The sequence below is a fragment of the Homo sapiens genome, chromosome 15 (genome assembly GCF_000001405.40).
Source record: "Homo sapiens chromosome 15, GRCh38.p14 Primary Assembly".
Classification (NCBI taxonomy): domain Eukaryota; kingdom Metazoa; phylum Chordata; class Mammalia; order Primates; family Hominidae; genus Homo; species Homo sapiens.
In genome coordinates, this window is record NC_000015.10 from 21242489 (window position 1) to 21314577 (window position 72089).

Below are 72089 nucleotides of genomic sequence, written 5' to 3' on the forward strand. Positions count from 1 at the left end.
CATTGTACTCTCACACTTAAAACTCTAAAATAAAATACAGTCAGATCCTGTTAATAGATAAACATACTATGTGACCAGACTGTAGCTCATAAAAATTATTCATCATGTCCTTATAAAGAACATTAACCTGTATTATAAAATCAGGCTGACCATTATAAACATATCCACTTGATGAATTCATAATATAGAAACAAGTTTGGAACTTGGACCATGATATTAAAAGGTATACTAAAAGCATCACAAGGCCTTCCACATTACTTAAAAAAAAATGGGGGGGCCTGCTGTTTTCACATAACAATTAATGCTGTTGGGTGGCAGATTTTCATTCTAAAATTATTCTTTAGAAAATATTTTATTGTCTTTTTATTGATCTCCTCAAAATCCTACTATTCTGGATTATAAATAGTGTATAAATGTATAAATGAATATTCTCTTCAACAGCATGTTACCTTTACCTCTTAGAAGTACTTATTCCTCCTTCCTTGTATTATTGTTAGTAAAAAAAAAATCTCTCTTTCGTAATATAAGAAAGAATATTATCTTATTCATCTTTTGTCTTCCTGATCCCTACCCTAATTTCTCAGGGAACATTTAACTGAATTAATGTCAAATTCAAAAATGGAGTAAGAATAGAATAGGTAGGAAAAAACAAAGCCTGGGAAGAGAAGAAAGAAGATTCTAACTCTGCTTTTAAATGTATTTCATTTGATTAACAGTTTCAAAATATTTTTATATTTTGGTATTTGTTTTCATTTTCTCAAGTAAAACTACTTTAAAAACAGATCTACACTTGGATAATTTATAGTTATAAATCTGTAACCTTTAGATGGAACAATTTAAATCTCATAGAAAATGTAAGCCCTGGAATTTGATCTATATATTAATTTTATGTGGTGACAGAATACATAATTTTTAAGAAGTACTATAATGTGACATGGCTAACCATATTTGGAAATAATACCTGAGAAGTTATAAAAATAGTTGCATTATAGCATCCAATCCAGAATTAACTAAACCAAATAGGAGCACTGGCGGTTACAAAGAGAAACTTCTGTTCAATAAAGAGAGATTGTTCCAACATTTAGATTAGCCTATAATGGAACAGGTTATCAGAAATGTTCATTTTTATTGTAGAAAGCATTATACATACACACACATATACCCATAACATGTATGATTATATATTCAATAAATTGTGTAAAACTATTTTAATTGTAGAGGTACACCATAGTCTATTATCCATTCTGCTCCTCCCAGGACTCCAAGGTTGTGCTCCAAATAGCCTAATCCAACCAGATTAATCATTTGTTGTTGTTTTGGTGGAGTGATGGGGAGGGTGGCAGGCAATGATTAGTTCAGAGACTCAGTATCAAAGTGTAGCATAGCAACAATTGATTCAAAAGAAGGCCAGCCAAGCTCTAAGCTAACCAATCAAATTGGAGAGAAGAATCTTGCTCAGTAATTGACAGAAAGGAGCTTGCTTTCTTCACCTGGATGTGAAGGTCTATAGCACTAATTCTCTCTGGCAGCCTTGTGACCTCAAACAGTATCAGCTTTAGCATAAAATCAACACTGTAGCTGGTACAGCAGAGATATAGATAAAACCTGGGTCTCTGATGACATTATTGAGACTCAGATAACCCAGCCCTGAAACACAACTTATGTTTGCTGCTTTTCCAACCTTTTGCTGCCTTTCCAACCTCCCTGTCCTGTTTTAATGCTTGAGACGCTCCCTTGCCTACTGGTTTCCAGTTGAGTTTGACTAATTGAAGACATTAGCAAGAAATTAAGGGACAGAAAGAAAATGAAGTTGGGTATACATTTTCCAGATTTTACCCCTTCAGTACACTTACACTATACTCCTTTCTTGAAGACCACAGTCCCATCAGGCACCCTTCTTCTATAGCTACAATAACTTTCTCTTTGGGTTATGCTAAACACTTATTCCCCTCATCTCTTCAAATCTTCCCAAGCTCCCTGCTTTCAACTTTTTGAATACCCTTGCATTAAACTCTTCTCAAAAACCTAGGTTGAGTACGCCATCTGTTTCCTGCCAAGAATATAACTGATATGCCATCTAACACTAGACTTTGTTACATTAGTATATTTTCTTAATGTTTAAGATACTTTGAATCAAATTTTCTACTAACCACAATCAAAAATATCCTATTGAATATACTGGATAACCTCTAAGTTTTCCACAAGATCATATTTTGGCAAAACAAAACAAAAACACCTTAAAATTTTTTCATGGAACAGTAAAATTGTTATTAATAAAAGGCCTCGCATATACTATCTTCCTAAGATATCTTCTATGACAAGGAGATATAAAAGCTAAGTGGCAGTTAACCAGTAACCTGTTATTAAGTTAAGAAATTAAAAAATCAAACTTCTATTACCTATACTATTAATACTAACCTGGCCACTGATTATTTAAAAATAACACAATATGAGCATTCCTCTGAGAAAGGTAAAAAAGTTACTGTTTCTTAGGTAATCAGACAAGCATGCAAGGACTTTTCATATACTCAATTCAACAACTATTTACTGAGCCCAGCACTGTGCTAGGTGCTGAAGATATAACAATAAGGGGAGACAAAAAAAATATATACATACATATACACATACATATATATATATATACACATACATATATATATATATATACACATACATATATATATATATACACACATACATATATATATATATATATATATATATATATATACACACACACATACATATATATATGTATATATTGCCCCTGCTTTCATGAAGCCTACATTCTAGCAGGAGGAGGCAGAAAATTGGTAAAAAATATAAAACACGCCAGAATGGTGCTGTAAAATTAGCAGAGTAGGTAAACACTGATGGTTATGGAAGGGATACTAATTTATTTAGAATGATTGGAGAATATTTCTGTGATAAGGCATCATACAAGCAAAATCCTGAATGAAGCATAGAATCAAATTCTGTGAGTATCTGAAGAAAAAGTGATGGAAACAATGGGGGAAGTAAATGCAAAAGTCCTTGGGTAAATTCTTATCATTTTAGTTCTTAAGGGAAAGGCAAAAAGACCTTTGCCTAAAACAGAGAAAGCAAGAGAGTGGGGAGAGATGATGTGAGGTGTAAGGCTTATGACTTCATTATGAGAAGGATGAAGACTTGAATAAGATTTGGCACATTTTAGGACAACTAGTCTAACTGCAAGTGAAAAACGGACTGTAGGTAACCAATGGTGAAGGATGATCATGGTTTGAACTAAAATGGTATCAACGGACATAGTAAGGAGTTGAGAAATAATGAGGAAGTAGTAATTGATTCTGGATATGTTCTGAGAGTAAAACAACATAATTTCCTGAGAGTTTGGATCTAGAGTGCAACAAAAGTAGAGTCAAAAACAATTAACTTTTTGGTTTCAACTACTTGTTGAATGGTAATGCCACTAAATAAGACAAACAACTCTGAAGGATGAAAAATTTGAGAGAAAAATCAGTTTGGATAATTTAGTCAAGAAGATTACTAGAAATCCAAGTGGAACTAAAAATAGGAGAAACAATTGAGGGTAATTAGTATTTACAGGATCACGGGAGCTGTAGAAGTGGATAATCTCAATTAGAGTAAGGTACTGTGTAGATGGAAAAGTGAAATGCTTTCCAGGATTAATCACTGGGAAAGAAGAGTCATCAGAGTTTATAAAGATGAAGGAGAACTAATGAGAGAGAATAAGTAAGAGAAAAACAAAGCAAACCATGGCAAAACACAATGCAAGAAAGCATTTCAAGAAGGAAAGACTGTTCAACCGAAATATTCACAGGTCGAATAAGATAAGGACTGAGAAATAATCACAGGACAGACTGTGAAGGCCACTGGTGACAAAGACATGAGCCATCTGAAAGGACATGGAAGAACGAAAGACAGGTTGGAATAGGAATAGATTTAGGAGTAAGTGAGTGTCCAGGAATATAAGGAAGGTTTAAAATCTGAAAAATAATCAATGTAATTCACTAAGAAAAATGAGAAACATCATACTCATCTCAAATACTGCAGAAAAGATGTTTGATAAAATCCTGTTTATAATAAAGAAAACTCTTAGAAAAATAGAAATAGATAATTCCTTAATTTAACTAAAAAATCTACAAAAACTAATTATTAAAAATATCATACTTAGTGGCTAATTATTAACAGCATTGCCCATGAGATCAGGAATAAGACAGGGATGGCCACTATCACAACTTTTATTCAACACTGTACTGGCAGTCTTTAGGTGGCATAACAAGGCAAGGAAAAAAATAAAAAAATAAATATTAGAAAGGAAAAAACAAAACTATCATTCTCCGATGTTATTATTGTCTACAAAATTTTTTTTGAAAAAATCTACAAATGACTAGATTTAATAGAGGAATAGAAAGATTGGTATATAAAAGTTCAACATAAATATCAATTATAATTCTATGTACCAGTAACAAATTAAAAATCAAAACTTTTAATTGCTTCTTGGCCTTTTGGGTAAGATCAAGTGCAAAGAATTAAAATTTTAAGGGCATCAAATAATATCAAATATCTGCAAATAAATCCATCAAAAAGACAGAAACTGTTCTATACAGAAAACTACAGAAGAAAATCTAAATTAATAAAAGAATATACCAAGTATATGACTTGAAAGATTCAATATAGGAAAGATGTCAATATAATACAATAAAAATCCTCATGTTTTTTGGTGGAAGTTGATAAGCTGACATATATGGAAATGCAAAGACTCAGAAATGGCCAAGGCAATCGTCAAGAACAACAGTAAAGCTAGATGACATACTCTTAAATATCAGGCTGCACTAAAAAGCTATACAAATTAAAATACTGTTGGAATATTACTTAGCAATAAAAAGGAATGAAAAAAATATGCTATAACATGGATGCACACTGAAAACATTATGCTAAGCAAAATGGACCAAATACAAAAAGACAAATATTGTATGATCCCACTTACATGAAATATTTAGAATAAGCAATTCATAAAGCCAAAAAGTGAATTATGGATTGACTAGGGGTGGGAATCATGAAGAGATATAGGGAAAATTGGTAAAGGAAATGAATAACAAAGAAGATAAAATATTCATTTTCCATAATTATATATGAAAATGTCTAATCTTATTCAAAATCTAGGAAAAGTGCAAATTAAAACCACAATGAAATAATATTTTGCATCCACTAAATTGACATTATAATATGAAATATTAACATACATTTTTATTTGAAGGCTTTTACAAATATTTCTAATTATAAGCTAAGTTTTAAGTAAAAGAATGTTTAATTTAGGATTTTCTGATACATTCTCAAGTAAACAAATGAAAGCACATTTAAAGGGGTAAGTCCTCACAGAAATCCTGTCACACACAGTAATCTTACAAAGGCATTTCATATGTTATAAAATTCATGTTAAATGTAGCTTATCATACATCTTCTAAACAATTCTTAATACTCTAGATACAGAAAAAGAGTATTCTCTTATTTTAAAAAATAAACCAAAGAGCCTTAAGTTCTTAATAATGTTATGGAAAAAATCATCTCAATAAAGAAATGCTACCAATGATCAATCTTAACAATCTACCACTCTTCAATGCTTAATCCTTAAGGAAAGGTCAGCACTAGTTTCAAAGACATATTTTTTATATATATAACATATATAGGTATAAAGACATGTAATATATAAAATATAGCATATTTTAGAACTTGACTCTTTTTGTGACTAAATAATATTCAATTGCATGTATATACTACATTTTGTTTGTCCATTAATCAACTGATAACATTTCAAATGTAAAACAATTGGAGGTAAAATTAAAACTGCTTCAAAGTATCTTCTCAATTTTTTTCCAGAGGAAATGTATGTTTATCCCTTAGTTGAGATCTCACTTCTATTACTTTTCAAATAGTCTCATTTTCAGAGCAGCTGAATATTATAGAGTTAACTAACTGATAAGAGGTTTGAGAGTGCTAATAAAGGGCACAGGTATTTGTTATTAAAAAAAACAGCAACATGCTGGCTGGACGCAGTGGCTCACGCCTGTAATCCCAGCACTTTGGGAGGCTGAGGCGGGCGGATCACGAGGTCCGGAGATCGAGACTATCCTGGCTAACACGGTGAAACCCTGTTTCTACTAAAAACACAAAAAAATTAGCTGGGCGTGGTGGCAGGCGCCTGTAGTCCCAGCTACTCGGGAGGCTGAGGCAGGAGAATGGCGTGAACCCGGAAGGCGGAGGTTGCATGCAGTGAGCCGAGATCGCGCCACTGCACTCCAGCCCAGGCGACAGCGAGACTCTGTCTCAAAAAAATAAATAAATAAATAAAAAATAAAAAATAAAAAAACGCTTATTCATGAAATCTCACTAATTTTAAAGGAAATCACATGATACAACTAAACTCTTGTGAGATCATAATCAGAAATTCAGCACTCATAAAAGCACAGCTGTGACTAAAGCAAAAGAGGTCATAAAACAACATAAATGACACAAAATAGGAAAATGTAAACCCATCTAATTTTTATTGTTTATACTATGTATAGATGAGAAAAACTACTTTAAATAGTCATATATATTAAGAGTAGGGAAAAAGAGCACAAAATAATGTTTCTATTACTACAAAATAAAAATTTTGACCGCATAATTAAAAAATAACACAAAACCTAACAGGTAAATCCATGTATACTAAATATAAAGATTTTTATCTTAATAAAAAAGACTTTCAAGAAACAGTCTAAGGCCAGGCGCAGTGGTTCATGCTTGTAATCCCAGCACTTTGGGAGGCCGAGGTGGGCAGATCACTTGAGATCAGGAGTTCAAGACCAGCCTGGCCAACGTGGGGAAAACCCTGTTTCTACTAAAAATACAAAACTTTAGCTAGGCATGGTGGTACGCACCTGTGATCCCAGATACTAGGGAGGCTTAGGCAGGAGAATTGCTTGATTGAACTCGGGAGGTGGGGGTTGCAGTGAGCCAAGATCGCACCACTGCACTCTAGTGTGGGAGACAGAGTGAGACACTGTCTCAAAAAAAATAAAAAATAAAAAAAAAGTCTAAGTGAAAAGATAGCAAAGAAACAACTACAGTACTCACTTCTTATCCGGAGGCGATGCTTCCAAGACCCCTAGTGGATGATATATACGATTTTCAGTCTGAGAACTGAGATAGCTACTAAATGACTAATAGGAAGACAGTGTATACTGCATGAAAAAGCTGAGCAAAAGGAGGATTCATGTCCGGACTTGATGAAGAGGGACAGTACGAGATTTCATCACTCTACTCAGAACAGCACACAATTTAAAAGTTATAAATTGTTTATTCCATTTAATATTTTTGAACTGCAGTTGTCCATGGGTAAGTGACACCTTAGAAAGAGAGAGTAGAAATAAAGGGGCACTACTATAGAAAAACTTAAGAGAAATGATACTTATTGCTTGAATAGATATAGATGAAATTTTTTTCTTTAGTTTTTTAATTCAAAATTTAATTATGCTTCCAATACCCAGTTAATTCCATGTCTACACTTAAATCTAAGGTGTTTGTGAATTAGCAAATAGTATAATCTCTACACAGTCAATGGAAAGTGAAATTATAGAAAAAATATAATTAGTGATTGTCAGCTGTCCAACTGTGAGGCTACACAATAAAACCATCAACACATCACCTACCTTTTCAAGTAATTAGCCAATAACTAAAAAGCCTTTTCCACCCAGCACCTGTTCTTGCATGGCTACTGAACTTTTAAGTAGTTCAACCAGGAATGCCGAAAGAGTAGCACTGCATGTAAAGTACAGATATCATTATGTAATCATCACGTTTATTCTAAACACAGTGTTCCAATTTCAGTATTTTATTATGCCAAGAGATAACCATATTCAAATCTAATCTCTATTTTATTGACAATGACTATTATGCCTTATATTATGAAAGAATATATTTCCTGATAAGCATGAGAAAACTATTGTCCTTTACAAATTAAATATAATAAACTGAATCATAACTGTGTAGTTTTTTTACATTCCAAAGTAAAACATCAAAGTTTATCTCTACATATATTTATAGGTCTGGCTTCAAGTAAACCTAAGAAACATACACACATCATTTTCCATAATAAAGACTGTATCATACTATTATTTTGAATAACAAGCTATTGTAGAGAATTTTAAATATAGATGCAATATTGCTTTGTAAGAACAAGCCCTATTTTTAAATAAACTTTTCATTTAGAACTATTCTTCAAAAACACTTTGTTAAAAAAAATCCAGAGGAATATGTAACATGTCACTTATGTCCAGGTATGCCCTAAGAAAAGCTCATGAGAGCAAAGAAATGATTTATGTAATATTGAAATGAAAAGTGACAATTACACAGTATATAAACAAATACATAAAGGCAGACAGAGGCGTCAAAGATTTAGCACTTGGTATGTCTTTGGAATGAATGAAGAAACAAAATAGAAAATGACTGCATTGAATTAAGCTTTGATAATATATTACTTCATAGTTACATATAATGATTTTAACCAGCAACACTGATATATGAATATAGTATTCTGAATAATGGAAATACATATTCCTTCACTGTATATGCTTAATGTAGCTCATAATAAATTGTTATATACCAGATTTTATCAACAATTAAAAGAATATCAATTTACAATGTTTTATAATATACCCTAAATTACCTATTTATATTCATAAGAAAGGGTAAAACCACAAATTTCTAAACATATTTTAAATGCAGAAGTACTCATTCTTACAAGTAATTCAGACAATTTGGTAATAAGGAAAACTTGAAAATTATTAAAGCCCGAAAGGAATCTGAAGTTATTCTAATTTTTGAATTATTCTAGCTCTTCCAGTTTCAATAGGGATAATGTATTTTTCTCATAATGTGGCTACTTTTGTTCAAATCAGAAATGTTCTCATAACAAGAACCAACAGCAAAATTATCATTGTCATTATTATAAAAATTGATAGTTTAATGAATTACATATCAGCTAGACAAAATATAGTATCCAGAAATAAAGCACTTCATTATAGGAAATTAAAATTCAATTATATTAACTGACCCTATATCCTTAAACCACAAAAAATGTAAACTATCACATATCAATGATTTTTTTTACTTTGTCCTTAAGCCAAAGATAGACACTTACAAGAAAACTACAACTACCAATGAGTCTCTTGGGATTTTAAAAAACGTTTCTGTAAAGAAGCACAGCTATTAAGCAATCTAGTCCATTTTAAATGAATTGAATAGTCAAGGCCACTTCACAAATAATTGCTAAGTACTATATTACACATAACACATCTGCCTAGATGTGTAAAAAGAATAAAGAAAACCATGCATAGAGATTACACAATTTCCTAATCTGTTCATAGAATTCTTACATACACCAAAGTTAGTGATTGAGGGAAAATGGATTCCTAAACATGAGCACTGCCAAAAAGACAGACTAGAAATGCCTCACAGTGGTCCTTATGATCCATGAAAAAAGGCAAAAAAGTATTTTACAGTAAATCACCCTACTATATAGAACCATATACAATTGCAAGGATGACACAGATTTTCTCATTCTTTTATGTCAGAATAACTACTCATTCTCAAATATCTAATGAGTTAACTCAGACCTCTAAACACAGTGGAGCTCTATTATAAAAACTGAAATATTAATATTATTATTCCAAAATCTTAACAAGACTCTGCTATCCATGAAGTATTAATTTCACTTCAACATTAACTAGGACACCAATTGAAATGTCAAATGCATTCACTAACAAAGGTAGTTTCAATTTATACCTAAAACCCAATGCAATAGCAATACCACATCTTTGCAAAAAAAAAAAAAATCTTTACAATAAGGTATAATTGACATGGTGGACGTAATAGTAAATAGATGGCCATCTTTGAAGAGGTACATTTTCAAACATAATTCAACAAACTTACCAGTAACTAAAATGCATCGGATTGTTGCAAGGCTCACAATAAACTTGCAAAATTCTGTGTACTGCCATACAAAATTTCTCTCCATTCTTGCCTATTTCCAACTTCCCTAGATACAAAGGCAAATATAAAAGATACTTCAGCCCATTCCTATATCTCCTACATACAACTTCCTCTCTAGAACGCATCAGTTCATCTGCAGAGGATCTAAATATATACTCTAGGATAAACCAAAAAGCAAGTATCGTTGTCAGCCAAAACTAATACAACATAGAACACTCTCTTGAAAACTATATCAATACCTAGGAAAAGATTTTCAGAGGAGTATTTTATTTTATAGACCAAAAGTATGCTGATTATTATGTCATGATATATAATTGCTCAACTTTTCAACAGACAGTACTATAACACATGTTCTATAAGTAGCAATTCTACTTCAGGAATGGATGAGAGTTTGTAATCCTGTATCTTTTTAAGGAAAATGATGCTAATAATCTAGTGGGTGTTTTTTCTTAAAAATAATTACCATCTTGTAATTCTTAATAAGCTTAATTTAAGTTAGAAAATAATGTTTATTTCAAGTATCAGATCGTAAAGGGTTAGACCATGGGAAAAAAATGAAAGAAATAGCATAATAATACCTCTTATAAATTAGCATATTTATTATTTCTCCAGAGCTTTTTGGCCTTTATTGATAAAGAATGCCACAACAGTCTTGGCCCACAAATACCTGAGAATATTTATTAACTATGTATAAAAACATAACTAACCTGTTTATAATATACATATATTTATATGCCATTAAAATTTAAATATAGATTTTGACTTATTTTACTATAACTTTATCCATTTCAATTTGTATTTAATTTTTTAAAATAACTAATGTAGATAACTCATGTAATGTGATCCATGAAGTTTTATTATTTTTGAGGTACTTTTATTATTTAGAATTCAATATATCATAAAGATACACCTAATTCATAACTAAAATGATTAAGAGTGAATATATAAACCTAAGTTCTGTTCAAAGGTAGCTCTCTGAAGACATAAACTGGCTATTCAATTTGGTTTTTACTGAAAAAGCAAAGTACCACAGCTAGATTGGCTTTTTAAATAAAGATCTTTTTATTAAGAAGACTGGAAATAACTTACGTAAAAAGTAAAGATTCCCCCCCTAAAATCCAATACCTCCTCCACTTTTAAAAGAATGTTGCAAAGTAATCAAGTAGATTAAGTTTCAAATCGGATTTACGGTTATCAGTAAGGGGGAAAAAATCTTTTGACATTTTCAAAAGGTTTCATCTCTTAAGCCTAATTTAGGACTGAATTACAGTGAAATATTTTAAAAGATGATTAAAATTACGTAAAATATTTAATATCATAGTTTCTATAGTATTTCTCTCACTACAAAACTCTTCCTAAATAAGAGTGATCATAGCAGAAATTGACTTCACTGTACATTAATCAATTCAATTCCACACCCAAAACAATTTTGCATCCAAGATAATTTTCAGTGACACAAAAAAACTCACAGTAAGTTCTAAGAGTTAATTTCCTTCACAGTTCAACATTAGAAAGGGCTAAACCATATGCTACAATAGACCTCATGTGATATTTCCAACATGTGGGTTATCTTAGAGTTGGTCTATGATGATTTTCTCTTCCCTTGAGAATAAGTCACATTTTCCTGACCATTTTTAGAATAAGTACTTTTGGATTATATGCTAAATAGTGTGACTATTACTCTGTACAATACTGTAGAGAAACTTTCTGGCCAGAAAGTTTCCTATAAAAGCAAAAAATGGGGATATCAGTCCATGCAGACTGACTGTTCCATATTTTGACTACCCTCGCCTGCTTTTATTCAATCTTCACAATCCTCAGATAGATGTTATCTATATTATGTGCAGAGTTTACAAATGGTTATTTTTGAGAAGATCAGTTTGTTAGGAGCTCACCCCTCTATACAAGTATCAGAAATCCTCTGAAGTGATCTTTAATTTTGGAGGTTGTGTTATACTTTTTCTCTTATCAGTTAGAACTTCTTTATGATATAGCAAATTATAAAAACTATTATACTATCATATTCATAAATGAAGGAGAGAACTCAAAGCTAAATTTTCAAATATCTGGCCATGAAGACTAACTGCTTGCCACACGGGATTAACAGAACAATGAGAAAATGTCTAGTAATAATTATAAAATATAAAAACTTTGTTAAAATCTGATTTGCAAGCTTATGTCAAAGGGCCACCTCATACACAATCTTGAAGACATTAAATAACCCCAAATAGCCACTGTAAACTTACCTGGCAGTAAATTTTACTATACTAGACAAATCTACAGTGAGATTTTCTGTTATTTTAAATATTTTCTGTATTTCTGTATTTTCCAAAATGAACGGTTTATTTAGTTAATAAGTGATACCCTAACTTATTTACTGTTTCCAGAAAATAACCAAGTACAGAATATATACTGATAAGCTGCAATGCTCAAAACCAAATATCAACAGAAAAAAATTTACCTAGCACTACAGTGACCAACAGGTCAAAATCATTTGTGACAGGCTCCATTGAATATATAGTTTGATGGCATTATTTGAAGGTAGAATTAACTTATTTTATTAATTTTGAAGCCCATATGTTGACATGCTATCTACACTAAGCTCAGAATCATAAATATTGTCTGACCATTACAATGAAAGTTCCATATAACTGAAGGCAATAAATATAAATACTGTTATTATACAACACTAAGTAATTTAAACTCCATTTTGTGATTTATCCAAATGTCCATTAGTTAATTATATTCTCTACACCTTAAAAGTTCCGCTGTAGCCCTCTACCCCGCTTCACTCACAGAGAGTGACTTTAGCAAGATAATTTTGACTATGTGTGAACTACTCAGCTTTTCTTCTGTCAAAACACAATCTGATCATTTGCATTCCTCCTTCTCTATGTTCTCTGAATTTCTAAAAAAAAAAAAAAAGGTTTTTAATATAAAAAATTTTTGCTGATGCCTGTCATGGTGCAATTGTACTTATACTATTTACAAATTGAGGAAATGCATGTACCTTTGGCTTTATCAACCCCCACTAACAACAAGGGGTGCAGTGAGCTGAGAACTTTCAAAACTTAAAAAAATACTCTCTGATGTAATGCCCAAATTTACAGGTATCTCTCTTAAAAGTTCTGACTTTAGGTACTCTACACTGTGTGTTAGGATATTAAGGATACACTACGTCACATGAGCTGTGCACGTATGATGACCGGGGTTACTGCTCATTATCACTGTTGTTAAAAAGAATGACGAGAAAGACGTGTGAAAAGAATACTACAAACTACAGAGATTGCAAAGCTGTTCAGGACAAAGTTTGCTTCTCTGTGAATAGAAGAATTACAAAATTGCTTATATTCAGCCCTTTTCCTTGATGTTGCCAGGAAGCTCCCATCAATTCTGAGATTTCACATTAGCAATCATATTGGATTTGTATCTTCTTGATACTCTACCTTTTTATATTTCATTTGTTTGCTTGTCACTCTATTTAATATCATTCTATTAGAGCTTAAAAAGATACTGCAAGCATTTTATGAAACAACTCAAAGAAGTAGAAAAGAAAAGCAGGCAGCATATTAATAAAAAATGTGAATTACAAAAATATTCCTATGCAAGATCAGCAATGGCAGAACCAGGATGCAAACTCGACAAAAAGACCCATGAAAGAAAAAGTAGCTGGACAAGCACAAATTCATTTCTAGAGCTAGTAGGACAAAAACAAAAATGATATGGAAAATATATGATAGCAAGTATTGTTACCTTGACATAAAAATAATAGCATTATTATCCTTCAATATTATCATGGTTATTAAAGTCACTGAGAAAAAAAGATCTTTTAATATGGGTAAATTCAAACTTTCCTCTCTCGCTCTCTCTATATATATATCCGTGTGTGTGTGTGTGTGTGTGTGTGTATATATATATATATATATGACAAAAATAAAAACAGAAATACCAATGCAAAAATACAGAGGCCAAAGAGGGAATTTTTTTATGTTTTTCCTTTCCATTACACAATCTTCACATTAATTAAATTGAGTTCAATAAAAAAACCACACTTCCGTACAAGACAAGTACTCCTTCAGAATTATAAACACTTTGACTATAATGTGTAATTCTCTTTCAGCTCTAAGTAGTTTGAGACTTCACAATTCCCAGTGTGATTTAAACAGAACCCTAATATGTTCCCCTAGCCAGGTGTACCGCACATTTAAAACTAACTCATATATGTGCATGCTATATCTTACCTAGTCTTTGTTCTTAAAGTTTAAAAAACAGAAAGAATGATAAATTACATTAATTAGTTTTGCTAAATTAGTTTACTCACTACTGTACCTACTTCCTCACTGCAATTAAAGCAAAAATATAAACTAAAATTAAATAATTTCAGGCCCATGAAATATATTATCTTAGATTCCTTCTAAATCTTTAACTCTTCTTTCCAAGTTACCAGTAATATTAACAAGTTCTTTATTATGTTCATTATGTAATATATATTTCAAATTTTTGTATTTTAAATACTACATTAAGCAAAACAGTTTTATAAGATTATTTCAGAATTGTTAAAAGGCATGCTATCAATATTAGAAAATATTCTGAAGAATAAAAAAGTTTATAAAAAAAGTTGAGAAAAAAGCACCTTTGAACCGAAAAGAAACATATAATAAAAACTGACTACATTCCAAAAAATAGAAATGACTCTTAAACTGTATTAAAGAAAGATTTTCACTAAAAGTTATATTACATCACATTTTACATCTAAAACGCTCTCTAGAATTTATAAAATTACAGTTATTACTACCTTATATCTAGGTCCTAACTGATGAATTGCAAATATCTGTGCTGGGTTGAGTGCTTCACTGAATGGCAACAGGTTTAGCACAGAATACGCTATTTGCATCAGCAGTTTCTGATGAACCACGAAAGCACTTGTCATAGCTCTATTTTTAAAAGTCATTAAAAATGCATTATTTTTAATGATGAAAAGGTTTAAATCCTTAAATCGGCCTTTAGGAATATTTTAAAATATAACAATAATAATAGAAGAAAGCATCAATTAAGACTTTATTATTTAAATAATAAATGCCAGTCAAGTTTTTTGGGAAAAATGACCAATTACATGTTTTACACTTACATTTAAGCAAACAAAACAATAGCCACCTACTCAGTCTTCCGACTTACTTTTCAAATATTATAGTTAAAGGCAAAAGAGCTTATATTTATTTATTTACAAACGTTAAAATAATTTAAAACTGTCATGATGTATAATGATCCATATATAGAGAGATTGATCTGAATCAAGGGAATGACTATTCCAAAATGTAATCATGAAAACATAGGGTCTAATTTTTTAAATTCAACTTTATTTTTGAAATTATGAATCTATTCCTCTATTCCTCCATATTTAGTAAAACACACAAAGAAAATAAATCCCCGCTCGTGTGTGAGTAGGAACTACACAGAACGAAACACACAATAAGACTATAATCTGCTGCTTAAAGCAGATGGTACAGTGCTCTCCACATTGAGGAATTCAGCACTGAAGAAGCCAAAAGCTTAAGATCTTTCCAGCCTCTACATCTTACACCCCACCCACCCAAACCAGGGAAAGCAGTCATGGCTCAGTTCCCTTCCCCTATCCTCAAAGGCTATTTCACACCTTAGAATGAATAAGCAAGAATCATATATGTAAGAAGTACTTTTGGTCCTTCAATAAAGTAACAAAAAGAATTGTGAATGCATACAAAGGCAAAAAGAACTGTCGTCATTAAATACCCAATCTTTAATTAGAAGTATAGGAACTTAAACTTTAACTGCATAAAGTATGTGTCATTATCTAGAATTCTCCACTTCTTAGGGCACTATTACAAATAACCAAAAAACGAAGTCTTTTCTTTCCAAGATACTGTCTTCTCATTGAATGAGTCAAGACGACCACTGGGATTTCTTCCACTCTATAATAAAAAGACTCTGCAGAGATCTCCTCTGGAGAGAAGATAAAAAGCAGAATTTCATCTGTCTATTCTAATTCTGAAAACAACATTCTATTAAATATTAATTGGTTGTGGCACAACCATGAGTTTCTACGGCAGGGAAAAGCAACTTTTTCTATAAAGGGACAGACAGAAAATATTTTAAACTTTGCTTGCCACACCTGGTTTCTGTCCCATTCTTCTTTGATTTTGTTTGTGTCTCAAGAAACAAACAAACAAAAAACCTTTAAAAATTAAAAGCCAAGATTCTTAGGCCCCAGCTTACACAAAACCAGAAACAGGGGGAGGGTCAGATTTGGCTCATAGGGTGTAGTCTGCCAAGCCCCGATCTAGGGGACAAACTGTGGACCATACACACAGTGCTAGTTAAACGAATACAAGACACGATAAGCAAATCCCTGCCCTTTGGGAAATTAAAGCCTAGAGAGAGATGCAAACAAAACTGAGAAATGAATTGTGTTTAAGAGGTAAGTTCTTATAAAACCAGGTATGCTTGAAGGGTTGTATATTATTGAGCTTGGAAGTACTTTCAGCATTAAAACAAACCTTTTACTTTGACTCTGACAGGCCAGAATGTAGACAATGGAAAGCCCCAAGTAGAGAAACCGTAAGGACCCTTGAGGTTTTAATTCAAGTTGTTCTCTACCTAGAATCCAACTGTGTCACTTCTTCCACTGCTAACATACTGGTAGAAACTCATATAATCTCTTTATTTTATTGCAATAAGCCATTTAAGTGATCTTCCTGCTTCTGTAATTTCCCTTCAAAATATTCTCAATACTGCAGGCAGACTGATGTTTTTAAAATATAAGCACACATCACTTGTCTGCTGAAAACCTTCCAAGGATTTTTAAGCTGAGTAAGATGCGAAAGCCCAGGCCTTACGTTTGCTTATGAAGGCCAAAATGATTTCTGCCTAACCTCATCTCTTATTATTCTGCCTCTACCTCCCTCTGCTCCAGACAAACTGCCTTTTCCTTGAACTTTCCTATTCCGCCTCAAAGCCTTTGCACTCACTGTTCCCACTGAATAGAAGAAGTTCCCCACATACCTCGCTTGCTCAACTCTTCCTACTAAAATCATCTCTGGACCATCCGGCTCCTCCCTTCCCTACAACTACACTTTCTGTATCCCCAATTTATTTTCTCCATAGCATTTATCACGATGTAATTAATAATAGTGACTATATGTTATCCTTCTGTTTAGGGTCTTCTTTCTGTATCTAAATAAGGGGTAAACCACATTTTTTAGTGCTTGATGCTGGAATAAATAGAATACAGGATTCACGGTTTTTTTAATCTAAAAAACTTAAAACTTTGGCCAAATGTTCCTGTTTTTGTATCACTAATCATGTCTTTTAACAATTTTCTTATACTAAATTTAACAATGAAAGATTCGTTTAATAAAAAAAAACTTTCAAAGTTTTAAGTTTCTACCAAACTATTTTATTATTCAATTCATATTGTAATGATAGCTCATACTCTCAAATTAAACCACAGACAGAAAAATAGACTTACATCATTTGTGTTAACATGCCAAGCCATATCACCATAAGATACCAGTTGTCCATTAACGTAACACTGAATTTCATTGTTCCTCCATCGATTGTAAATGTGGACAATGCTGATCATGTACCACTTACATAAAAAATTATATCAATATGTAATGTTTGGTTATTACGGTCTAAAATGCAATTATAACATTCATAAAACCCTAGAAGAATATGCTGACAGAACTATTAATGATCATCTAATACCACTTCCTCAAGCTCCCCCTCCCATCCCTCATTTCACAGATGGTAGAAGCGGCACATAAAGAATATTCATGGAGAAGACAAGAACTACAGCCCCTTGACCTCCAGAGTGATATTCTTTCCACTATACCAAGATTCAAAATTGTGGAAATACAATTTATTTATGTTCATTCATTTAAAATTTACATTGTGCCAGGCACTGCAGATACCCAAGGCTGACTAGTTCTCCTAGAAATTATGAGCTATAAAAGAAATACATATGACACAATTAAACAAGTGTAGAATTATAAATCATGGTGATTACAGGGAGGAGAAAGAAAACAAAAACAGGAGAAGAAACAAGAATACAAACATGAAATAGAAGCAGTAGCAAAAGAAAATGAAGAGGAACAAGAAAATGAGAAGAAAACACACAGCGGAAGAAAGGAAAAAGAACAGGTATGGGAATTAGAAGGCCTATAATACCTCTTATCCCCTTCTCGATTCATAAAATTTGAGTAACTCAAAGACTATCACAACAAAAAACAAGCAAAAGGATACACAAATAGTCATCCCCTAAATTTTGTTAAGAATGAGACAATGCTGCCACTCACGCCTAGCTCAGGCACCAGCAGGAGGGCACCCTCCAGAGATTGCAGGAGAAAGGGGGAGAACTCTTCTTTGCCCTAGGTATATCACCACCACTGCCACCGAAGCCTGTGTTACAGCACCCACAGGTTCCTCCCCACCCCAGAGTGGGATGGGCCCTGCAGTGCTCCTATTCCCCCTTCCCGGCCCCCAGACTTCCTACTGCTACCACCACTAGCGCCAATGCCAATACAACCACTGTCGCCCTCAATGTACCAGCCCACCCTACCAGCTCCTACCACCTGGCCCCCGTGGGTGCCCTCCTCCCGCTCCGGTCGATCTGTGGTCTCCATCGCCACCACCAACCGCATGAGGCAAGCTGCAGAACCACGTCATCTGCAGGCTCGACCCTACCACAGGCGACTCCTCGCCTTCTCCTCCTTCAGCCTGGCTTGGAGTAGCTGGGCAGGCAAAGCCAGAAAAGCCCAAATCAGGATTCAGACAGTGGAACCGTTAGAGCCTCACCTTGTCACGCTGGTGACTGGGTGGCAGGCATCAGTTTCATTGAAGGCACTCACATCCACCTTCCAAAGTCCAGCCTCTCCTTCTGGCAAAAGCTGGCCAGGAACTGGGGTCTGGGGTGGGAGTGAATGCCTTCACTGAAACCGGCCCCTGGCCAACTCCAGCTGACCAGGAATTGCTGGGCCCACCAGGGCTGCCCTCCTCAGGGAGCCCGAGTAGGAGAAACTCAGAACCAGCCAGCCCTCCCCACCCAAGGGCTGGTTCCCATTCCTGACGCCTCCACCCACAGTGCCCTGTCCCCTGCTTCCCCCGTGGGTGCCTATTACTCCCTGCCTGGTAGTCCCAGGTGGTCTCCGCAACACAGAGCATGAGGGCGTGCCGGGAAACCACAGTGGGTGTGGGAGCCCTGCCGTGCAATCTAGCACGAGCAGGAGAAGATCGCCTTCTAGAGTCTGGAGTCCGGGAATAGAAGAACGATCCCTTACCTGGAGACCACCAGAAGGAAAGAGGCGGCCACTACTGTCGCTGCCGCTGCCGCCACCTCAGCTCGCCAACACCGCTGGCAGTGTAGCCCCCACAGCACCCCTAATCTGACCCCTGCCACTAGCAGTGTAGCCCCCGGATAGCACATCCAACACACCCTAGTTTCAGGCAATGTAACCCCAATACCTCCCCCAAAGCACTCCCCCCACACTGCAGGGAGTGTACCACCCAACAGTGCCCCAAATCTGACCCAGCCACGGGAGTTGCTGCACTAGATACCATCCCAAACCCACCTCCTCCCACCCCGCCACGGACAGTTCAGCTCTTGATGGCGCACCACCCCGAGTCAGCACCCAACAACGCCCCAGGCAGTGCAGCATCCAACAACGTCCCTAAACCACCCCCGACTGCCAGCATTGTAGCCCTGGATAACTCCACCCAACCCACCCCCTGCCGCTGGCAGTGCAGCAGAAGATAGCGCCCCTAATCCTTCCCCAGCCACCGGCAGTATACGCTAGTGTACACAATCTGCTTTCCCCGACCACCCCTGCCACCGCAGGCAGTATAGCCCCAGATAGCCAGCCAACCTGCCCCACCACCAGCAATGCCACCCCGGAGAGTGCCCCCAACCAGACCACTGCCACAGGCAGGGTAGCCTCTAGCAGTGAGCCCCAGTAGGACACCCAACCCTTGCCCCCAGAGGCGTGCAGGGCAGCCCCGGGAAACTCACCTACCCCATCACATTTCTACCACTGTGACCGAGCTGCAGTCTCCGACGTCACCACCAACCACAGCGAGGCGAACCAACCAGAGCCAGGCCAGCCACGGTGGCACAGGTTCCAGCCTCCAGCATGTGGCAGTGCCTCTTCCTTCTCCTAGTCCTCCAGCCCAGCAGGAGAAGCTCCCGCTGCCGGGCGCTCTCCTACTGCTCTGTCGCCACCACCAACCACAGCGAAACAGTGTCCCACGCTCCAGGGCTCCAGACTCCATCCATCCTCCAGCTTCAAGCAGGAGAAAGGTTGCGGCCTCTTCCAGTTCTCTAAGCCGGTCACGGGGTAGCTCTTCCTCTAGACACAGAAGAGCTTGAAATGACCTGATACGACCTCAGCATGCTTTATATACCGAGGTTATGCAAATGCGTTTCCTGGACTACATGTTCTGATTGGATGAGAGAAAAAACCTCTAGGCCTACTCTGATTGGACTTTGTTTTCATGCTGTGATTGGTTGTGTTAAGACTTACTCTCAACCAATCAGAACATGATAATAAAGTCCAATCAGAGTAAGCCTGGAGGTTTTTTCTCATCCAATCAAAACATGCAGTCCAGGAACCTCCGTGGGCATAACCGCAGTATATAAATGATGCTGAAGACAGGTCAGGTTTATTCAGGTTCCTGTATTTTCCTGTCGAGTTGCTAGCTGCCCGTCGTAGAGGACTAAAAAAAATTAATGAAAATTGCTAAATCAATGACGCTTTCAGAAGTTCCCTGTTTTTGACATCAGAGTCATATTATAATGCTCTATTTTCTGTTTCCTCACCTAAATAGAATTTTGCTTGAGGTAATTTTTTATCTGAACTTCTGTTTGTAGAAACCAGGGACATTTATTGAATTGTTTCTGGCTGGCTATTTGATCTTAACAAAGCATTTAAATGATACTGATGCCCTGGCTTGAGCAACGGAGCATCCCAGACTTTCAGTTAGTTGCACATAGCACACATACAACTCATTTGAGTTACAGCTAAATGCAATTACAGGCCTCAGAGCTAATATATAGATCACTTCTTATTTAAGGCAATTCACCTTTGAATTGGTTAACCTTTAATTGTTGATAAAATAATAAGATGGGAAACAAAGTTGCTACCCAATATGTTAGTTTCCCCAAATAAACACTTATTTAAAGGTTCATTTGTTAATCAAGTATCTGGAAGTTGAAATACATTTTTATGAAAGGAAATAAATTTTAGGTGATGATTAGGTTTTTATCAAGAGCTGAAGTTTTTAATAACGAACAGGGAGAGATACTATGGCAAAACAGTAATTGAATAAAACATAAATTCAATAAAATGATATGAAAAATCAATGACATTTATCCTGAGTCAAATATAAAGAGAATTAAATTGAGGATGATAAAATGTTTCTAATCATTGTTCCACCAGTATTTGACCTTGAGCAAACTGCCTGGGGGCCATATTTGGTAGACAGATGAGGATGTACACTTTCTTTTAAATACTTGAGAATTAGCTTAAGTGCTATCATTTGATAACTTGCTCGGTATTTCATAAATGCCAGGAAATTAACTCAAATCCTTTGATGAGCTGCATTTTCTGTATTCAATTTGTGTAAGTTCAACAAATATTTATTGAGGGTCTTCCATATGCTGGGTATGTGTCTTCGCAAAATAAAGTACATTATGAAAGATGTGATGCTCAATAGTATATCATCAGTGAATTGCAAATTAAAATCTAAATGAGATATCACTATATATCCACTGGATTGTCTAATATTTTAAAGTTGTCAGTATTAAATATTGGGAAAAATGTGGAGCAGCTGGAACACTCATACATTGCCAGTGGGAGATTAAAATGGTGCAGCACTTTGTAAAGCTAAACATATATTTACCATACTACCCAATAATACCACTAAGTATTTACCAAGAGAAAACAATTGTCTACACAAAGACTTGTACATGAATGTTCACCGTAGCCTTATTCATCATAGCTAAAAACTGGAAACAACTCAAAAACAGAAAAGTAAATTGATGAGCAAATTGTGGTATATCAATTTAATGGGATACCATCCAACAATGAAATAAATAATGAACGATAACACTGATTGACATCAATAATCTCAAAATCATTATCCTATGTTAATGAAGCCAGACACAAATAAGTATTTTGTATATTATTTTATTTGCATAAAAATTTATAACAGGAAAATCTAATCTATAATGGCAAAAAGTAGATTCATGGTTGTCTGAGCTAAGGGGTAGAGGAAGATTGATGGACTGCAAAATGCAAAAGGGAACTCCTTGAGGGTGATGGAAATAGTCTATATCCTGATTAGCAAGGTGGTTACATGCATGTATACCTTTCTCAAAACTCATAGAACATACACTTAAAATGTGCAGTGCTGGCTGGGTGCAGTGATATGGCTCATACCAATAATGAACAGGGAGAGATACTATGGCAAAACAGTAATTGAATAAAACATAAATTCAATAAAATGATATGAAAAATCAATGTTTGACATTTATCCTGAGTCAAATATAAAGAGAATTAAATTGAGGATGATAAAATGTTTCTAATTATTGTTCCACCAGTATGTGACCTTGAGCAAACTGCCTGGGGGCCATATTTGGTAGACAGATGAGGATGTACACAGTGGTATGGCTCATACCACTGCACCCAGCCAGCACTGCACAATAAATGTCAAACATTGATTTTTCATATCATTTTATTGAATTTATGTTTTATTCAATTACTGTTTTGCCATAGTATCTCTCCCTGTTCGTTATTAAAAACTTCAGCTCTTGATAAAAACCTAATCATCACCTAAAATTTATTTCCTTTCATAAAAATGTATTTCAACTTCCAGATACTTGATTAACAAATGAACCTTTAAATAAGTGTTTATTTGGGGAAACTAACATATTGGGTAGCAACTTTGTTTCCCATCTTATTATTTTATGAACAATTAAAGGTTAACCAATTCAAAGGTGAATTGCCTTAAATAAGAAGTGATCTATATATTAGCTCTGAGGCCTGTAATTGCATTTAGCTGTAACTCAAATGAGTTGTATGTGTGCTGTGTGCAACTAACTGAAAGTCTGGGATGCTCCGTTGCTCAAGCCAGGGCATCAGTATCATTTAAATGCTTTGTTACGATCAAATAGCCAGCCAGAAACAATTCAATAAATGTCCCTGGTTTCTACAAACAGAAGTTGAGATAAAAAATTGCCTGAAGCAAAATTCTGTTTAGGTGAGGAAACAGGAAATAGAGCATTATAATATGACTCTGATGTCAAAAACAGGGAACTTCTGAAAGCGTCATTGATTTAGCAATTTTCATTAATTCTTTTAACCAAAAAAACTGCTCTTTTGTAGTCCTTTTTAAAAGAGAAAAAAAGGGAAAAATGCCTTACTTAGCCCTTGGCACACATTTTATTATTCATTTCTAACATGGCATGTCACATTGACAACTCGTTTTAAGTTTGAATTTTTCTTACTAAGTAATCATTTTGTATATGCTATTTTTTCATTGAATTACAGTGTATGAGAAGCAGTCTCTCAAATCACCACATAGAATATGTGACAATCAGTTTAGTTTGTAGTCAATGTTCATTATTCCTCTATGTTTCTTTATTTTGGTAGTTTAGTCATAGTTCTTAACAACTGCCTTGAAATTTAGAGATAAAAATAATGTCTAATTTTAGTATCTTTAGTCACAAAAATAGCTGTGGAACAAACTATAGACTAGGAAGACAGAAGGATGAGTCTTCAGATATCCTATTTCATATTAGTTGAAGAAGATTTCTTAAAACATTCCTGTTTCTCCCTACATTTATTCAGGAATTGGTTGAGGGAAAAGGAGAGTAGAGAGAAATTCAACAGATACTTAATTTCTGGTTGGTGCTTTGCCTATATATTACCGTGCTGTTGCATTACTGACACTTATCACAGTGTGGGTTGCTAGTTATTAAATGTAATGGAATAACCTGATTTATTGTTTATAACACGCATAATTTAGAAATGTTGAAGATAAAGCTCTTCAGTTTAAATTGATAAATTATCCAAGATTATATATTAATATGTGCTTGATTAAGTCGGTGAACTCAGATTTGGGCAATTCTGAGGTTCATGCTCTGTCCAATACCATAGTAAAAATTTACAAAATATTTCATGAAAGGAGACATGTGACAATTGGGAAAGCCACAAGAATTTATGAGTTAATACTTATGAAGACCTCTGAAAATCCATAAGTATAATAGATTTTTATTTAGTATGTGTTTTTCAGAAGAAATAATTTTCAGGTATTTGCTTAGTTTTTGAATAGTTAAAATTAGGCTCTTAAAATTTATTTGGAACCTGGACAACATAGTGAGATTTTGTCCTTACTTAAAAAAAAAAATTATCTGGGTGTGGTGGTGTGTATCTGTGATCTCAGCTGCCTGGGAGGCTGAGATGGGAGGAGAGTTTGAGCCCAGGAGGTCAATGCTGCAGTGAGCTGTGTTTGCACTACTGCTTACCACCTCTGATGACACAGACCTTGTCTCAATTTTTTTTTTTAAATTTGGCTTAAGTCAGTCACCTTTTATATTTAATTATAATGCAAAGTCAGTGATGTTTTGATATTTTAGATTACATATCATGGAAGATTAAAATCATCACATTATTTTGAATTTTTTTCTACTAGTTGGTGAAAAAGATATTTTTTTATGCATGCTCTAAATCTAAAATATGTATAATCAAGTCATAATCCTTAATTTACAGAAACTTGAGTATTTTATTTGGGGTATATACTATTATTTTAATATCTAGAATGGGAAACTCATTGTGGCAGAAACTCAAACAAGAGCTTCCTCTAAATTTGATCTTCCTCTTTCTCCGAACGTGTTACTATGCTTTCTAAGCATTATGAGGTTCCAGAGAAGAGATTTTCACTTTAGTTTGTATCAAATTCATGAGTGAATAAATTCTACAGTGTGCTTAAAACACTCTGAGAAGTAGGTTAGGGAAAAACTCTATAATCCTCTTATGGGTTTTTTTTAATGTGTTAATAAAATAATAATATGCCATCTACTTAAAATCCTTTTTGCAACAAGGTGCAGGGATAAATAAATAGTCCAAGTAACATGATATTTTCAATTTTAGGCAAAAGCTCTGACAAGACTTTGATCCTTCTTCAAGGCCTGGTAGGTCTGAAATAATCTTATCCGCACATGAAAAACATTCAAAGCATTTAAAGGACCTGGCTATAATTGCACAGTTCATGGTGGCAACTCATAGAATAAAGTTCAACTAATTCATTCCTTAGTCACATGTCATCCATTAGTTTAGCAATCTTGGATTCCTTAAGATTAAAGTATAATGAATAGTCTCTCTTCATTTGACTAACAAAGGGGACTAATGCCTTCCGCAAAACAGAACTTTTTCTTTCCCTTTCATGATACTGTATTTATGTGTTCTCATAACAAATCTTTCCTCTTTCAGTCGCTCAGAACAGATAAAGATAAATGAAGAATAATCTATCGATATTAGCATAATTCTGTGAAGAACTATAGCAATGTCTTGTTTACAAAAGCCAATTATACAAATGTTATGCATAATGCACTCAGGAATTCATTTAAACCAGGGGTTTTGAGTTACATGTTATAAGTACTAGACAACAGCTGTTTCCCTGGTGTATGATGGAGCCAACACCAGTCAGAGGTATATTATTACATCTGATTATCAGTCAGGATAAGGTAGGCAATTCTCTGGTAACAAACCATCCTCAAATCTCAGTGCTTATATAGGCACTATTTCTTGCTCCACTAGATGGTTCATACTTGCTCACACTACCCATCATGGGTCGTTAGGAGATCTCTGCTTATGGTCACTCAGGAATTCATCTGACAAAGGAGCCACCACCTTGAATATCATGGGTCACTGTGCTGGAAGCAAAAGAGAGAAATGTGGTGGGTTTACCATCAACATTTAAGTACTCTGGCCCAGAAGTGGATTGTCACTTCTACTCATCACTTACGGGTGACAAGTGCTAGAACTGGTCACCTAACCCCACCACAAGGGGACCAGCATGTACAATCTTACCATATGGATGTAAGGAGACAGAACAGGAAATATCTGTGAAACAGTGGTATTGTCAAAACCAATGTGTAAGATTAACTTCTGCTTAAACAAGTATATGTATTATTGCAGCAGTGCTGGTCAAAAATAACTGCTGGATGGAGTAGTAGGTTACAGAAATTATGTAGACTGGGTACAACTTGCTGCAAGTAAGAGATGAGCTGCATAGTGCTAAATAAAGATGGCATACTTTCTGGAACATATGAGAAATTTGTCCTTTTAAGTATAAAGAAATGAGGTCAAGACAATAATCATTTTCACTGAAGCAGTTAGTTACATGGAGCTGATGAGTTGTTATGGATGCTTTTCAGACACTCTGGGACAGAATTTTACGGTGGAAGTATGCACTGTAATGATTCAGGACTTGACTGGCGATATTTTGGGTATCTTAACCTCCTCCTTAAATAGGCTACCAAAAATTTGAAACCAAAAGGGCTGAGAATCACTGCTTTAAAAAGTGAGTTATGATTGGAGGGAATAGGGTCCATCCTCTAATAAACAGTAAAGAAATCAGAAGTCCTGGCTGGACGCAGCGGCTCACACCTATAATCCCAGCACTTTGTAAGGCCCAGGTGGATGGATGGCTTGAGCCCAGGAGTTCGAGACTAGATTCGGCAACCTGGCAAAACCCTGTCTCTACACAAAATACAAAAATTAACCAGGTTGGGTGGCGCACCTGTGGTCCCAGCTACTTGGAGGCCGAAATGAGAGGATCACTTGAGCTCCAGAGGTCAAGGCTGCAGTGAGCCAAGATGGCGCCAGTGCACTCCAGCATGGGCTGCAGAAAGAGACGCTGTCTCAAAATAATTAAATAAATAAATAAAATAAATAAATAAGTCCTGTTGTCAAGAAGTCAGTAGACAATTTTTCCTAACACAATGATCTTAAGGACTTTATTTTTCCCATTTTTATTTCATTTTATTTACACCAAATTTCTTACTGGGTTTTCAATGCAGCTTAATGCAATATGCAATGATTTTATGTTTTTATCCACTGAGATTTGTGGATGGTTTGTTACCAGAGTATTGCCTACCCTATCTCAAAAAAATAAATAAATAGCTATATAAGAGTTTATATAAGCAATTTACTTATTGCTTATATAAGAACACTTATAAAAGCATTGAGGCTGGAGTGCAGTGGCATGACCATGGCTCACTGCAGCCTCGACCTCTCAGGCTCAAGCGACCCTCCCACCTCAGCCTCCTGTGTAGCTGGGACTACAGCTTACCATGCCAAGCTAATTTTTAAATTTTCTGTAGCGACAGGTTTCACTATGTTATCAGGGCTGGTCTCAAATCCCTGGGGTCAAGTGATCCTCCTGTCTTGGCCTCCCAAAGTACTGGGATTACAGGCATGAACCACCGCACCTGGTTTGATCTTAAACACAACTTTTCTTGAAAAAAAGTTACCATGACAAGTGCTAATTTTTTTCTCCTACTATTTGTTTTGAAAAATTTTAAACTTACAGGTTAAAATAATAGTACAATAAATATCTATATATCTTTTTACTTAGAGTCACCATTTGTTTACATTTTTCCATATTTTCCTCTATTTTAGTCTGTCTACAAACATATACATAAACATACTAAATGTATATGTATACACGTATGTGTGTATATACATTCATATACTCACACATACACATCAATATTACTTTTCTTTTGTGAGGCTATTAGAGAATAAATTTAGACACAGCATTTTTGTCCTAAATACTTCAGTATGTATCTTATAAGTACATGGATATTCTTCCACATAAGCGTGACATAATTATCACACTCAAAATTTAACAACAATAAAATTAAATATTTAATGTACAGCTCATTTAAAAATTGTCCTTGTGGTCCAAGTAATAACCTTCATAGCCACCTGCCCTTCCCCCATCCTTAATCCAATCATGAATGAAGCCTTCTGTTTAGTTACAGCCGAGACTGCTGTGGGAACCTAGATCTGCTTCTTTCATAGGGAATAACCTCAGGCAGCCAGGACCTGCTCTGCCTGTGGGGCTCACAGATTGCATGAAGTGCAAGGATGAGCTGAAAGTGTGGCTCTGAAGCAGCAACTGATGGGACAACTCTGAGGTCATCTACTTACCCTCGAGGGACTGAGGCAGCTCTCTCTGTGAGATTGCTGATATGCAACTGGGCTTGGCCTCTTTATTCTTCTTGGACCGACTTGACTTCTCACTTTCCTGTTTCTCCTGGGAACACTCGTAAGGAATGGCTCAGTGAATTTCCTTCTCAAGGTCGGCTTTGGGGATATATATTTACATATATGTATACATGTAACAAAACAAAGACCATTCCTTTTACAGATTATTCTCAATTTGGATTTTTCTGATTGTTTCATCATGATTAGATTTAGACAAAATATTGTTGACAAGAATACTACATACTACATAAGTGATGTGTCTTCCTAATACAGGTTTTTGAAATTTTAAATTCTGATAACTGCTTTTCTTCCAAGAAATGCCATTATCTTTTGGCCAGCACTCAAATGAAATACAGACATTCTTTTAAAATCGAATGTATTCTATTTTATTATGTTTTGCATTTCCCCTCTTGAGTTTCTCCTAGTTTACTAACCTCTCTACAGAGTAATAAAACTATATTATATTTTTATTCATAAGAAAAAGAAAAAAAACCTCATGCAACTGAAATTGCCTTAAATTATTCATCTCTCACACTATTCTTACTTTGATGTTTAATATTATTATTTTATCTGCTTAATCCCATAACATATATTCTGACATAAATCTGCAAATTGTTGAAAACAATTTACTTAACATTTCAACTACTTAAAATTTTATTTTATTTCAGACACCTAGAAAAATAGTTCTAAATTCTACAAAACCAAGAAAAAAAAAAAAGGGGGGGATTTTTCTTGGACTCTGTTCGAAGTTTCAAGCCTACCATCAGATCTGTCCCAGACATAACTTCTCAGAAAGCTCTAATGGGATTTTGCCCTGTATAGTTTCACTGAAACAAAAAAGTGACAGCTGCTTCCCCTTCCTTCCCTTCCTCTTCCCTCTCCCCCACCCTCCTCCTCCTTCTCCTCTTCCTTCTTCTTCTTCCTTCTTGCACATGTCTGATCTCTTTTTCCTGGCCTCTAATTTAGCAGCCAGTGATTGGGTGATGAATGACTAATCTGAGGGTCGGAGCTTCTTTCCTGAAGCTTCCTGAAAAAAATCCCCCAGTAATTATAGGTTGCAAAAAACCTCTTCTACTTATTTAGCCATTTGCTCTTTTAGGTTCTTTTCATTTATTTCAAATTAAATGATACTTTCTTTTCTCCCAAAATTCAAACTGGAGTTTCTTTGACTTCCTTCAGGTGCTGCTACATTAATTCAATGCATGTTGCATTTTTAATGAATAATTTTAGGTAGTGAATTTCAAGTTCTGTATCAATTTCATTAATTCTACTTAAGTTGGGTTCCCACCGTAATGAACTTTTAAACATGTGTATTATTGTTTGGCCAAAAGCACCAAATGGGTGTTCAGCTTACATTCTAATGACTTCCCTTCCTTCCTTCCTCGCTCCCTCTCTCCCTCTTTTCCTTCCTTCTTTCCTTCCTTCCTCCTTTCCAGCATCAGCTTTAGCAAGGAGCCCTAGCAGAAGACACCAGAAGGTTTCCAGCTGACTTGTCTCTTTTGTTCCTAAACCACTACTAACAGCAATATTAGTCATCACTTCCCCCACTGCCCACTGTGCTATTTAAATCTCCCTCTTTGGGTATATTTTTTCCTAAGTTTCCTTTTTCACTCCATAGTCAGGGATGTGGGGGAAACACTCCAGGCAACACCTCCCACACACGGCCACATAAATATTTATTAGCTTTTTATTTGTATCAATCTGTTCTGTACAACCTGTACAGCTTTTCATTGCTGACATCCTTTTTATTATTTCAAATAATAGTTTAGTATGAGAGTTAAAAGAAACATATCTTTGTTCTTGTTCTGAATCATAGAAAATTTAAACCGTCACAGGCCAGTGAGAATGTATGATTCCCTTTTGAAACATTTAAGAGGCATAATTTTGACAGTCTTTGTTTAACAAAGACTTTGCTTTGTTTTGACAGTCTTTGCTCAGTAACTCTTATATGACTGGAAATTTTCTAAAGCTACCTTAGATCAGTTGATAGGCTATGTTTTCTCTTTCAATCTGTATGAATTCAATAAATGTTTTAATGAGAGTTTTCTAAGCACCAGATGCTGTATCAGGTACTAGGGATGACTATGAAATGACTCAGCTCCCAAGAACTTTATAATAGGGCTTAAGCAGTGTCATAACTAATACAATCCTAATAAAAGCATGCTGTGTGTTCAGACCTAAAAGCTTGCTGTGTGTGTGCATTTAGGTAAACAGTTTCATCTCTCTGGACCCTAGCTCCTCTCTGTAAAATGAAGGAGTTGAATTCAATGATATATTCTATTATATAACACCATAAAAACACTTTACCATATGGTGTGCTGGTCCTGGACCTGTTTGCACTCAGATCCATCCTTCTGCTCTGCCTTGTTCTGGGGTGAAGAAGTTGATCCTCGGCAGGGTGACTTTTTCAGGCTCTAGAGAATTTCTGAAAGGACTGAGTCAACGGGCAGCAGGAATATATCAACCATGGAAAATTAGAGAGCAGGGTGAGGAGCGGTTTTTGGGGGAGGGAGCTATCAAGACACTCCCTCCTGTTTTCAGCCTAAGGTGGCCTCTCCAGTGGCTTTATCTTCTCTGTGACTCCAGCCCCCATTGTATCGAGGCCACCAGAGATCCAGTCTCCCAGAGTGGTCCTCTTGGTGCCAGTAATTCCATGTTTTCCTTTTGTCTCTCCAGCCCAAGAATGATAAAGACTTCCTGCTATCGTCAATCTCCCAGGATTATTTTAGAGCCCTCTGTTTAATTCTCAGCCTCTCCACTCTTCATGGACCCACCACTGCTTTCCATTCCTTCTGCTGTGAACATTTGAGATGATTTCTGCTTTCTTGGTTAATCTATGGCTAACCACAGTGTTCACCTCTACTTTATTTTATAATTGAGGAAGGAAAATATGAGCATAGATACATTAAAGGAGCAGACCCAAACTAGCTCCTTGTATCCAAACAAAATGAAAGAAGGTTGTATCCAAACCTTCTTTTGATGCTGGTATCTATTTTTTGGTGCTTAGATACCAGCATCAAAGGAAGGTTTGTTTTATGCTTATTCTCATGGCCCAATAATGAGATGCAGATGAACTGGATAGAAGGGAGTTTATTTATATAACTAGGTACAGAGAGAAGGCTGGGAAATATTGCCAGACCAACTCAAAATTATAAAGTTTTCCAGAGCTTATACACCTTCTAAGCTATATGTCTATGTGTAAGTATGTAAGTGTGCATTCATCTAAAGACATAAGTAATAAACTTTTTTTTTTTTTTTCTTGAGACGGAGTTTTGCTCTTGTTGCCCAGGCTGGAGTGCAATGGCGCGATCTCGGCTCACTGCAACCTCTGCCTCCTGGGTTCAAGTGATTCTCTTGCCTCAGCCTTCCAAGTAGCTGGGATTACAGGTGTGCACCACCATGCCAGGCTAATTTTGTATTTTTAGTAGAGATGGGGTTTCTCCATGTTGGTCAGGCTGGTCTCAAACTCCCGACCTCAGGTGATCCACCTGCCTCGGCCTTCCAAAGTGTTGGGATTATAGGCGTGAGCCACCCCATCCGGCCAAGTAATCAACTTCTAACCTATAACTAAAATCTGAGTACTGAAGACCTTCCTCTGGAGCCTTAGTAAATTTTCTTAATCTAAATGGGTCCAGGTGCCAGGGTGATTACCCTTATCTTGTCTCCTGCTAAATCATGGAGGTTCCTTTAGTCCCCAGTAAAGCTTGTTTGTGGAGGTCTAGGGAGTTCCTTTAGACCCCCAATAAAACTTGTTTAATCCTAAATGGGTCCTGTTAGGAATTCCTTCGTTATCTTGTCATACTTCAAGGCCCAGGGAAGACCTAGGCAAAACTCTTGGTGGGTTTTGTTACATTCCAGCCTTTGTATGAGGACATTGGCCCCATCAGTTTTTAATATTTATCTTAACCACTCAGTCAGTGCTGAAACAGTTGTCATGGAGGCCTGCCTATTCAGCTGTTAGTGAGACCTGGCCTGCCACACTTTCAGTCAACTATTGAAGGACACACAAGATTCTCTTTTATTATTATTATTATTATTATTATTATTATTATTATTATTAAAGCTGCCATGTTGAATCTCTTGAAAGTTAAGGCCCATGTAAATCGAGGTGGGGGAAACCTTTAGTGAACTACATCACTCTGTGTGCTTCCTGGTTCTTAGGACAGATGACTTTATTACAGCCTCTGAATCTATCAAATGTGTCCATTTTTCACCAGGAATGTTAATTAAAAATAAAATTATAGTGATAAATGTATTAGCAACCTAAAGTTTGGTAAGAGAAAGATATGTAAAAAACCTCTTTTTTAAAGACGAGGCTTAGGCATCCTGCTTCTTCTCCAACTCTTTTATCTCCATTTCCTTTAGGTTGGTAAGATACTTTCTTTATTTCTAGCAATTTCACCAGAGAGGTCAACAATCAAACTTACGGTGGTTTTACTTTAAAATGATAGGTAGGCAAACTTGTGGAGATACTCTTTTATTTAATTTATTCATTAAAAAAAGAGGTGGGATGAAAATCCACCCATTCCCACTACCCCTTACTTTGGGTATGGGTGCGAGAGAGGAGAAGTTCATGGTGATTGGGTGACAAGGAAAGTGATAGTACCATTGCTGATACAGGGAGAGTCCCAGAGAGAGAAACTAGCTGGAGGTTAGAGTATTACTTTCCTGTGGTAGGTGGCTTAAAACAGACATTTAGTGGATAAAACAACACACATTTATTTACTCACAGTTCCAGAGGCCAGAGTCTGAAATCAACATCACTGGCTTAAAATCAAGGTGACAGCAGGGCTGTCTCCCCTCTGGAGGTTCCGGGGGAGAATCTGTTCCTGACTTCCGGTGTCTGGTGGCTGCCAGCATTCCTTGCCTTGTGACCACATCGCTTCAATCTCTGCTTCTATGGTCACACTGATTTTTTCCTGTTCTTTGATGAAGTTTCCTTCTCAATCCCTCTTATAAAGAGACTTGAAATTGCATTTAGGGCCCACCTGGATAATCCCCAGGAAAATCTCCCTGTCTCAAGATTCTTAGTCACATCTGCATAGTCCCTTTTGCTATGTAAAGTAACATTCACAGGTTCCAGGGCTTAGAATGGGGACATCTTTGGAGGCCTTTATTCAGCCTACTACAGTCAGATAAAGCACACAGAAAAGCTGGTGTGGGTTTTATTTGTATGTTGTCTCTGAGTGTTTTCAAGGTTAAGATCTTTCAAGGACTAAAGAATATTGGTTAATTCCTAACATCCTGGGCTATACAATTAGTGTAGAAAGAATACGCCCTTTTGGGGTGGATGAGTCAAAATACTCACACTTTATTAAAACCATTTTAGTGAATTTTACTGTTTGTTCTGTGGATGTTACAGAAAAAGGCATATTCTCTGTATAGTGTAAAGCTTAGTCATGCCTATTAAAGATATTTTGTCATTCCGGAAATTCTGTTTTATCTCCTAGATGTATGTTACAGTTATGTTAAAGTTTTATGTAAAGTTTCCTTTCCTTCCTAACAGTTTTTATTTTATGTATTTCCTCAGTGTATGGATTGTTTGTGATGCTTATGTTTGCACTGTGCATTGTAACTTTTACAGGTGTATAATAATCATTTTATCCATTTCATATTTTTTGCCATGATACATGATGCTGTGTCTGATTCTAATATTTCTACCTGTCTATTCCTCTAACTTTTCTATGTTCCTTTTGACCAGGGAAACTTTTGAATCCCTTTATTTTCAACATTTCTTTGTCAATTTGTTTATACATGTGCTTCTTATAATTAGTAAATTTAGATTTTTACCTTTTGATATAATCTGATTTTATTTGCCTTTTATTGTTATCTTTTAAGCCATTTATATTCACTATGCCAAGTCAGGTATAGTCTTATTTTGCCATTTTATTTTATTCTTTGTGATTTATACTTATTGTTTTCTTCTTCCCTATACATTATATGTCATTGTAGCTCCTCTTTCTTCCTATTAGTTATTTTTTCTACAAATTTTATTCTATATTCCCATTTGTAGAATGCACATTTTTGTTCTACAGTTATATATATATTCACATATGCACATTATATGTATATAAAAATATACATATACACAGAGATTAGCATATATATGTAATTTTCAACCAATTATAAGAATGGAAGACTATTACTGGTTCTCCTATATAAGAGACTTATCACACTTTTACTTTCCTCTTCTCTACTCCTGCTCAACATGTATTAATTAATTAGTTTTTTAGGTCAAATTCCTGGTATTAAAAATATTATTTTTTATTTTGTTTATTTTCTTTCCCAAGAAATATATTTGATACAAGAATTATGTAACATATTGATGTTAAAAACTAGTAATTATTTATTAATGTGAATTTTAATGGATGCAGTACACATAATCAATTTTTAATATCATATTACCTCTTGAGATGTAACAGTTTTATTTATTCTTTTAGTCAGCTGTGGTATTTTCTCAAGTATCAAAGAATTATTTCCCCCATGAATGGTAAATGGATACTTGCATTTTCTGATTTCCTCTCACTTGACTAAAAGTTTGGTTGCCTGCAGAATTTTTTAATCTGAATTCGCTGATGGATACCTGGGTTGCTTCTACTTTTTAACTATTCTGAATAATGCTGCTGTGACAGTCATTTAAAAATATAAAAAAAATTAAGCATTTTTTTGGGGACTGAGATATGCTTAAGATAAATTAACCATCATAGGAGAACATAAAACATAAATATCTAAGGGTGAACTAGAACCCAAAGGCCTAGTCTGGGTCATAGGATATTATGGAATGAAAGAATAACCCATACTGATGAAAATGTCACTTACCAAGATGATGATCTTACAGTGTAGGAACAGCAATTGTTTAGCTACAAAATGTGTGGTAATCATGACTTGCAGAAATAAGACTGGTAAAGTCTCCAAGAAACTTTCAGGATTCCTAAAACCAGTCCTTTGTCCAAAAGTCATCTTCATAGTAGTGGCCATATCCTGAATGAAGTTACTCAGTTCTTAAGAGCATACTGTCTAGGTCTGAAGAAGAATACGGAGAGTGAAGGCAGATTCATGGACCAAGGAAGATATTCACAAATAGAACATACAATGGGGGAAGAAATGATTTTAAGGAGAAATGACAATGACAATGACAGTGGTATGTAGTATGTAGGGGGGCCATTGCTTTCAATCTTGGAAGATGAGTTCAAGTTTTGATTGCATCAAAATGGAGTCACACTGAAGTTCTCAGGTAGAATTAGCCATACATCCTTTGCTTCTGGGTTTCTGAGATATTGGTGACAAAACTGAAACTAAGAACAGATCTATTGTCAACTATGATTGTCTTGCCTCCTTTTTTTCTCTGATCTTGTTTACTGCCTGAGTTTCCCTTCACATTTTACCACCACAACTAAGCAGGGACCTTATTTATTAAGGGTACATTCTTGCATATTTCTGCTTTAACATAGCATTAGTTAGTTCAGTATCGTATGAGTGAATTTGGGGGAGAAGTAACCAGTGTCTGTATCTGCTACAGACAATGAGAAGATTGTCTTACTGCAATATTTTAGGCATCTGCCTTGACTTCGAATGAACGTTCCTGTCCATACCCTAAAGGAGAAAAGAGTTGCACTCATATTATTAAATACCCTCTAGATTTTAGCGAATATATGGACTACTTTTTTTAAGCAAATCTGTAAGGGCAGTTGTCATTGTGGAGAACTGTGGGTTTAGTTAGTCTCCCTTAATAATACAAATGGAGAAAATTTAGTTGAGAACATTGTTGAATTTTTAGTGGTCCAGCGATATCTCTTTGTGGAGAGAGCATTTGCTTTATTAAATCTCCATTAGATAAACTCACATTTTTATAGGAGTGTTAAGAGAAAATCTCTCCAAGTGTTTAAGCCTGGGAAAATGAGAGAGAGGAAATACAGAACGAGGTCATGTGAACCGTCAATTGTGAATAAGAGGAAAAGTCAGAACCAAAGAAAAGCCCTTAGTGTGCAGAAGAGGTAGAGATTGAAAATGAGCTGTCAAAAAGAAATGCGGGGGATAAGCTAGAATAAAACACCTAAAGAATAAATTTCAAGGAAAAAGAGGAACATTAATAGGGCTAAATTTGATTAAACTTGACTGAGATAAAGGGAGAGAGAAAGGTGGTTTGATTTGGGGATTAGGTTATTAGTGACAATCTTCATAAGCAGGTTTCAAACGACTTGTAGTAGTAGAAACTGGGATGAAGGGAACTGTAGTAATTTAGGAAGGACAGGTAGAGTATCAGTATCTTTGAAAAGTTTGCAGGTGATGAGATCAATGAGAATAAATGATAACTTAATGGGGTGTCACAAAATCACCTTAAGTTGGCTGGTGAAGACTTGGGCAGTTTTTAGGAACAGATTATATTAATATTAAAAATAGGAAAAAAGAGCAAAGAAATATATTAGGACTTCTAGCTACATGGTAAACAATAAACTCTGGTTTTACTAAATATATTTGACACATATTATAGAATTTTCCTTGCAAATGTTGTTACAAATTATATGATATTTCCTCTTTTCCAATTTTCCTCTTACAAGGTAAATTCACCTAATTTTTATTATGATATATTTGTAAGGGGAATTGAATTATAAGCTTTCTCAGGTTAAAATAAGGACAAAACAAAAATTTTCTGATAAAATTTTCTTGCAGTATGCCACCATTTGCCAAAGGAAGTCAGCCATTGTAGCCTTTTCTGTAATCTTAAGTTTTTTGGACAGATATCTATTGTGCAAACTAAAATTTAGTTCTAATTCCATTCATATTAGATATATTTATTTAATACAGTATTCCGCTTAATACAGACTTTATAAATAGAATCACATTTTATTTTTAAATGTCATATCCTAGAGGAATGTTTGTACAAATCATTTAAAAATGAATAGTTTACAAATAACTTAGCTTTAGTCTTTAAGTATTTACATACATTTATTTATGATTTGTCACACATAAAAGGACATTCTTCTTCTTAATTATATCTTGCTGATACTTAATTTTAAAGTTTTTTTTTGTTTTAATTACACAACTGGTGGTGACAATATAACCCTAGATGGCTATGGTATATTTGTTCAGGTGCCTTGAGAAATACCAAAATTTTTGACAATGTTTTTTTTCCTTTGGGTCAGATCTTTTTTATTACAATGAAAGATAAATTTCAGTAAACTAAGAGACAGAGACTCTACACAGAGTTTCAGTTTCCCCTTAGCTCCTATAAAATGGAATGTCATGCTACTGAGATATCTCATGCACTGCTCTTGCCTTCTGTCTGAAGATGGGATTCATGAATTACCTGAATCATCTGGATCCCTAGAATTGGATTAGTGGCTCAGACAACTCCATCTTTTGGGACAGATGATAGAAGGTATCTATTTCCTACAGCTAGGTTTTTGCAGTAAGATTACATAACTCTTATTTGATCTTTCTCATTATTTTTTTCAGGACATAAATTGTGTTCCAATTCTGATATCCAATGATCTTACCTCATTTGGGGTAGGTTAAAGTAGATACTCATTAGGACTCTAAGGAGCATATTTTTCTACTTAGTGCAAACGTCAGAAAGTAAGTAATCATGTTTAAACTGACAAGAGCTTTAACCAGGAAGTTGCCTACATCACAAGATCTCCTTCCTGTGGTAGTGTGCATGGAGTCTTCCACAAAGAGACAGACAGATGCCTGCAATAACCGGCTTAAGAAAAGATAACCATCAATACCACTGGTTGATTTCATCTGCTCCTATGAGAAGGACAGATTGTACATGGTGCTGTCAGATGATCTCAGAACATAAAGAGATTTCCTGAGAGATCGTTATAATATTGGGATAAAACTTTACTGCAAAAATCTCATAGAGTGAATGAATGATAGAGGTAAACAAAAGTTTATTCTATTAAAACTTACATTTTGCAGCTTATTACAACATATGTTATGATTTGAATGTGTCCCCTCCAAAGTTCAATCATTGCCAATATGATGGTATTAAGAAGTGATTAAGATAGGTATTAAGATGGTCTTTAAGAGGTGATTAGGCCTTACAGTCTCTTCCTGGCTAATGGAGTTAAAAAGCCCTTACAAAAGAGACGTCCCGCAATGCTTGGCTAGTTGCCCTTCCACCTTATGCCATGTGAGGATGCAGCAAGAAGGCCCTCACTAGATCAAATGCCTAGAGCCTTGACCTTGTATTTTCCAGCCACTGAAACTGTGAGAAAGTAATTTTTTTTTCTTTATAAAATAGTCTGTGGTATTTTGTTATAGGAGCACGAATGGACTAAGACAACATGCATGTAATTAACAAATGGGTCTTGGGTATAGGCATGAAGGAGATAGCTTTCCAGTTTGCTAAGAGATGTCTAAACTGGACATCCTTAACAGCTGCCCCTCCACCCATAACCATTGCACCGGTTTCTATATAAAAGGTCAGAACTCTGCCTTTTACTTCGAGAACTTCTTTTCTGGGAAGGTCTAACAGCTTACTATCCAACCCATTATAACTAGCTATAATATTCTGTCAAATTCCTTCAAATTGATTTCTCTGTCTCAGACCACCATAACCCATCACAATTCTGAAAGCTGAAATAGGATGAGCACCCTCTTCTCTACAGATAGCCCTATATGGAACCCTTGGCTTCTGCTGAGATAAGATTTGAGATAGGAGAAAGAGAAAAGCTAGTTTGCCAACCAGAGGGAGGATGATGTGTTCAGTTTGCAAATGGTAAGATTTAGATGTTCTGTAGACAACTAGGAGTATTGGAATCCAGGCTTGGATGAGAGGTTTGGTTTGGTACATCAATTGAGTAGTCATTAGTATAAAAATTACAACTGGGCCGGGCGCGGTGGCTCATGCTTGTAATCCTAGCACTTTGGGAGGCCAAGGCAGGTGGATCACCTGAGGTCAGGAGTTCGAGACCAGCCTGGCCAACATGATGAAACCCCATCTCTACTAAAAATACAAAAAATTAGCTGGGCTTGGTGGTGGGTGCCTGTAATCCCAGCTAATCGGGGGAATGAGGCAGGAGAATTGCTTGAACCCGGGGGGTGGAGTTTGCAGTGAGCTGAGATCGCACCACTTCACTTCAGCCTGGGCAAAAGAGTGAAACACCATCTCAAAAAAAAAAAAAAAAAAAAGACAACTGGAGCTAGAAGGCAGGATTTGTAGGCAAAGGGGAAGTAAGTGGAGAGAGATGGGGATTGAGGACCCAGTCTTGCAGCAAGAAGAGGAAGAGAGTTACTGAAGGAGATGTGAAAGCCAGGTAGAGAGGTAAGAGAAACCTATTACAACGGCCCCATCACAGGGGGCCTTCACAGTCACACAGGCTTCACATTTGGATCTCTAAATGAGATCATGTCTCTATATTTTGTGAATATGTATTAAACGTTTAATTTAGAAGCAATAAATATTTAAAACATACTGAAATGTTGGGACACTGTAAAAGAAATGGGCTGTGTGTAGTGGTCACACCTGTAATCCCAGTGCTTTGGGAGGCTGAGGTGGGAGGACTGATTGAGCCCAGGAGTTTGAGACCAGCCTAGGCAACATATTAAGACCCTGCCTTTACAAAAAAAAAAAAAAAGTTGGGTATGGTGGTGCATACCCATAGTCCCAGCTACTTGGGAGGCTGAGATGGGAGGATTGCTGGAGCTCAGGGATTTGAGGCTGCAGTGAGTCATGATCACACCACTGCACTGCAGCCTGAGCAACAGAGCAAGACTCTGCCTCAAAAAATAAATAAATGAATGAAAGAAATGAAAGTTGCTTGGATTCTTACTAACTTGTGATTAGTCTTGGGAGGAAAATTAGAAGACTGTTCCAGGAACAGGCAATTGAGGTTGTCAGAAAAGTGAGATGTTGGCAAGATGTCAAAGAGAATAAGAACTGAGAGAAGACCATGATGTTCAGCAAGGGGGCCACTAGAACTCCATAAGAGAGAGGCCTGGGTATTGTGGTCAGAGGAAGTCAAGGAATTAGTAAATGCTAAAGAAAGTGGGACAGGTCTCAAGCATCCTTTAGAGAAGTTTGGCAATTAGAAGTGTGTGTGTGTGTGTGTGTGTGTGCGCGCGCGCGTGCGCGCGCACGCCAGTGTTCATTTTTACCTCTCATCTCCTATCTCGTCCAATACCTAATATTCTCTAGGGAAATGGAATCCTGGCTGAAAGGCAGGCTTGTCCTTCAGCTGTCACAGTGCCCAAGAAGCGCACAGCAGGGAGTCTTTTTTTTTTTTTTTTTAAATTTACGCTGTGGTGCTGGGAGCCAGAGACAGAGACAAAAAAAGCTGTCCTGGAGTCTGTTGCATTGTGACTGAATCAAGTTATCTATAAAAGGACTCAAAATAGGAGTCTGGGTTCACAGCTTAAAGGAATGAGGCTAAACAGCAGAAAGGCTCAAGCAACCACTGGTGGAGGGGAACAAGTAAGAACTTGTCTGGAGAAGTCTGGCGCCAAGTATAAATACCCACTGCTGACATTCACACATTCCCAGCTTGCTTGTCCAAGGGCAAGCAGGAGTCATTTACAGCCTGAACCTAATAGGCATCTAATATTGTTATGTGTTGTCATATCTCAACCACCACCATCACCACCACTCCCAGCTAGCACTCACAGAGCACCTGACCTGGGATCAGTGCCTGAATCAGAAACAGAAACTTCTAGACTGATGTGGTTCAGTGGTGCTTACATAGGCTATTGTTTACTACATCTGCACCCACCTTTCAGGAAGCATTTGGCTTGTACATTTAGCTCTGTGGCCCACTGAAGAGAATTTCCTGTGGGCAGTGGGGTGAGGAACCCTGCCTTAATCTGTTTCTCAGGTATTCTTCTCCCCTGCTTTTATGTGTCAGAACCTGTATAATCATTGTAGGGCCTATCCAGGAGTAGGCAGAGCCAGAGTGCCCATTCCTGATGTCCACAAAGTACAGTAATGCACCCAGGCTTGATTTGGAGCCACTCTTGCCTTCCTGACTGTTTTCAAAGATATGTCGCATGGCCTCTGAGCCAGTGCAACAAGCCTTGCAGGCATTGGTATTTGCACAACAAATAGTATTTTTTTTTTTTTTTTTTTGCTTAAATAAGGGAAATAGGGAATATTTATCACAGCTATACATTTATTCATCATTTAATTCCCATTTATTTATTCATTAATTTATTCAAACACTTCTTAAGCATGCACCATGTGTCATGCCCATCTTAGAGGCCACAAAGGTTCTAAAACTATTACTTGTGGACAGAAAAAGAGACCCATATACATGTAGCATTATGTCTTATTGGAATTCAGAGCAGGAAGAGAACACATCTGGCTGGGGGCAGGATGAGGAAGGACCTGATAAATTTTCTATTGAACAATTACTCTAAATAAGTGTGCTTTCTTTAGATGGTAAGGATTAGACCAGGATTCAAGATTACTGGATTTTGAGTCAAAGTTTGAGCTCCTTGGGGGAAAATCTGCATATATGCAGAGTCATGGTGGTAATTACAGTATTAAGCCCCATTTTGGAACACTTTGATCTGATCTGATTCAAAATTTTATTTCCTGAAAGGTTTACTCATGTCATATTAAGGTACTCTTGTCTTTTTATTTGCAAACTCATTTAAAATCTAAATACTGCTGCTCTCTGCTTTGGACTTGGCTGCTTTTCAATAACAGGAAGGAACAATACTGTTTTCATCAGTTTTGTACATGGGCCACGAGAAGGCAGCATTTTACTTCTTTTAAGATTTAATGCTGGTCTACAAAATGCTGAGCTGTGCCTGGAGGGCTTTGTGGTGTGGAAAATCTTCAGAAATGTTCAGTGAAACCCAGCATCCTCTGATTCATCTTTAAAGAGGAGAAAAAATTATTCTATGTGACTCTATTACCAATCTTTGGGCAGAGAACCAAATAATTCGGCCAGGCTCTCAGTCTTCATGGTTGAAAAGTTATCAGGAAATTTAAAATTTAAATTCATAGTTACAGAGCCACTAGTGAAAATTTGCTTTTTAATGAAAAATTTTTTTTTGGTCTACATTTTCACCCTCTGCGGTGGGGGCTCTTTTAAATGCCCCTGTTTAACCATACTGCATCCAGAAATGTATACATATCACAAACCTGTTGGTAATGACACCAAGGCAAGCTCCGTTTCCTTTCCCATCATCGGTGGACCACACCTACACCAGCGCTTCCTTCTGCGCATCCTATGGCACCCGTCTACTTTCTGCTTTGGGAATCCCCACAGAGGCTAGCACAGTGCTGAACTTGTAAAACGTACACAATAAACGTTCTATTTCTTGAACGACATTGGATGATAATGCAATCTCTCTCTTGTAAGAGAGAGGAGAAAGAGAGAGAGAGAAGTGAGAGGAGAGAGAGACAGAAGAGAAAGGTGAGGGGGGAGGGGAGAGAGACACAGAGACAGAGTCAGAGACAGAGAGAGACCAAAAGGGAACAGCTGGCAGCAGCAGGGAGGCAGGCTTGAGGAGTTGGTGTCTGATTTACGTGGGGGCCACAGATTGGTTTGATCAGGTGTGAAGTTTACAGGGCGCTGGGAAGGCTGGTTGCCCCACCCTAATCTTATGCAAATGGGCTTTCCACTTGCTCAGCGCCATCTCATCTACTCTTTACTGTACACGTGGCTGGCAAAGAGAAGGGAAGATAGAGCTCTCGTTTTGAACATGTAATTCCAGGTAGTATTTTCCTATTGGCACAACTTCACGCATTTGCCTGTGCAGGCTTCCACTTCGCTTGCCTATGTCTGCAACTTCATTTTACAGTCTGCTCTTTGTTAGGAAAATAAATGATTTGAGGGCTGCTTTTAATTAAAAGGTAAAACTTACCAAGGACTCCTGTACCCTCACTATCTGCCTAACTAATTTCTTCTTAACTCCTATATCAACAAAACCCCACGATAATTTTTTTCCTATGAAAAAATATTTTATTTGAAGAAATTAACGTAAGCTGTGTGTGGTGGCTCACACCTGTAATCCCAGTGCTTTGGGAGGCCAAGATGGGAGGACCCCTCGAGGCGAGAAGTTTGAGACCAGCCTGGGCAACATAGGAAGACCCTGTCTCTATAAAAAGTTAGAAAATTAGCCGGGCATGGTAGTGTGCACCTGTAGTCCCAACTCCTTGGGAGGCTGAGATGGGAGGATCATTTTTGGCCCCAGGAGTTTGAGGTTACAGTGAGCTGTGATTGTACCACTGCACTCCAGACTGGGTGACAAAACAAGACCCTGTCTCCAAAAAAAAAAAAATTAATATAAAATGTGGAACTTTTCGCTAGTGGAGATGAATGAATATACTGTGCAGATTTATGGAAGTATGACATCTAAAAAGACCAGAATAGTTCCTAAGTGAAAAGCGGAAGGATATGCCCTAGAAGAGGGCATAACTGAATGTGTGGGGAAGGTTTTCAAACTTTACTCCTTCTAATGCAAACCTCTGTGACCCCTTACAACCCCTTCCTCTGGATGGGTATCATTCCATATCATTACAGGCAGTACTGAGAGGGAGATTACAAATTGTAAACATTTTCAGAGGTGGGAGGAGAAAAGATGGAAACCATAAAGACACAGCTATATAAAAGGTTAATTGCATATATATTTGGTTATGGTAATTTCTGTATATATGCTTCATATCTTTTACAGTCAGTGTGTTAGTGGCAAATAAATACGTAGAACTTACTTCAAAATATTTTGTTGTTTCTTAAAGTGCCTAATTGTACCATAGTCCAACACGAAGCCCTTTTATAAGAGAGATGGAAGAGCATGCAGAATCTAATCATTAGATTCAATAAGTAAATATGTATTGAGTACTGATGAAGTACCAACTAAACATTATGATTCATTTTGATAAAACAAGCCAGTCACATTAGTAAGAAACAGCTCACTCTGGCTGGAGAACTTGTTCCCTACTTTCACAAGGTTGACTTCTTAATCTGATCAAATGAAAATGTCATGTTCACCAGAAAGGCCATTTCTGATCATCTAATTTATAGACTGAACACCCCTCACCCTGTCATTCTACTTTACAGCACCTTGTTCTGTTCACAATTTATAATTGTATTATCACTTTTTTACTTGATTAATGTCTGTCTCACTCATAGATCGTGAACTCCATGAAAGCAAGAATCAAATCTGTTTTGAAGCACTCCCAGCATTTAGGGAAATACCTGAAGTAGAAGGCATTCAGTAAATACTTGTGGAGTGAATGTATATATTCTTGCTCTATATGTGAAAACACCATTTATTCATACAGTTAAACTATGATGTCAGTATTATGTCAGATTATTATAATGTCATATTCATTAACAACGAGACCCATAGTAAAAACAAAAATGTATTTGACAAACTGTTCATTAGTAGGAAATTGAGTTTAGTATAGATGAAATTTTCAGGTAAGATATTCTTATCTTTTTGAAGATATGACAGCATATTTAAGCTTTGGGCAAGGCAGACTTTTTTTTTTTTTTTTGAGACAGATTTTCACTCGTTGCCCAGGCTGGAGGGCAACGGTACGATCTCGGCTTTCCGCAACCTCCGCCTCCCGGGATCAAGCAATTCTTCTGACTCAGCCTCCCGAGTAGCTGGGATTACAGGCATGCGGCACCACGCCCGGCTAATTTTGTATTTTTAGTAGAGATGGGGTTTCTCCATGTTGGTCAGGCTGGTCTCAGACTCCCAATCTCAGGTGATCTGCCCGCCTTGGACTTCCAAAGTACTGGGATGACAGGCGTGAGCCACTGCGCCCGGCCTGGGCTATTTTTGTTTCCCACAGATGTTTACACCAGAATGGCTGTTGCCCGGTTTGATTGCGCCAGTGTCTGACAGCTGTGTGGTGCCTGTATCATAACAGTTGTTAAATAATTTGAATATATAATGTTTAAATATGTAGCTTGTCTTTGATCTTTTGACAACAGAGATAGCTTCATTTACCTAAAGGGGTACTGATTTTAAAAATTAATTCATTTGAATTTAAACACAGCATATGCTAGACAAAACTCTTAGGGAAAGAATATGTATATACGTGCATGTAAACCACACAGACTGAAAGAGAAGCATTCAGTACATAAATTATTAGGCTCAAGTAGGAGGTTACTATAGAGTTAGCTGCTACTTATTTTCAGAATTTGATTTTATATTTTGAATTGGAAGAATGCCGATCTGGGAGTCAAAAACTCTTAATTTTGAGCCATGGATGCATAACCTTGGGTATTTTAATATTGGGCTTAGTTTACTGGTTTGCAAAAGAGATGAGTGGACAAGATATCTTTAAAGTCTATTCTAGGCATGAATTTTCATGATTCTGCAGTATATGTTCCTTTTAAGAAGTGAGACATTACCAGGATAAATATAGGAAAAACTAGTAGTATCCCCTTACCCCCTCACCCTCCTGAGTAACCAATTTAATATGCACAGAACATCCTTCTATCATCCTTTTTGGTACACACAAACATATATAAACAAAAATAAATGTATGTAAGCTTTCTTGCCTGAAAAAAGTAAAATAAAATATACATTATTCAGATGTGTTTCCCTGCTAATAGACATCTGAAAGTCTTCAGTTTTTATTTTTGTCACTATAAATAATATTTCAGTAAACACCATTGTAGAAGTATCACTATATGCTGATGCTTTTGTTTTTTTTCTGTCAGATACATTTTTGAAAATAGGATTTTTGGGTCAAAGGTATATGCAGTTTTCATTTTAATAGATAATTGCTAATTTATTTCTAAAATATTTGTGGTGATTTAGAATGGTAACAGTGCCAATTGCCAGCACTGAGTTAATATTTTGTTTTCTATTGCTGCTCACCTGAAGGCTAAAAATGATGCCATTTTAGTTTAATTTGAATTATCTAGATTTTGTTGGAACAAGAAAAAAGAATTCTACTTGCATCTCTTCAAATGATGGGTCTGCATACCGTCTACTATGAATTGGCAATTCGTAGCCTTTGCATATGTCCATTTTAATATGATCAACTTTTAGATATTATATATACTGTAAATATTTTTTCCAGTCTTTAGTTTGTCTTTCTGCTATGGTTTACATAGCGAGATATACTTGTTTTTTATAAAATAGGTGGTTTGTTTTCTGTCGTTCTTAAGTGAGAAGATCTTCACCAAGGGCTTCCTTCTGGAATTTTTATAGGTTTATTTAAAAATATTGGCCGGGCGCAGTAGCTCACGCCTGTAATCCCAACACTTTGGGAGGCCGAGGCGGGCGAATCACGAGGTCAGGAGATCGACACCGTCCTGGCTAACACGGTGAAAACCCATCTCTACTAAAAATACAAAAAATTAGCCAGGCGTGGTGGCGGGCGCCTGTAGTCCTAGCTTCTCGAGAGGCTGAGGCAGGAGAATGGCGTGAACCCCAGAGATGGAGGTTGCAGTGAGCCGAGATCGTGCCACTGCACTCCAGCCTGGGCAACAGAGTGAGACTCTGTCTCAAAAAACAAAACAAAACAAAAATATTTAATTCACCTGAACTTTAAAAAATATATAAATAGTCTAAATTTGTATTTTTACATGGGGTTTTTAATGGAGATGTACTGAATTAAAAGCTCATTTTGTCATATATAAGGCTCTTATGTGTACTTGGATGTAATTCTAGATTCCGTGCTCTATTCTCTAGATTTGCTTATTCATGTGCCAGTGCTATACTATTCTATTTTTTTTAAAGGTTTAAAACATTTATCACTAAAGATACTAGAATGTTCTTTGAAAACCTATTAAGACATTTAACTATTCTTTTATGCTATTCTGATCAAAAGAAAGAATAAAAGTTTAGGAAAGGGAAAAATGCACATTTCTTAAAAAAGTTTATTTCTAGCCCTGAAAGAACAAAATTATTGAACAAAGTCATAAAATACAGCAGTTAATGTCAATGTATAACAATTAAATAATTGAATGGGATTAAATTAAAAATAAAAGACATTATAAAATTTGAAGACAACAGAAAAGACAAACTATAATTTTACTTAATTCCATTTCTATCACAACAAGAAAAAAAAGCCAATGCGTTCCAACCAAAGATGCTGAATTCCAAACATAATTGTTTCTCTTAATAAAGAATAGAAGTGTGCTTGACAGAATTATCATCCATTTCTTTCTGCCTCTGTCTTGGCAGCATTCTAGAGAAGTGAATGGGAAAGACTTCCGTTCTTTCAAGGCCAGGCCAGTGCTTGCTTCTTCTTTCTAACTCCAACCTCGTCTACCACAGCATCTTTGCCAGAGTGTTCAATCAGTGTGTTGACTGAGAAAAAAGAATGTGTGTATATATTTTTTCTTATATACACACACTATCAAAAAACTGATTTCACCAGTTTCAATACCTACTGTGGGAGCAGCAGAGACAGGAAGACAATCTGCTTCTTGTATTACTATGAAGTTCCACTATAAAAAACCCCAAATGAGTATTAATCTGGATTTTAGCTATAATCTATAATATTTTGACACTGACATTTCACTAGATGTGGATCTCAGTATATTTAAAAAGATTTAGACTCAAAAATGGATGCAAATTCTTTAAGCATCTATTTTGTTTTTTTCTAATTTTAGCTACTACCTGATCAGATCTAAAATTATTCTGGCTAGAATACAGTATATACAAACGTATTTAAGTGAGCCCTATAAAGAAATACTCATAGGTAGTTTAAAATTTCTTGTTAAAGGCACAGGCTCGTTTACAGTTGGTGGTTACTAGACTCTAAGCAGCTTAACATTTATATGTTAAAGGGAAGAGAATTAGTACTATGTGCCAGGCACTCGACACATGAAGACAGAGTTGTATTAGCCTCGGTGTCTTACGCTTCACAATTACTCATTTACTATTCTAGGTAGGATAAAATGTTCCATGTTTCATAGTTTCCCAGTTTTAACTGTCCCTAAAAGCAGCAGAAGAAAAAAGAAAAAGTCTAAAATATAATAAATAAGTACTATAGTAACACTGTCCTAATAACACAAGAGGACTATTAAAGTAACTTTTAGATTTAAATGGGAATTTTCATTCTAAAGTGATGACAAAAAGGGTAAATATAAAAGGCAATTATTTAAAAAACATGAGGCCAGGTGTAGTGGCTCGTGCCTGTAATTGTAGCACTTTGGGAGGCCAAGGTGGGCAGATTGCCTGAGCTCAGGAGTTGGAGACAAGCCTGGGCAACATGGTGAGACTCTGTCTCTACTAAAAATACAAAAAATTAGCTGGGTGTGGTGGCACGCACCTGTGGTCTCAGCTACTCAGGAGGCTGAGGCATGAGAATTGCTTGAACCCAGGAAGCGGAGGTTGCAGTGAGCTGAGATCATGCCACTGCGCTCCAGCCTAAGTGACAGAGTGAGACTCTGTATCAAAAAAAATAAATAAATAAAAAAAAATAAAAAACATGAATCTTGATTCAGATATAATTTTTCTTTCAACAAGTTCTCAATGTTTTAATTTAAAATTAATAAATCACAATTCTGTATTGCTTTTAAGATTTTGTTTAAAAATGACACATCTCAAAATTAACCAAACTATATTTCTGCTAGAGGTTAGTTTATCCATGTAACTTAAGAATAAACCACAGTGTAGCTCCCTTAACCAAAGAGCCAGGTTTTAATGACTGAAGTCAGCTGCCAGCAATGGACATGCAGGTAACTATCGAAGAAGTTGTAGCTACAAATCCCAAACTGCTTCTATCAATGGAAAAGCCCTTTGTTGAGTCACAAGCCTGAAGTGAGGCCTTGGCACATAGTCAGTGAGAATGGTCTTTGACTTAGAAGGGAAGTGCCTCTGAGTGCATGAGGATCACAGTCTTCTCATCTCGTTGGTTTTCTATTTCATTGGTAGCATCTTCTTTATCATAATCCATCCGTTTACAAAGAATGTTAAAATTTGGAACTCAGGTGGCACTGCAGCTTTCTGACAGAAATAAACCAGTTTCTGTAATTCAGTAATAGCTGTAGAAGGCCAATATATTCCAGAGAAAAATGAAATCAAGAATTATATTGAAAACAGAGACCACTAAGTGCTCTAAATATGTTTCATTAATTATTTTACTCATTTTTCTGAAAATCTTGCCTTATCAATAAAAAACAGTCACTTCTCTCCTTATAATTGTATCTTATCATAGATATAGTGGGAATAAAATAATGGAAATAAAACCCTGCTAGTTTCCCCAATGTATACTACAACAGCAAAATTATTTTTTATTCATGATTTATACTACTGCAGGATGGCAAGCAGGGGGGAAGTTAATGGGGGAAGGGGATGGTGGGAACAAAATGCCAGAACCAAACCAAATACTTGAACAACCTATTCCAAAGCAAAACAATGAATAAAGGAGAAGGAGAGGAGATGAAAGAAGAGAAGAGAAAGGGAGGGGAGGGGAGAAGGGAGGGCACTCAAATAATTAATGCTACAGGTCTCAGATCTTTCAGAATCTTTAAAAGAAACAAATTATTGCTCTCAACACGCACATTTCATTTTCCTTTCTTGTTTTTTTACATTAATAGTCTCTACCTATTTGAAAACAAAACAAAAGTAACTCAACATCTCAAATGATCTATAAATTCATCAAGAAATACTCTGTCGCTCAAGTTCTCATAGATAATACCACACTGATGATGACCTGGAGCAATGCCGCCGCCTCCAAGTCTCTACAGTTGATTTCCTATCGGCTGCTTCTCTGTAACACTAACATTCTCTTTCATGAGTATAATCTCTTCTCACTATATCAGAGATCACCAAGGTTCACGTCTCTCACTCTGCGCCTGCTAGTCCCAAATATTGTTCTCCTTTAAGTGGAAAAAAGCTAATTTTAAATTCCCGAAAATTCACTGGTTATTATATTATTTGCCATGGGAGGGGGGTATCTGTGAGGTGAGAGAGGATTAATGAAAAACAAAAAGAACAAAAATAAACCTAAAATTGCAACATATACAGAAATTTATTTCCAAATTGAAGGGGGAAAGGAGGGAAGAAGGTAGTGGCACTAACCAAAGTCACAAAGCCCAGGTTGGAACAAGAACAAATCACTTTGGTTCCTAGAGCCAAGCCTGAAGGGGAAACAGGCAGAAGGGAAGACGAAATGGGAAGAAATACACGGTCAATGGGAATCTTTTTCTATCTCAATGATTTAGTTATAAATAGAGATTATTAGTCTTCTCTCTATACATGTAACAAATGCCAAACTTACTACCACAAAATTTCTAAAACTGACTTTTTCACATTTGTTAAAAAAGGTAAAAATCAAATACTTTTCTTCCCTTCCTTCAGGTCAAGTTCTGAACTAAAATATTACATGTAACAACAGCTGGTCCTAACTTTTATAAAAAGTGAAACTATATAGAGCTCCTTTGCCAACATAAGGAGCTACATAATTTCTATTACACTTACCTAGGCATGAGAAACTCAAAAGCAACTCAAAAGGAGCAAGTCCAGGAAAAGGAAAGCTATGAAGGAGAGAAAGACTAGCAGATGAAACAAATACTCTGAAAAACTCCAATCTGCCATTCAAGTATTGGAAATACCCCAAAGGGGACAATGAATGGGATCTATTACAACAAAGTCAGCAAAGTAAAATGCAAATCTCACATATGATAAATGGCCCTGATAGGCGGTTTGCTGAAAGACCTAAGGCTAGTGATTCAGTCCACAATTCCTTTTGGACCCTAAAGAAGGGGTTCATATAAAAGTCATACTTTTCTTTTTGCAATTTTCTCTTGGTTGTCTTCAGAGAATAGTCATTTGCTTCTTTCATTCAGGTTATGCAGACCATTTCTTTAAACCCCCAAAAGAGTAATAATTTTCATATACTAAAAGGCTTCTTGTAGAAAATGGAAAAAAGAATATGAGGCCACAGCAGTGATGTTAACGGTTACTCTTCATTGCTTCTTTAGCTGCCATGATCAGTGGTGTCAAGCTAGATAACAGTTTGGCTAGTTTCAGGAAAAGATGCTGTAATAATTCTTTGGCTGAACCCCTTTTTTCCACATCTGTTTCCAAACATCGATTTAAGAAATCCCGAAATATTGGGGAAAGTGTCTCTGGATTCTGAAGTTCTGGGATTCCATTAGTTGCTATTAGGCACAAGGCCCTCAAGGGATTTTCATTGAGGTATGGAGGCTCTCCTTCTACCATCTCAGTAGCCATGATACCCAGAGACCATACATTGACTTTAGGGCCATAAGCCTTCCGTGTAACCACTTCTGGTGCCATCCAGTATGGCGTTCTGACCACGGTACTGCGTTTGCTCTGCTCAGGGGTGATCTGGGCACAGAAACCAAAGTCAGTGAGCTTAACCGATCCTTCCATTCCCAAAAGTACACTGTCACTTTTGATGTCTCTGTGGATCACTTGATTAGCATGTAAAAACTCCAATGCCTGTAAACTCTCTCTGCATACAGCGGCAATCTGTGCTTCATCCATGCAGGTTTCTGTTACCACATCAGTGAGTGACCCCCTAGCAAGGTATTCCACGACCACAAACAATTCATCTCCTACCAGGTAACTGTCCAAGAAGTTAACTATGTTGGGATTTTTTAATTCTTTCATTACCAGAATCTCATTAATGATCAATTCCTTCTTTGGCTGTTTCTGTAAATTAATTTGTTTGATAGCAACCTTCTGTCCCAGTGCAACGTCAGTAGCAGTGAAAACTGTACCAGAAGCCCCTTGTCCAATTTTTTCATATCTTGTATATTTTTTTCTTAGGGTCACCTATGCTCACAATAGTTCTTAGTTTCTCCATAATCTCTTCATCTGTCATCTTAGTCTTCTTTTTCTGTTTGTCTAAAGACTTGGCACCACCATCAACATTTGAATCACCAACTGGTGCAGGAACAGGGTCAATTACAGACCGTGTGTAAATTGATTTCATATGATCCGGTGGTGGGGCAATAATGGGAGGGGCAGTCTCTTCATCATCGTCCTCCTCCTCTGTCACTACTGCAGGTGCTTCTGTTCCCTCGGCATTCAGTGCTGGTGTTCCAGAAGGGAAGCCATCTTTCTCAGGAGGAGTAAAACTCAGATACTTCTGCTTCACTGTGTTGGAGTCGTAGACATCCAGCACAGCCTGAGGATTCTTCTTTTGCTCTAGTTTGGTGATATTTGAGGTCTGTAGTAATCGAGCCCAGTGTTCTGGCATGCCAGTGAATTCTCCAGTAACAGCATCAAAGCCAACATGGATGGTGTGTTCAAAATCAGATGGAGGAGAAATTTCTGGCCGTTCCTTTTCTTTCTTTTTACTTCCTTTCTCTGTGCCTGAGAATATGGAGATGATTTTATGCCTGGGCTTTTTCTCCTCTGGAACAGAAGGCAAAGGTTTCAAACTGTGATTGGCTGACAAAGGGTCTTTGCCCCCAGTGCTAAAGATGGTCCTGCTCATTCGCACGGGAGGTGCTGGAGGCTTGTCTTCCAGTTCTCTGTTATCACACATGATTCAGAATTATGAAATGGCCCCAGGTGAGGCAAGTTCCCCACCCCAGTGAGGCACCTTGGTCAGAGCTCCTGGGAGGTTGCGGAGGCGCCTGGTACCAAAACAGAGATATAGACCAATGGAACAGAACAGAGCCCTCAGAAATAATACCACACATCTATAACCATCTGATCTTTGACAAACCTGACAAAAACAAGAAATGAGGAAAGGATTCCCGATTTAATAAATGGTGCTGGGAAAACTGGCTAGCCATATGTAGAAAGCTGAAACTGGACCCCTTCCTTACACCTTATACAAAAATTAATTCAAGATGGATTAAAGACTTACATGTTAGACCTAAAACCATAAAAACCCTAGAAGAAAACCTAGGCAATACCATTCAGGACATAGGCATGGGCAAGGGCTGCATGTCTAAAACACCAAAAGCAATGGCAACAAAAGCCAAAATTGACAAATGGGATCTAATTAAACTAAAGAGCTTCTGCACAGCAAAAGAAACTACCATCAGAGTGAACAGGCAACATACAGAATGAGAAAAATTTTTGCAATCTACTCATCTGACAAAGGGCTAATACCCAGAATCTATAATGAACTCAAACAAATTTACAAGAAAAAAACAACCCCATCAAAAAGTGGGTGAAGGACATGAACAGACACTTCTCAAAAGAAGACATTTATGCAGCCAAAAGACACATGAAAAAATGCTCATCATCACTGGCCATCAGAGAAATGCAAATCAAAACCGCAATGAGATACCATCTCACACCAGTTAGAATGGTGATCATTAAAAAGTCAGGAAACAACAAGTGCTAGAGAGGATGTGGAGAAATAGGAACACTTTTACACTGTTGGTGGGACTGTAAACTAGTTCAACCATTGTGGAAGTCAGTGTGGCGATTCCTCAGGGATCTAGAACTAGAAATACCATTTGACTCAGCCATCCCATTGCTGGGTATGTACCCAAAGGATTATAAATCATGCTGCTATAAAGACACATGCACACGTATGTTTATTGCGGCACTATTCACAGTAGCAAAGACTTGGAACTAACCCAAATGTCCAACAATGATAAACTGGATTAAGAAAATGTGGCACATATACACCATGGAATACTATGCAGCCATAGAAAATGATGAGTTCATGTCCCTTGCAGGGACATGGATGAAGCTGGAAACCATCATTCTCAGCAAACTATCGAAAGGACAAAAAACCAAACACCGCATGTTCTCACTCATAGGTGGGAACTGAACAATGAGAACACATGGACACAGGAAGGGGAACATCACACACTGGGGCCTGTTGTGGGGTGGGGGGAGGGGGGAGGGATAGCATTAGGAGATATGCCTAATGTTAAATGATGAGTTAATGGGTGGAGCACACCAACATGGCACATGTATACACATGTAACAAACCTGCACGTTGTGCACATGTACCCTAAAACTTAAAGTATAATAAAAAATAAAAACATACAACCAAACAAAAAAAAGAATGCTGGAAAAGCACAAATGTAACGTTTTATGTGGTGGGACAGCCCTTTCAAAAGTGTTTTCCACTGCTTATACTGATGAAGGTAGAAAAAAATTTCACTTATTTTAACTCTTCCTTTAAAAACTTCTTCTTGGTGGCTCATGTCATGCATACTCCACAAGTCCTGGAAGTTAAATGCTCTTAAATATTTGATGGTCTGGTCTTAGCAAAACGGCAGGTTTTTACTTTTACATTTTTAGCTATGTTTTAAATTATTTGTAATCCAGACACTGAAGTTTTATTTTGTTGTGAATTGAATCTGGGCAGAGTGTACAAGGGATCTCTCTGTATTATTTTTACAACTACATGTGAATCTATAATTATCTCATCAAAAATTCACTGAAAAAGGTATCACGGAGCCCATGTTTGCTGTTACCGTCTTTGCTCCTCCCAGGTTACAATGCCCCGTGCCTCTCAGTGCACAGTGAAAATGCAGCAGACGTTTTTGATGTGAGCTCCACGGAATGGATCCAGACTGTCCCCTTCAACAAGGTAATTTGACCTTAAGATTATGCAACTAATGAGTTAATGACTGAAACGCGGAAACAGAAATAATCCATTGTACATTTACTGTAATGGGTACTTGCTAGTTTGGAGGCTTAACAAAGAGTATAAAAAACAAAACCCTACAAAACATTATATTGATTAATTGCATTACTAGTACTAGAGCCATTTGTGACATCTAGTTCCATTATATAAAGTAGTATTGTTATAGATAAATATATTATTTATTTATACCATACAGCACAGCAGTTATTTCCCATATTCAGTTTAAAGTTACTTTATCAGTAATTTTTACTTACCAGTATAATTTGTTCCTTTTATACTTACCAGTATAAAAAGGAACACTTTACAGGGTAAAAGGAACATTTTTACAGGGTAAAAAAAGAAAAAAGCATATAACCAAGGCTGTGTTTCAGATTCTCAGTAGGATCTCACAATGGTGATGTTTTGCAAAACAAGGACATTGACAGTAACTCCATCTACTTACCTTAGGCAGATTTTCCTAGTTTTACTTTCACTGTGTGTGTATTAATGTCTGTATAATTCTACCACCTGTGTGAATTCATGTATCCACCACTAGTCAATATACTGAATGGCTCCAGCACCACAGTGGGTCCCTCAAGAGCCCTTTTATAATCACTCCCCCTCCCTCCCACCTCCTTCCGCTTTCCTAACCCCTGGCAATCAGTAACCTCCATTTCTAAAATTTTATCATTTCAAAAATGTCTAACAAATGGCGTTATATAGTATTCATGATTTTTATCTGCTAAGTCCAAATTTATTTTTCTAAAAAAAACAAACTTTGGATTAGAAACCCAGGAGAATCCCATTACAATATTCTTATCATATAGCAGCTACATCAAAAAATTTTTGGAATATATACAGTTCAAATAAATAGACAAAAACAAGTGATGCCCATCAGTCAGATGATAGAGTAACTTCAATTCATATGGTCCAAGTCTGACAAAAATGCATTCTAACACCTGCATCTAACACCAGCTTTATTGAATAATTTCATCACGTTTCAAAATCTGTGTCTCCTAGACCAGTTGAGCTCACAACAAAAAGCAATTGTAGAGAGTTAGAAAAATATATGAAATTAGTGAACAAAACAGTGAAACCTTCCAACCAGGAATGTTTTTGGAACTTTCTTTGTTAGTAATAGTTCCTTATGGTTCCTAAATATTCAACCTCCCAGCATGAATGTGTCTCCCATCAAAAGAGCCACAGAATAAACACAACCTCTTTTTTCAACATCCCTCTTCCTATGCTCACGTCTCCCATCTTTTTCCCTTGTCTTACAGCCAAATTCCTGAAATTGTTATTGATATTCCTTGCCCTCCACTTCCCACCCCTATTCACACCTCCATCACAGGGCAATCTGACTTACACCTTAATCACTCCATTAAAGCTGCTCTCATACAAGTTATCAGCCATCAGTTGTGAAAACCATCTGACCTGTTTGTCTCTTCTTGGCTGCCCAGCGACACCTGACCCTTCTTTCTTCAGTCCCCACGCTGCTGCTCCCTCGATTTTCCCCACTTCCCTGAATTCTCCTTCCCTGTTTTCTCTGCTCCTCTTCCTCTGGTCGAAGCCCTCTTCCTTTCTCGCTCTGCTTACTCAGCATGTCCAAAGAGTCAGGCTGACACTACCAGAAGCGAGTCATCGATTTTAGCGTGACAAGTGGGATGGCTAGAGATTGTGTGCCATGCACAGTACTGTTCATGAAGTGTTCCTACAACCAGGCTTTAGAGCTCCTTCCCCATTATAGGAAATTCAGGGCATAGAAGTGAAGCAGTATCATGAGGGAGAACAAAGACAGGTGCAGATTGTGGGACATTATGAAGGACAACAAATCAGTGGCAGGGAGGACTGCTCAGGATGAGAGGACCTTTGTGAGAAAGTGGTGTGCAGGGTGGACCTTGTCAGGATTCTGATTCCAATAGACAGACTGCAAAAAGAGAAATACTTGTGATAATCAAGTATGTATGACTGTGGACTATGTATGGGATGATAATCAGAATCATTGAGTACATCTTCAGGAGCGATCACAGCAATGTGATTATGGGAGAAAGTGTCCCTACTTTTAGTGATACATGTTCAAATGTGTAGAGATGGAACAACATGATGTCAGGGATTTGACTTGAAATATTCCAACAACACAACAACAAAGAAAATACTTCAATGGTCACATCTCTTCCTCCATACCCGCCTAGATCTGCTCCACCTTGTGTTTTATGACCTCAGAGTCTATCAGTGGCCTCCGCCCCTTTGCTCAAGTTGGAAACCTGAGAATCATTGCTGATTCTCTTACATGTCAGCTTCCACTTCCAACCAAGTGTGAAGCTTTTGCAATTTTATCTCCTCAATATTCCTCATATCCTCTCCTCTCCATCCCCACCGCTACTATCATACATAATTTTAATTCACAATTTCTCCCGTAACCCCCTAACTGGTCTCTTAGCCTCCAGTAAGTAGTAATTGAATTCCCTTAATTACTAGTGGTGTGGAGCATTCATTTGTGCGCTTATTTGCCACATGTATCTTCTTTGTTGAGGAACCTGTTCAAATACTCCGCCCATTTTAAAAATTTGGGTTGAGTTGGGGAGCGGTGGCTCACACCTGTTATTTCACCACTTGGGAGGCCAAGGTGGGTGGATCACCTGAGGTCAGTTCAAGACCAGCCTGGCCAACATGGTGAAACCTCGTCTCTACAAAAATACAAAAATTAGCCAGGCATGATGGCGGGTGCCTGTAATCCCAGCTACTCGCAGGGGTGGGAGTGGGGGATTGGGAGGCTGAGGGGGGAGAATCGCTTGAATCTGGGAAGCTGAGGTCACAGTGAGCTGAGATTGTGCCATTCCACACCAGCCTAGGCAGCAGAGCAAGACTCCATCTGAAAAAAATAAAATTTGGGTTATTTATTTTCTTATTATTGAGTTTTTAAAATTCTTCATACATTCTGGATACAAGGTTTTTTTGTCATATCTGATTTGCAAATATTTTCTCCAAATCTGTGACTTGTTTACTTCTCTTAGCAGTAAATTTCAAAGAACAGAAATTTTTAATTTTATCAATTTTTTATTTTTATTTTTATTTTGAGACAGAGTCTCACTCTGTCGCCAGGCTGGAGTGCAGTGGTGCGATCTCGGCTCACTGCAACCTCCGCCTCCCAGGTTCGAGGGATTCTCCTGCCTCAGCCTCCCGAGTAGCTGGGACTACAGGTCCCAGCTCGTATAGCCAGCACGCCCAGCTAATTTTAGTATTTTTAGTAGAGAAGGGGTTTCACCATGTTGGTCAGGATGGTCTCAATCTCTTGACCTTGTGATCCACCTGCTTCTGCCTTCCAAAGTGTGGGGATTACAGGCATGAATCAACGTGGCTGGCCCCAAACTTTTATCACATTTTTAAAAGTTTTATACATTGTGCTTTGATGTTGTATCAAAGAATTGTTTGCCTTATCCAAAATCAGAAAGATTTTCTTCATTGTTTACTTTTAGGCACTTCCTAGTTTTAGGTTTACATTTAGTTACATGACCTATTTTGAATTAACTCTCATATATGCTAAGAAATATAGATAAAAGTTGATTTTTTTGCATATGGTTATCTGAGGTTCTAGCACAATTTGTTGACAGCTTTTGCAGCTTGTTGGAAATACTGTATATATTAAAGCAACAGAATAGAGGATCCTGCAATATATATCAGCAAATGTATAAACAGACACATAGATATAGAGATGGATATACACAAAATATTTTTGTATCTGTATATACAGTTCTGAATTTCATATCATATATATTATAGTTTTATTGTTGAAATCAGGTAAAGTTAATTTATCAAATTTGTTCTTTTTTCAGTTATTTTGGCTCTTCTAGATCGTTTGCATTTTCTTATGAATTTCAGAATCAGCTTGTCAATATCTACCAAAAAATATTAAAATCCTGCTAGAATTTTGACTAGGATTGTGTTGAAACTATCTATCAATTTGGGGAACATTTATGTTCTAAATATTGGTTTCCAGGGCATGAAGACAGTGTATCTCTCCATGTATTTGGGTTATCTTTAATGTTTCTCAGTATTCCACAGTTTTCAGTGTACAGGTCATGCACATCTTTTGTCAGATTTATTCCTAAGAGTTTAATATATTTTGATGCTACTTTAAATGGCATTGCTTTTAAAATTCCAATTTCTGGTTATTTGTTGCTAGTATAAAATGCAATTGGTTTTTGTATATTGTTCATGTATCCTGCAACCTTGCTAAACTCATTTATTAGTTCTAATAGCTTTTTTTGTATTTTATATTGAATTTTCTACATAGATGTTCATTTTGTCTGTGTGCAGTTTTGCTTCTTTCTTTCTATCCTGGACGTATTCTATCTCAGCTTCTTGGCTGGCTAGGATTTCCACAACAATGTTAAATGTAAGCGTGGTGAGAGCAAACATCCCATCTTGTTCCTGATAAGACAAACAAGAAAGCATTGAGTGTTTCGTTACTAACAATGATGTTAGCTGTAGGATTTTTCACAGATGCCTTTTATCAGGATGAGGAAGCTCCCTTCTAAATGTTCCAAATGTAAATATATGACTTCATCAAATGTATTTACTGCATCTATTGACATGATCATTTATTAATATGGTGCAATACATTGATTGATTTGAGGATGTTCAACCAACCAACTTTTCTGAGATACATTATATTTGTCCACGGTACAATATAATTTTTATGTATTGTTGGAACTGATTTGCTAACATTTTGTAAAGAACTTTTATATCTAAATTCAAAAAGAATATTTGTTTATAGTTTTTTTGTAATATCTTAGTCTAGCTTTGGTATCAAGGTGATACTAGCCTTATAAAATAAGTTGGTAACCAGTTCCTACTCTTCAATTTTCTGAAAGAGTTTAAGTATAATTGGTAATATTTCTTCCTTAGAGGTTTGAACAAAAAACTTCAGAGAAGCAATCTGGGGTTAGAGTTTCCTTTGTAGGATGAGCATTTAATTAAAATTCAATTACTTCAATAAATATAGAGTTATTCAATTATCTGATTCTTCTTGAGTGAGCTATAGCAATTTGTATCTTTCAAAAAAAATTCTCATTTCATCTCAGTTACAAAATTTATTAGGTAATGCTGTACACAGTATTCCCTTACTCCATTTTTAATTTTTACAAAATCTGTGCTGATATAGTTTCTTTCATACCTGATATTAGGAATTTGTCTCTTTTTTGTTTTGATGATCAGCCTGCTGGAAGTTTATAAATATTTGGTTTCATAGATTTTTCTCTATTTTTTTTTTGTTTTATTGATGTTCACTCTGATCTCTAGTATTTCCAAAATTGTTTTTTGTGTTTAATTTGCTCTTGTTTTTCCAATTATTAAGGCAGAAGCTGGGGTAGTTAATTAATCTAAAATCTATTCTCTTTTCTACTATAGTGTTTAATCCCATAATTTTACACATAAATATTGCCTTATCAGCATTCCACACATTTTGAAATATTGTTTTCACTCTCACTTAGCTGAAAATGCATTGGTTTCTCTTTTGAAATCTTCTTTAGCCCTTGCAATATGTAGACATGTGTAATTTATCATCTTAATACTTGACGTTTTTCCAGAAAAGTTATTATTATTAACTTCTAATTTATTTCCAATGTGGTCCAAGAACATACTTCATAGGACTTAAATCACTCCAAATATTCTGAGACTTGCTTTCTGGCACAGAATGTATTCTATCTTGATAAATATTCTGTGTTTGCTTGAGAAGAGTTTATATTATGTGACTGTCAGGTGGACTGATTTATAAATATCAATAAAATCAAGTTATTTGATAGTTTTATTTTTTTAAGTCTGCTGTATCTTCACTGATTTTTTTTCTACTTGTTCTACTAATTATTGATAGTGAGTATTGTAATCCCCAACTATAACTGTGGAGAAATAGACAACTATTTCTCTTTTGAGTTCTATTGGTGTTTGTTTCGTTTGTGTTGAAGCTCTGTGATGACATACGTAGTGCTTGTTATTCTTAGAATTATCACGTCCTCCTGAGAAGCGGACCCTGTTCTCCTTATAAAACGACATTCTTCATCCCTGATATTCTCTTATCTGATGTCTACTTTATCTGATATGAATATAGCCACTCCAGCTTTCATTTGATTCATGGTAACTCTTTTTCAATCTTTTACTTTTAATATGTTTGTATCTTTACATTTAAAATGTCTTTCTCACAGGCAGCATGTACTTGGGTCTTCATTTTTTTCATCAAAGCTGACAATCTCTCCTTTTAATTGGGATGCTTAGAACATTTAACAAGATTTTTGAAATGGTTATGTTACACCTGTGATCTTGTTATTCATCTTTTACTCAATCCATCTGTTCTTTGCTCCCCTTTCCTGTTTAGTGCCCTGTTTTGGATTTTGTTGTTGTTGTTGTTATTCCATCTCATCTTCTTTGTTGGCTTATATGATAACAAAACTTTTTGTTTTGTTATTTCAGTGGTTGCTTTACAACTCTAAGTTACTGCAGCCTACTTTCACATGTTATCTTACTTCATGTGTGGTGTAAGAACCTTCCAGTAACATGCTTTCATTTTTCCTTTCCTGGCCTTTCGCTATTGTTGTCCTGCATTTCACTTACACATAAATTACAAACTACACAAAACACTGTTGTTATTTCTGTATAAAATTCAATTATTATTTCAAGATTTTTTAATGGAGGGGTCTTATACATCTTCCTATACAGTTACTTTCCAGAGCTCTTCATCCTTTATTACAGATCAATATTTCCATCTGATATCATCTTTCTTCTGCCTGAGGAGTTCCTATTTTATTTCCTGTGCAGCAGGTCTGTTGGTGATACGTTCTTACAGTTTTTTTCTGCCTGGATATATCTTTATTTCCCCTTCATTTTGGAAAGTTATTTACACTGGTTACAGAATTCAGAGTTAACAGTATGTCCTCTTTTAGAATTTAAAATATTTTTTCTATATCCTCCCAGATTCTGGTATCTGTGATGAGAACTCTGGCAGCATCCTTTGTTAATCTTTATGTATGGTGTGTCCCATCCCTCTATGTCTGTATCACTAGGGTTCAATACTTTGATTACTATGAACCTTTGTGGAGTTCTTCATATTTCTTATAGGTGGGCTTTACTGAGTTTCTTGGATAAGAGATTTATAGTTTATATCAAATTTGAAAACATTTTGGCCATTTTTTTGTATTATTTTTTCTGTCCCTCCTCTTTTCAGTCCTTCTAGGACTCAAATTACATGTATTATTGGCTGCTTGAAGGTGTTCTACAGTTTAGTTTCTTAAAATCCTTTTACTCTATTTCCTTTTGGATAGTTTTTATTGCTATGTCTTGTATTTGGCAATGTTTAATCTGCTATTAATCATGTTCCGTGTATTTTTCATCTCAAATTTATAAGAGTTTTTGGGTGGGCATGGTGGCTCACACCTGTAATCCCAGCCTTTTGGGAGACTGAAGTGGGCTGATCATTTGAGCTCAGGAGTTTGAGACCAGCCTGGGCAACAAGATAAAACCCCATGTTTACAAAAATTAGCCAGGTGTGGTGGCACATGCCTGTAGTCCCACCTACTCAGGAGGCTGAAGTTGAGGATAGCTTAAGCCCAGAAGGCAGAGGTTACAGTGAGCCGAGATCACGCCACTGCACTCCAGCCTGGACGACATAGCCAGACCCTGTCAAAAAAAAAACAAAAACTTTCATAACCAATTATATAACCATTCTACTACTTAGAGGAACAAAAAAGTCAATAATTCACGATTTAAAAGCTACTAAAAACATAAAATATAAAACTATGCACTAAGGAGTTTTATATATAAATTTACCCATTAAATAAATATGTGTATGTACTTCTTTAATTTAAAAAATTCTAATGACTTACAGTTTATACCACAAGATTATTTATACAAACAGATTATTCTCATTCCAGAGTGGGCTTTTTGGGGGATGAAGTTTACTAAGCAATTTACAATGTTCTGTGAAAATCATCAGCTTTTTCAGGTTCTGTAGTAAAGTTATAAAAGTTCTAGGCACCATATCTTTTTAAACCATAAGAAAATACGAGGGCACATGTGTGTATGTATGTATGCATGAATGCTTTTATGGCAGTTTTATTCGTAATTACCAAAAACTGGAAACAACCCAAATGAACTGGGGAATGAATACAGAACCTGTTGTACATCCATACAACGCAATGCTACTAAGCAACAGAAAGTAATTACTGATACATAAAAACATGGATGAATCTCAAAATACATTAGGTTAAATAAAAGACGTCCGTCTCAAGAAGCCACATACTGAGTCAAGCAGGGGGATCCCTTGAGACCAGGAGCTTGAGGCCAGCATAGGCAATATAACAAGGCCTCCCATTTCTATTAAACAAACAAAAATTAAAACAAAAAGGCTAAATACTGCGTGATTTTGTTTACACGGAATTCTGAAAAGAAAAAAAAAAAAGACAAGACAGAGGAAAAAACAGATCAGTGGTGGCCAGAGACTAGAGGTAAGGAAATGGGCTGACTATGGAAAGGGGCATGAGGAAATTTTTTGAGAAACTAACTCTATATCTTGATCATCATGGTGGTTGCACAACTAGATGTGTTTCCCAGTCTTACAGAACCATATTCAAATACACCTTAATAAAGATAATTTTCAACCATACATATGATAGAATCATAATTATTACTCTTATACTAAGACCAAATAGATGCTGCTTAAACCACTGAGGCAAGAACACTAAACCTTGGTCTGATCTGCCTCCAAGTTTGAAAACTCCCTTCCATTAACATTTTGCCTAAAAATTAAACAATATTTGTAAATTAGTCACAAAATCCTTTAAGATTAAAATATACATATATTCTTAAAGAAAACTACCTAGTGCTTGCAACCAAGTCATTTTAGGAGAAAATTAGCTTTGTTAAGAAGGGAATAAAGCCCAAGTAATAAATATTAACATCCATCTTTTCCAGAATCATGATGGTCAAAACAATGAGACTCTTCTCCTAATTTTGGTTCAAAATACCAAAATTTTTACTTCAAAAACTCTCTAACAGATTATTATAAAATCTTAACATTTGCCTAAAAGTCTTTAAGTATTTTCACATAACTAGGCAGTATAACAAAAAAAGAGCACAGGCTTAGGCTGGATGCAGTGGCTCACACCTGTAATCCTAGCATTTTGGGAGGCCAAGGCAGATCGCTTGAGTCCAGCAGTTTGAGACCAGTCTGGGAAATGTGGCAAAACCCCGTCTCTATAAAATACATTAAAACGTGGCCCATACCTGTAGTCCCAGCTACTTCAGGGGATGAGGCAGGAGGATGGCTTGAGCCTTAGAGACAGAGGCTGCAGTGAGCCAAGATCACGCCACTCACTCCACTCTGGGTGATAGAGTGGGACCCTTTCTCAAAAAAAAAATTTTTTTTAAAGCACAGGCTCAAGAACTCAACCCACCTAGGCAAGTTATTTAACCTAATTTTCCATCGATTGTATCATCAGTAAAATTGGGATAATTTTACCTACCTCTAGGAATAATCCTAGACTATTACATGAGTTAACACATGTATTATAATAAATCACAGGGTAATGCCTGGCATAGTTAACTAAGTCTCAATACCAACCTAACATAAATGAATGACACCAATAATCACCAGCTGTGTAGTCTTTGCATACCACAATTCTGCCCTGTAAGGTAAGTGGCCTAAATTCAATGGCCTAAATAAAGACCTATCTAGTAATACTACTCTATATTCCTATTATTTTACCTGAATTGCACCTACCTAATTCAGTTTGCAAAAGAAAGGTTAAGTATTATACCTCTTATATATAAAAAAGTGAACTATAAATAAGTTAAATGACTTATCCAAAGAAACAGTAACTTGAAGGCAGAGCCAAGATGAGGATTTGGTATTGAGACTCCTTAAAACTTTGTCCTCTCCAAAATTTTTAGCCCTCCATGAATTCCTTCCCTCCTAACAAAGATACGGGTATAATGCACCCCCCAAAACCTCCAATTTAATAATTTAAAAATTTCATTAAGCTATACATTTGATTTGTGCACTCTTCTGTATGTTTTATATCATAATAGAAAGGTTAAGTGGCTTATTACCTAATACACTAGTATTCACTTGTATTCACATATGAATACATACACTTGTATTCACATATGAAGAGAAGTAGTGGAAAAGTTACATTAAAAGCTAAAAGGTGACAAACTAAGCAGATTATGTTCTTTAAAATTTTGTGAGAGGCAAAAGTTTTTAACTGAGGTATATAATACATGTACAAAGAAGTGCACACTTCCTAAGTCTACTATTCAATGATTCTCATAAACTGAACACAACCATGAAATCATGACCCAGATCAAGACAGAGAACATTACCAGCACACCTACAATCTCCCTTGTCCTCATCACCAAAGATAACCATTATTCTGATTCCATTCCCATCTGTTAGTTTTGTCTGTTTTTTAAGCTTTACAGAAATGGAGTGCTCGCTTCGGCAGCAAATATACTAAAATTGGAACAATACAGAGAACATTAGCGTGGTCCCTGCACAAGGATGACATGCAAATTGGTGAGGCTTTCCATCTTTTTATTATTACAGTAGTCTGTATTATTTCATATCCAAAAAAATGATCAATATGAAGAATGGGATGAACTAATTAATACTGTGATTGAAGACAATAGCATTATTTGCCTGGGAAACTAAAGACAAAACAACTGGAAAACTACTAAAACTGTTAAAGGAGTCAATTTGCTACTTATGGAATAAACATATACTGTATTCACAGTAACATATATTATGGAATTAAAATCACATTTCTGGCTGGGCACAGTGGCTCACATCTATAACCCCAGCACTCTGGGAGGCCAAGGTGGGAGGATCACTGGAGCTCAGGAGTTCAAGACCAGTGTGGGCAACATAGTGAAACTTCCAAAGAATAGGACTAACTCCACGTGTAGCATCTACATGTGGACAAGCAGGAGTGTTTCCTGATTAAATAACCTAAGTGTCATCTCCATGAATGCATGTATACAACTTTGTTGGATTGAAGGCTCCTCATCTCAACCCCACTGGAGGTAAATGCTATAAAAGTAAGTAATTCAAGAAAGTTTCATCCAAATTAACTCATGTAAAACAAAAACAAAACAAGAAAAATTTGCCACATCAAGGTAATGTTATAAAATGTGTAATGTAACTACTGTCTTTATTTGTGTCTCACTTACAAAGTAGATCTGAACTATGGATTACTACTACTTACTTTGATTAAAAAAACACTGATGTGAGATATTTTTGTAAATTTTCTTTACCCAAAGGTTCACTGCAGCCATAAAAAAGAACAAAATCATATCCTTTGCAGCAACATGATGCAGCTGGAGATCATCATCCTAAGCTAAACATTGGGTAAACATGGACATAAACATGGGAACAATAGATACAGGGAACTAACAGAGAGGAGAGGATGGGAAGGGGCGAAAGCTCAAAACTGCCTACTGGCAGCTGGGTACAGTAGCTCACGCCTATAATCCCAGCACTTTGGGAGGCCAAGGTGGGTGGATTGCTTGAGTCCAGGAGTTCGAGACCAGCCTGGGTAACAGGGCGAAACCCAGTCTCTACAAAAAAATACAAAAAATAGCAGGGTATGGTGGCCCACCACTGTAGTCCCAGCTACCCCGGAGGCTGAGCTGGGAGGATCGGCTGAGCCCAAGAGGTCAAAACTGCAGTGACCAGTGATTGCAATATTGCAATCCAGCCTGGGGGACAGAGACCTACCTTGTCTCAAAAAACTTAAACAAAACTACGTGCTGGGTGCTATGCTTACTACCTGGGTGATGGGATCAATTGTACCCCAAACCTCATGCAATATACCCATGTAACAAACCTGCACACTATTATTATTGCGAGAAACAGAGCTAATTTAGAACAATATATATAGCTTGACCCAATTTGAGGAAAAATTTTACATTTGTATATTTGTTGAAAACAACTATCAATAAAGAACTAAAATTGCATACTATTCATTCATATGACCGAATACTACACAGCTATTAAAATTAATGAAGTAAGGCAGGTGCAGTGGCTCACACTTGTAATCCCAGCTACTCGGGAGGCTGAGGCTCGAGAATCACTTGAAACTGGGAGATGGAGGTTGCCGTGAGCCAAGATTGTGCCACTGCTCTACAACCTGGGTGACAGAGTAGGACTCTGTTTCAAAATAATCATAATAATAATACTACTAATAATACACATATATCAGCATAAATAAATGTAACTTTCCAATTACAGAATGTATGTACCAAAATATCACATAAATTTGAAACACAATAGTACTACATGTTAAATATATGTAGATATTTGTAGGAAGAATATAAGTGCATGAGCTAAAAAGATAAATAACTTCTGCATAAGAAAATAGGATCTAAGAGGATGACAAAAGGGACTCCAACCGTATGCATATTTTATTTTTAAAAACAAATATAGGCCAGGCACAGTGGCTCACCCCTGTAATCCCAGTATTTTAGGGGGCCAAGACGGGCAGATCACTTGAGGTCGGTTGGAGACCAGCCTGGACAACATAGTGAAACCCCGTCTCTACTAAAAATACAAAAATTAGCCGGGAGTAGTGACAAGCTCCTATAATCCCAGCTACTCAAAAGGCCAAGGCACGAGAATTGCTTGAACTTGGGAGGTGGCGGTTGCAGTGAGCAGGGATTTTACCACTATACACCAGGCTAGGCAACAGAGTGAGACCCCATTTCAAAAATAATAAATAAAAACATATATAAATACACTTTTGAAGCAAATCTGATAAGATGTCAGCATCTATGAAATCTACTGAATGGGCTGGGTGCGGTGGCTCACGCCTGTAATACCAACACTTTGGGAGGCCAAGGTGGGCAGATCACGAAGTGAAGAGATAAGAGACCATCCTGGCCAACATGGTGAAACCCAGTCTCTACTAAAAATACAAAAATTAGCTGGGTGTGGTGGCGTGTGCCTGTAATCCCAGCTACTCAGGAGGCTGAGACAGGAGAATCACTTGAACCCAGGAGGCAGAGGTTGCAGTGAGCTGAAATTGCACCAGTGCACTCCAGCCTGAGCGACAGAGCGAGACTCCATCTCAAAAAAAAAAAAAAAAAAGGAAAGGAAAAAAGAAAAAAAATCTACTGAATTAGTACCTGGTGTTTGTTAAATTATTCTCCATATTTTTCTAAATTTTTGAAATATTTAAACTTTGCTCTAAAAAAGTCGAGATTTTGGAATTCAGAGACAGGCTTTGTAGATTCAGTACAGGATGTGTGTGTGTGTGTGTGTGTGTGTGTGTGTGTGTGATAAACCTGTTATTCTGTACTATAAAATTTCTAACTAAAAAAAAATTATATTAGGTTGGTGCAAATGTAGTTGCAGTTTTCGTATTGTTGAAACTTGCTATTTGATACTGGAATACATTCTTAAATATATGTGGTTATTTATATACCATTTTAATGCACATTTCTCACCTTTTTTGCTAATAACATATTATTTGCTGTTTTATTCTTTTAGACAGTGGAAATTATATTATAAAAAAAAGCAAATTCAAGCGATTTTCTTGAGTTCAAAATGGGTCGCAAAGCAGTGGAGACAACTCGCAACATCAACTACACACTTGGCCCAGGAACTGTGCAATGGTGGTTCAAGAAGTGTTGCAAAGGAGACGAGAGCCTTGAAGATGAGGAGTGTAGTAGCCGGCCAGAAGAAGTTGGCACTGACCAATTGAGAGCAATCATCGAAGCTGATCCTCTTACAACTACACGAGAAATTGCCGAAGAACTCAATGTCAACCATTCTACGCTTGTTTGGCAATTTAAGCAAGTTGGAAAGGTGCAAAAGCTTTTTTTTTTTTTTTTTTTTTTTTTGAGATGGAGTCTCACTCTATCACCTAGGCTGGAATGCAGTGGCACCATCTGGGCTCACTGTAACCTCTACTTCCCAGGTTAAAGTGATTCTCGTGCCTCAGCCTCCCTAGTTGCTGGGATTACAGGCACCCACCACCACACCCGATTACTTTTTGTATTTTTAGTAGAGCTGGGGTTTCACCATGTTGGCCAGGCTGGTCGTGAACTCCTGGCCTCAAGTGATCTGCCCGCCTCAGCCTCCGAAAGTACTGGGATTACAGGCGTGAGCCACCACGCCCTGCCAAAAGGTGAAAAAGCTTGATAAGTGGGTGCCTCATGAGCTGACCAAAAATTTTAAAAATCGTCGTTTTGAAGTGTTGTCTTCTCTTATTCTACATAACGACGACGAACCATTTCTTAGTTGGATTGTGACGTTTGACAAAAAGTGTATTTTATACAACAACAGTGATGACCAGCTCAGTGGTTGGACCGAGAAGATGCTCCAAAGCACTTCCTGAAGCCAAACTTTCATCAAAAAGAGGTCAGGGTCACTGTTTGGTGGTCTGCTCCTGGTCTGATCCGCTACAGCTTTCTGAATCATAGTAAAACCAATACATCTGAGAAGTATGCTCAGCAAATCGATGAGATGCACCGAAAACTGCGAGGCCTGCAGCTGGCACTGGTCCACAGAAAGGGTCCAGTTCTTCTCCACGACAACACCCGACAACATGTTGCACAACCAACATTTCAAAAGTTGAATGAATTGGGCTACAAAGTTTTGCCTCATTCACCATATTGAACTGACCTCTCACCAACCGACTACCACTTTTCCAAGCATCTAGAAAATTTTTTGCAGGGAAAATGCTTCCACAACCATCAGGATGCAGAAAATGCTTTCCAAGAGTTCATCGAATCCCGAAGCATGGATTTTTACGCTACAGGAATAAACAAACTTATTTCTCATTGGCAAAAAATGTGTTGATTGTAATGTTTCCTATTTTGATAAAGATGTGTTTGGGCCTAGTTATAATAATTTAAAATTCGTAATCCAAAACCACCATTAATTTTGTACCAACCTAACAGTACCTACATTTATTACCTCAACTGCTCTTCAACTTTCTTTTTTTGAGACAGAGTATCCCTCTGTCACCCAGGCTGGAGGGCAGTGGCACAAATCTCGGCTCACTGCAACCTCCACCTCCAGGGGTCAAGTGATTCTCCTGCCTCAGCCTCCTGAGTAGCTGGGATTACAGACGTCCACCACCACGCCCGGCTAATTTTTGTATTTTTAATAGAGACGGGGTTTTGCCATGTTGGCCACGCTGGTCTCAAACTCCTGATCTCATCTGTCCACCTTGGCCTCCCAAAGTGCTGGGATTATAGACATGAGCCACGGCGTTCAGCCTAATCTTACTCTTTAAAAGAATAAAGTAAGGGCAGACAATAACGAATGTCTTAACCCAGAAATCTCACCTTTTTGAATGATGTTCTCCATTCACAGAAGCATTTAAAACACTACAAGTGTGCAGTAAACAGCAAAAGCCAACAAGCTCTAATCACTTAAACTCTAGAGAATATATGACACAGCTCTTCCTAAAATATCACCAGATGGGTATATAAACGTAGAACGGCTTAACTCCCAGCTGTATATTAACACCAAATCTCCAATAAGCCTATACTGTCATAATAAAAATCATTTGCCTAAATCTCTTCCAATTCATATTAGATGTATTAATATAAACCATATCCTACCTGAGTTGCTACAACTCCACTTGATATTTAAAACACACCACAACACACAAGCACACAAACACACATACACGGATACAGAACTTGGGAGTTCAGGCTGAGTTCTGCATTTACAGAGTTCATAGAAACCAATTTTTCTTAAGGTATCTTTCATAATTCTCAATCAGCTTATTAAAAAGAGAAAAACTAGATGGCTCAGTCCTCTTGTGTTTAACTGTGATCAAATCCCACAATGTCTTCAGTCATAGTAGAGTTCACAATGATAAAGTTCAAATAAGCTTACCTGCCCCATTCCTCCCATACTACTTCCTACAGCTGCCACTCGTCTTAGGAACTGGAGCCAGTTAACCACCCACTTTCTCAATGGTGACTGTGACCTAAACCTTCACAAGACATCCAGTGAAAAATAAAGACTTTAAAATAGCAGTTTTTGGCTGAGCGTGGTGGCTCAGACCTGTAATCCCAGCACTTTGGAAGGCCATGGGCAGATCACCTGAGGTCAGGAGTTCAAGACCAGCCTGGCCAACATGGTGAAATCCCATCTCTACTAAAAAATACAAAAATTAGCTGGCTGTGGCCAGCTTGTGCCTGTAGTCTCATCTGCTTGGGAGGTCGAGACATGAGAATCGCTTGAACTTGGGAGGCAGAGGTTATAGTGAGCTGAGATCGCACCATTTCACTCCAGCCTGGGTGACAGAGTGAGACTCTGTCTTAAAAAATAAAAATAAAATAGCAATTTTTCCTACTTATAAAAGTAATACATGCTCATTGTAGAAAAATGGGAAACTATAGAAGAATAAGAAGCAAAAAAGCCACATTATCCCACCGAGACAGAAATTAATCACTACTAATATTTCCATTCATGGCAATCCAGGGTCTCTTCTGTATATCAAAGTGTATTAGTTCATTTACCAAACAGGATTTTAAGTACTGCAGAACAAGGGGGAAGTAGCATACTAATTCTTTGGAAGACTAATTTTCTTCAGTGTAAAGAAGTTACACTTACTGCTGAGTAAGTCAACCATATGTACAGGAAACTGGAGAGAATGACAAAGGTGAGGGAAATCATGCCTGCTTTTTCTTCATTCACTCACAGCAAACCATGGAGTCCATGTTTTGGGAACCATTATGTATGCAAAGACCAACTAATGAGTATGTTTCCTTTACAAATAGCAGCCTACTAAATAAACAAATACATACATACATATATACAAATATACAGTCTTGCCACAGGAGTTACACACACAGTGAAAGGAATGACATTAAGAGTATTTTTAAAATTATTATACTTTAAGTTTTAGGGTACATGTACACAACGTGCAGGTTAGTTACATATGTATACATGTGCCATGTTGGTGTGCTGCACCCATTAACTCGTCATTTAACATTAGGTATATCTCCTAATACTATCCCTCCCCGCTCCCCCCACCCCACAACAGGCCCTGGTGTGTGTGATGTTCTCCTTCCTGTGTCCATGTGTTCTCTTTGTTCAATTCCCACCTATGAGTGAGAACATGCGGTGTTTGTTTTTGTCCTTGCCATAGTTTGCTGAGAATGATGGTTTCCGGCCTCATCCATGTCCATACAAAGGACGTGAACTCATCATTTTTTATGGCTGCATAGTATTCCATGGTGTATATGTGCCACATTTTCTTAATCCAGTCTATCATTGTTGGACATTTGGATTGGTT

General features: G+C 36.7%; 2 long non-coding RNA genes and 3 pseudogenes across 4 annotated transcripts; 2 read left to right on the forward strand and 3 right to left on the reverse strand.

The window, feature by feature from the left end:
• Positions 1–7473: 7473 nt before the first annotated feature.
• On the reverse strand, positions 7474–34391 carry LOC105370714 (uncharacterized). 2 transcript variants are annotated; one of them, XR_007064500.1, is made up of 5 exons: positions 33068–34391; positions 30645–30771; positions 28281–28436; positions 9973–10078; positions 7474–7800 (listed from the first exon to the last, which is right to left on the reverse strand). It is a non-coding gene; the product is annotated as an uncharacterized LOC105370714 (long non-coding RNA). The 2 variants fall into 2 exon arrangements; XR_007064499.1 differs by lacking the exons at positions 7474–7800; positions 9973–10078 and adding an exon at positions 22235–25996.
• On the reverse strand, positions 7692–17675 carry NBEAP4 (neurobeachin pseudogene 4; annotated as a pseudogene).
• LOC124900633 (uncharacterized) lies at positions 20670–28229 on the forward strand. The gene is made up of 3 exons (XR_007064501.1): positions 20670–20717; positions 25215–25255; positions 28152–28229. It is a non-coding gene; the product is annotated as an uncharacterized LOC124900633 (long non-coding RNA).
• A 12724-nt stretch (positions 34392–47115) lies between the features above and the next one.
• Positions 47116–55341, reverse strand: LOC646214 (p21 (RAC1) activated kinase 2 pseudogene; annotated as a pseudogene). The gene has a single exon (NR_027053.2). The product of NR_027053.2 is annotated as a p21 (RAC1) activated kinase 2 pseudogene (transcript).
• RNU6-1235P (RNA, U6 small nuclear 1235, pseudogene) lies at positions 65261–65367 on the forward strand (annotated as a pseudogene).